This window comes from Melitaea cinxia, chromosome 17 (assembly GCF_905220565.1).
Source record: "Melitaea cinxia chromosome 17, ilMelCinx1.1, whole genome shotgun sequence".
Classification (NCBI taxonomy): Eukaryota; Metazoa; Arthropoda; class Insecta; order Lepidoptera; family Nymphalidae; genus Melitaea; species Melitaea cinxia.
In genome coordinates, this window is record NC_059410.1 from 16420541 (window position 1) to 16492629 (window position 72089).

The window sequence follows — 72089 nt, forward strand, 5'->3', positions numbered from 1 at the left end:
ATTGAGCAGCGCAGTGAATTACTGCCTATTTTTTGCCTATATTGTAGAGGACCCTTTGGTACAGTGGTGGAAAGGTACAGTTTGTTTCAGTTCATCTATGTTTACAGGTTCTTAAACACTAAACTTTAAAATCTATTTAAACTATTATGTAAAGAACTTCAGTTAAATAATAGTTAATAGTAATATAAAAGCTTAAAACTAATCACAGAACTTTGTCACAAGAGATACGGAAAAAATATCCAATCTGGTCTATGTACTAGTAAAATAAGATTCATTACAAGTCATTTAATTCAATCAAACTCAGCTTCTTACTGAATCAAGTATCAGTAAGAAGTCCATACGATTTAAAGTTTTATACAACGAGGTATGTACGTGCTACTTTCAGCATTTTCACGTAAATATTCAACTATGTATTTAAGTAAGGACTGTTAGGCGTGTGGTCACGTACAGTTCAGCACGTAGCGTTTGTTTTCACGCACAAATATCATTAGAAAAGAGCAGACGTGAGGATCAAAAACTTTGCCCAAGTCAGAAATAACCTGTTAAAAGTTGATGAAGAAATAAAAAAGCCTAATATTCTTCTTCCGATCCCGTGGGAATTTGATATAAATTTTAGAATAAATCGTAGCTTATTTATTAATTTTAATGTTATGCCAACTTAACACATTTTATTAATCAATTGAGTGTTATTACGCGATGTTTTTTGTGCAATTACTAAACAATCATGTAGGTTGTTAGCTTGATGTCGGGCGATCAGCATCAGCCCGCCAATAATTGCATCAGAGGAACTAAGAAAAATTGTTAGTAACTAAAGGAATGGCGGAAAGAAGGCAGCTATGGATGAAAAACTATTGATATATCCATGAAAAAAGCGAGCGAAGTTCGCTAGTTAAATTATTAACTTAATCATTAGTTGAATAACAACTTTTTTATGTATGTGTGATTTAGACTACATATAAAACTAATCAGATTGCTAATTAAAATGAGAAATATTTGCTAGAAATATATGTTAGTGAACCGTGCCGTATTAAATATTACCTATCTGTGTGCATGAAGCTTTGTGAGCGAAATGTATAATTGTTATATTGACTGTTGTATTTCTTGTATGTGTGATTCTTGTGTTTTTGTTTTTATATTTATTTTTAAATTGCAAATGTAGCTATTGTAAACAGTTTTAATTGTTATAATTAATAAATAAACTGTTCCACAATGTTGCTTACATTGTTGTGTTTAGCAGACCTCTGTTTCAGGAAGATGAGATACTTCATTGCAGTTATATCAACACGTACAGCTCAGCATTATATCAGAAATTTACTTTTTTGCAGAGCACAAAATTTTGTATATTATATTTTGTTCTAAGTTTATTAATCAGCAATGCTAGCTCAGAATTGACCCCGCGACGGTCTGGAATCGATTCCCGTGTTCTATTCATTACGCCGTGCATTATTACATATTCAATGGGTCATTACCCGATGAAGGATTCCAATATGACATGGGTCGCCATCGTCTGCAGGCAAGACGCGCGTGATTGAAGGCCATCGTGTACGTCGCAATCAATGAGATTTATTGTCATATTGTGATATTGTGAATATAAACAAAGAAAATTGCCGCATTTGCAGTGCTCACGGACAACGGTTAGAACGAAAATTAGAATCACGCTCATACCAAATGTTAGTTTGACACTTTTATATTGGAAGCCAATGTGTCCATGATTGATCTTTATAAAAATAATTGAAAGAAAAATAACCTTTTCATCGCAAGTATTTTGTTTTCATTTTTCTTTAAATATCAAAAATAAATTTCCCGTTCCCAAAAAAATGTGAGTTAACATCATTCAAAAATTTCCAAAAAACCCACCTACGCAAAAAAAAAATATTTAGAAATGTGAAATTGACTTAAGTAGAAATTTAAAAATAAATTAGTCTAGGATAATTAAAATTGAAACAAAATTCGACTAACTGGATCAGCATTTAGGTGCCCTTCTACATACAAGGAAAAGATTTGTGTGTACCTCCACGCTGCCTCCATCCCTGTACATGTGATAGACAAGTTCTATCTAAAAACTTACTAAGAATAACGATAGTTATAAGGTGTTTGTGATATCAAACGGGACCTACAGCTTTTACGCGCATTTTAGGCTACAACACAAAAAGTAGGACCCGACGTATACACAAATATTTGCTACAAGCTTGAAACAAACCCGTGACCGTCAGTTTAAGCCAAATTTCCTCACCGCTACACCAAGAAAGAGGTTATCGAGCAAGAGGTAGCTATTGTGAATAAAAGAATTATTCCGAATCGTAATAATCGATTATAGTACGTCGACGGCATTATAGTAATTTACATTCAGCCACGGTCCAGCACTGAAATAATATCCAAATCTATGGCCCAAAAAATTGGTTACAAATGAAATATTTATAGCCCAGAACATTTACCCTTAATCGTAAGGAGATAAGGAATGAAATTACTTGAAGCAATATAATCAAACGCTGTCACTCAATTTTAAATCTTATGTCTAAGAAATTATGAGCTATTTATTTCATATACCTGTGGCGAAATGATTGGTCGAGTTATTCCCACATTCAGACAATTCCATCATTTCACGCTCTGCTGTTAATCTATTCCGAAGATTATCGTTTAAAGAAACAAAAATAGTTTCATCTTCTGCTTGTACGATTTTGCTTTTAAGCATTCTATTTTTCATTGTAACATATATTAGTATTAGTATTTGCAATACGTTATTTTTTACACACTTATTTTTGTACGGCGGTTGGATCCTGTAATCTCAGTAAATGACTGTTAAGCTAACAGTAGCAATGCGATCTTTGGTTATGGTACATATTCGCATAGACAATAAGGATTCTTGTCGTTCGGATGTTTGTTTATGTTTTCTGTTTCCGGACTTTTGAGAAAGGATTTCATCTCAAAGGGAGATGATGTTTCTGACGCATTTATGCATTTTTAAACTATTTCGTTGTAATACGATTTAGTTTAAAATAGATATTTTAAATTTAAAATAGTCACCAAATGACAATTTTAATTCAGCTTATAATATCAGAGCTATCAACGTTTACCTACTAAGCTTATAAGCTAAACTTCACTTCGCAAGTATTAGCATAAGAGATCTATCTAAACCTCTATCAAAAGTAGCGTTCGAAATTTACAAAATTAAACATAACTCTATTCAAATAGGCCTCAAAAGCACCTTCGAATCATAAGATTTTCACCATTGCATTAGACTCTATCAAGAGCATCATTTTCCGCAACAAGTGCTCGTTTCCCGGTATAAAGCTCATGCCATTTAGGAGCTCTTTCACTCCCTCCGTCCGTGGAAGTGCTATTGTTCGATGTTCTGTAATATTCTAATGGCGGTATTGAAGCTCCGCTGTCGAGTGCTCTACTTTCTGTACCAATATTCACTGTTTGTTTTAATAACTAAGGATAAACACACACTTTAGATAGGCACATTTTTCTGATAATTAATTTTTAAATTATTGAAATTTTATCACTGTTTTATTGTTCTAAATGTAAAATATATTTTTAAAATGACATACACGTATTTTAACTGACTTCAAAAAATGAGGAGGTTAATCGATTCGACCGTATATATATTTATTTTTAACCGACTTCCAAAAAAGGAGGAGGTTCTCAATTCGACTGTATTTTTTTTTTTTTTTTTTTTTATGTATGTTACATCAGAACTTTTGACCGGGTGGACCGATTTGGACAAATTTTGTTTTAGTCGAAAGGTGGTGTGTGTCAATTGGTCCCATTTAAATTTATTTGAGATCTAACAACTACTTTTCGAGTTATATCTAATAATGCGTTTTTACTTGACGCTTTTTTCGTCGACCTACGTTGTATTATACCACATAACTTTCTACTAGATGTAACGATTTTGATAATTATTTTTTTGTTGGAAAGAGGATATCCCTAGTTTGGTACCATGATAAGGAAACTAGGATCTGATGATGGGATCCCAGAGAAATCGAGGGAAACTCTCGAAGATCCGCAATAACTTTTTACTGGGTGTACCGATTTTGATAATTTTTGATTTAATCGAAAGCTAATGTTTATCATGTGGACAAATATAAATTTTATCGAGATCTGATAACCACTTTTTGAGTAAACTTTGATAACGCGTAGTTACTTGACTATTTTTTCGTCGATATACATTGTATTACTCGTCGATGTAATTGAAGTCGGTTTTTTTCGTTTGCGAGCAAACACAATTATTTTATATGTGTTCGGGGATAACTTATGAACCGATTTTGATAATTCTTTTTATATTAGAAAGAAGATATCCTTGGTGTGATATCGTGATAAGGAAACCAGGATCTGATTTTGGGATCCCAGAGAAATCAAGGGAAACTCAAAAATCCGCATAACTTTTTACAGGGTGTATCGATTCTGATGATTTTTAATTTAATCGAAAGCCGATATTTATCATGTGGTCACTTTTAAATTTCATCGAGATCTGATTACAACATTTGGAGTAATCTTTGATAATGCGTATTTACTTGACTAATTTTTCGTCTAATTACGTAGATATAATTGAAGTGGGTTTATTTTCGTTTGCATGCAAACACGATTATTGCCTCTTCTTGACAGTGAAAAATAGTTACAAAAATGAATTGTGTTGATTGTAATACTTTCTTATTCTGAACATAATAAAATTCACTAAATGCTTTCAGAAGGTGGTCACACAAACTCTAACTATCTATCTAACAAATAGGTATATTACGTATTTAAGTGTGTGATTAATGAAAAAGATCTAAAATTTTGTCAAGAAGTGATTAAAAACTTTGATAAATAAATCTACTTACATCTTTAGCCGTGTTCGTTGTAGAGTTTTATCAGTATTATTTTTCATCCATAATCGCCAAACGACATCTTTTTTTAATACAATAAAAATTTCAAAAATTTCATTTTAATTTTTATGCTTTTGTTTGTTTTTATAAAACAAAGTTCTTGTGGAAAAAACCTTATACAAAAATAAAAAATAACTGCAATATGATGTGTTAAAAGAAAATATTGTTACTCTCTAATCATTCTGAATAATATTAAACGCATATTTGGTACAAAAAAAAATAAAATGAGATAGTTGACCCCGACGTGATTTGAACACGCAACCTTCTGATCTGGAGTCAGACGCGCTACCGTTGCGCCACGGAGTCCTGTGGCAGGATATCGAAATTCTTGTACGTAATTTCGCTCTAGTATGTAGTTGTACGAAGTGAAAGTAATATAATTGATAACACTAAGGCGTTAAGATTATAATGAACTAGCTGACCTGGCGAACTTTGTACCGCCTTCTTTATTTTTTTCTTAAATATAATAATTAATATATCAAAATAAAATATAGCCTATCTTTCAAGTTGGATCGAACTGCACATGGTGTGCGAATTTTATTATAATCGGTTAAGTGGTTTAGGAGTCCATTGAGGACAAACATTGTGACACGAGATTTATATATATTAAGATTAATAAATTATGGTAATGTCGAGGTTATGGTAGTTTCCGTACTATTTATAAAAGTATCGGTATATTCGGTAGTTCTACTTTACGCTAGTGATTTTAGGCGATCTATGTGTAAGCGAAGATCAACAAAAAATTATTACAAATAAAAAAAAAAATTATTTCCATTTTTATACTACTGTTTAATTATTACTAAACATTCGAATAAGTCAATTATTTTGAAGAGGACCTAGACGTGAGTAGGGAAGATTATTTACCGTTAATTCAAACTTTTTATAACAACTATGTCGGCAAACAATCGAACGACTCACCTGATGGTAAGTGATTACCGAATCTTATAGACGCCTGCAATACCAGAAGCATCGTAAGCGGGTTGCCGACCCTACCCCCCAATACCCTCCTGCTTGAAAGTAGTATGATTTAGTCAATTAGCAATTATTCGAAAAGCCTTAAAATTTAATAACTTCTAAAATGCACTCGAGAAAACTGGACCAGGTTTCTTATTCGAAAATATATCTTTAAATAAAACGGACAATATTAAAGTTTCCCCTCGCAACATATTTCGCAGGGAATAAAAACGTCTATTCTCCATTTTTCAAGAGTTACGCTTAAAGGGCCCCCGATATCCCTAATCCTTGTTTAAAAGAAAAGTCATTTATCGTAAAGACCCGCGAAGGGATACTGACTACGTAACGCTGTTCAGATATCGACAACGTGACGAAGCCACTTTTCGCTGAAAACTAATCAAGTAAATGCTGTCAAACTTTTTGTCTACAGGGTCACCAGAAACTATAAATCTAAATTTCTCATAGCTTAATAAATTAATCGAGTAACTAGCGATCTTATTATCTTCGATTCTGGATTTTTATTTTTCAGTGATAGTTGTTTCACACTGATAATCAGTGGTCAACAAAGAATTTCAGAATATTTAGACATTATAGAAATTCCCTTGATAATGGTTTAACAAAAAACTTGCGAAACAATTATCGGACATACCATGGAATATTCGAATAAGACAGAAAAAGCAGAATCGAAACACTCACAAAATAAAATAAACATACTAATATATAATAGATGATGTTCAATAGAAATTTCCTCTACAAGTTATTTTAACCAAAAATTTGACAAACTTTGGATCCTGCCACACAAACAATCTTAAGAAACTCCGACTCGTTTTCATTAGGTGCGTATCGTAATAACATTTTCTCCTTCAAATCACATATGAGCACTAGCGCAGTCGCTAAATGCATTTGAGATAATGAGGAAAAAAGTGACAAAATGTGAGCACGAGATCGTAAAACAGTTCCCCCTTGTATTACCATGTAGCGATGATGAGCAGCACATTCTGAGCGGTCGTAAAATGCCGGATACCGCGGCGCGTGGCTCGGAGCGACGCGGCTCCCGGCCGTCACTCATCATGTGATATAGTGATCTTAAACTAGATTTACATTAGAAATCAATTTGGAGAAAAATAATAAAAGGCGTCTATAAGATTACATTTATGATAAAACTATGTGGAATTAGTGACGCTGTATTTCATGCAAGATATTATAAAAAAATTTAAAGAGTATTTATGAAGTTTGACGTCGATCATCTCTGCTAATTGTGTTAATAAATTTTTAATTTGTAAGATGATGTTTCGAAGGTGCTTTTGAAGCCCTTTTGAATAAAGCTTAAGCTAAATAAGCTGCAAGTGTAAATGTCTCGAAATCATTCTCGATTCCGAAATTATAAAGCATATGTATAACCATATTAAAGTTTTTGAGATAACTATATATATATTTCGTTTTTTTACCATCCAACCCTACTCCAGTCAAATTAGTGCTGAGTCATTCCTGGCCAGCAGGCAAAGGGTGACATTTCGGCTTAACGAGAGTTACGGGAACACAGATGCGCAGATAAACGCACCCGAAGGCTTAACTGGCACCGCCTTAATTGACTGTCGTGCTTTATTGTCGTGCTTATTTCAAATCGATGAGCCAACTGTACTTACCCTAAACATAATTGTATGTAACTGAAACTAGATTGATTATATATACGAGGATGTGCGTATAAGTTTGATAGTCCATCGTTCGTGACAATTAATTAGTAATTTCTATGGACACATACATCTAATATATAAAATTCTTGTGTCGCGTTGTTTGTAGTTAAACTCCTCCGAAACGGCTTGACCGATTCTCATGAAATTGTGTGTGCATATCGGGTAGGTCTGAGAATCGAACATCTATTTTTCATACCCCCTAAGTTATAAGGGGGGGGGGGGGGGGGTTAAGGGGGTTAATAAAATATAAAATTTTGTGTGCATATCGGGTAGGTCTAAGAATCGGCCAACATCTATTTTTCATTCCCCTAAGCTATAAGAGGGGGGGGGGGATTGAGAAGCTTAATAAAATATATGGCAAAAGAACGTCTGCGGGGTCAGCTAGTAATTATATGAAATGTTTGCCGCAGTCTTAATGATTGCATGTACTTTTATATTATGACAGATTTTCTAAACAATATCTTATCTTTAGAGAATACTTTAAGTGCTACAGAGATCGATTTGTGTATTATTATATTAAGTGGCTTAGAATAACTAGCATTTCATTTTATGTAAAAAGTAAAAGAAGACGACGAACGACGAAATAATTTTTTAAAAGTCCATTACATTTTGTACATCCTAACTCATAATAAAAATAAAAATTAGTAGATAGTTAGTATTTTCATGAAAATAAGCTAAAAGAAACAATTATGAAAGACGAAGAGGTAGAGTGGAGTCCGAATTAGAAACAGAGTAAAACAGTAGGTAGGAAGACTGAAAGAGATCAATTATAAGTGACATAAAAATATTAAATGTAATAAATACGAAATTAAATTCACAAGAAACGTTACTCCTTTTTATCACTATGTTATCAAGGAGCGGAGACAACTGGCGTTTTATTTTAAAAACAAGGCTTGAAAGCTCCCGTGGTGAAACAGATAAAAGCTTTTAAACTTCGATAAAGTCTTCTGTGTGGGTTTATCTTGTTCGCGGAGCTTTGGGAGCCGCCGGTGGTATGGCGGGTTGTGGAATAGTAGCGATATTGCAAAAATATTAAGTGTCGTAAATTGCTACAAAATGACAGAAACAGTATGACACATCCTTATAACACTTTTATTCCACGTACAGGTTGTGTAATAATTATTTGAATTTTATGTCAAAGAAATAAGTTTTAATATAATACATTCTCAAATATACTAGCTCTTACCCGCGGCTACGCTTGTATTGAATTTTTTTTTTATAAAAAGTATCCTATATTACTTCTAATAACTCCAAGAATATGTATACACAGTTCCATAGTTATTAATATGATCGGTTAAGTAGTTCGCGTGAAAGCGTAACAAACAAACTTACATTCACATTTATAATATTAGTAGAGACAAACCTCCTACACGGGCAGTGAGATGCTGCAGGCTGAATCGAATCGTGTCGTAATATTTAAAAAAAATGGAATGAAATTATTATAACTGTTACATCTTGGTGTCGCTTTTAATAATTTTATTAAAAGTTCTATGATATTGTTGTCTTTCGTGGTTCTTTTAAAAGTTTTTTACTGTTTCAGCACGGGTTTTAATTATTGTACTGTTTTTTATAGTTTGTTTTATACTTTTATTCAATTTGTTATAAGATAAATATTTATTGTGTAAGTTTCGAAACAACTGTTTAAAGTGTATTGCATGCTGAGTTAGCCTTAAGTGTGGTGTATAGTGTAAGATATTCTGTTTAACTATATACGTATGATAGAAAACACTGTATACTACGTAGGCTTCCTATATGTATAAATAAATAAGCGATCAAAAACGCACTACACATGAGTTTATGATGTATGTCCTATTGGGTCTCAAAAGCGTATAAAGCTATCTTTCCCTGATTTCATCATAGACGCCTAATACCATTAGGGAAATCATCCGCCAAACAGAGCAGCAGAAGAGCGTGGCGGGATAGATCTTTGCGTATCAATAAGATGTTTATAAGCTGATACAAACATACGAACAGCCTTAAATTACATTCTTAAAACGATCCTGTAGTTCTAACCATTCTTATCTAAGTACACAGTAGGACAGAGCTAAATAACCGTATAATATCGGATACAAGCGACAGTAACATGAAGTAGTCGGAGATCAACACTGAATCAAATGATTTTCCAACTGGAGCGCACTCATTGCGATAAAACTGCATTGACTTGCAAATAAACCTGATACAGTATCAATGCGCGTCACATTAGTAAACCATTACGCAAATCGCTAAGTGAATAATTAATATTACATTATTAATTAAATCCTCGAATCGTCGATTCAAAGAATACTTCCAAAGTTACGTTTTAGTATTTTTAACCGATTTGAAAAAAGTTAATCATAACTTTTTACGGGATGTACCGATTTTGATTTTTTTTTCAATCGAAAGGATGCTTCTCAATGATCTCATTTACATTTTGATTGAGATCTAATGAGTCCTTTTTTATATAATTGAAGTCGGTATTCTTTCGTTTGCGAGCAAACACAATTATAATTTAACCTGTAGCAGTGGCAACTGTTAGACAAGTGCCGATTACTCCGTATAGGAGATGTGGAGTATTAAGGTATCAATAATGAAAGTTACATTGTAGCTTAAATATATTCCAAAATAAAACAAATTTTCAGAAAACAGCATTTTGTAAAAAAATATCATCTGATAAACTTAATCCAAGATAAAAAACGCTAAAACCAAAGTATAAAGTAAACTATTTGAAGCCTTAATCAATAAATAATCTCTATTGTCTACAATAGCTAAACGATGAAATGATTTTATCTCCTAAACAATACAAAATACACATACATTTATATATATATATACGCACCGCATAGAAAAACTCTTCCTCAATACGGATTTCTTCAATACGGATGAAGACCGTTTTCCCCATTAAGATGCACCATCACGAAGCAAATATGAAATTAAAATTAAATTGCAAGCTATAGCTGGCAGTCAAAGCTAGGTAAATAAAACGCAGCCACTTCCATATAAATCCTCTTTCCAAGGGAATAGAGCCCATAAAGTGGGCTATCAACAATTTATGACGCTGTTAAGCTGCGACCTCTCGCACGACGCGGGACAAACGATTTTATTTTGATTTTATTTATTCTTTGAGGACAGATTTTACCTAAATTTTTTTTTCAGTTATTAACTTTTCACAATAATATTAGTCAGAGTGTAATTAATATGTGTTTTTACGGTCCTTCCCCCCCACCCCCTACTAACGCATGGTATGTGTAGACGTCTTTTATACTCCCAAAAACACTATTAAATCAATTGCGATAAAACTTTAAAGTTGTAAACTCGTAGAGAATCTAAAATTACACTTAGATAATTTTTTACTCAAAGCTCCAAAGCAATGGCAAGTTACGTATTAAAATCCGCACACCTTAGATGGCGGTAAAACTTTGTTAACAAATTACTTGCTGCTGCATACTTAAAGTATCCAACATTGAAATACAGTTTTTCCTATCCATTATACTTACATATAAAAGGAAGATCTAGGGTTATCTCCAATATATCTTCCATATATATTAAAAGTACCGCGTCATTAACATAATTTCACCTTTTTCATAAAAATTCCGTCCGAGTCCGAACCATATGAAACAGTATCTAATAATAAAGAATAAAACTGTCAAATGCGTTTAGTTTGAATAACGTCAGCCCTTAAACAATTGCCCTCCACTGTTACACTAAAATATCCGTTATTTTATTAACCATAGTGTCCATGTCTGTTTGAATTTAATATAATTTCATGATCGTATGGTAACTGCCATCGTCGAGGGTGAAATGTGTGAATTCAGAGTACGTTTCGGGGGAAGTTCATGATCCTTAAAGTAAGCACAATCTTAAGTACTCCGTGATGTATTTTCCTTGTGGGGTCTTGAAAAGCTGAAAAATATGGCGGTTATGTATCGCGCTCCGTCATCTGACACGATGTGTGACGTTCGAATTTTAAATTTAATTTGACTTCTGAAATTGACAAAATCATGTAGAAAAGGAGTTTGATATAAGGTTTTAGCGTATACTTATTTTAAATTTTGTGTATGTTTTTCAAAACTTAAATGTCTTAGTACGAATTAAGTACCTATATTGTTTTGTTAATGAGACTATCCGCGAGAGAACGAAAGTAACCGACGCAGCCCACAGAACTAGCAAGTTGAAGTGGCAGTGGGCTGGTCATCTGTGTCGCGGGAGCGATGGCCGTTGGAGTAGACGGGTCCTGGAGTGGAGACCGCGTCTTGGCAAACGCAGTGTGGGACGTCCTCCGGCCCGTTGGACCGACGATCTACGTAAGATTGCCGGTGTAGGCTGGATGAGGTTTGCGGAAGACCGGGATGTCTGGCGCGAACTTGGGGAGGCCTATGTCCAGCAGTGGACTGCGATAGGATGAAATGATGATGATGATGATTGTTTTGTAGCGTATATAGTACTATAGGACTATATCAGCCAAAAAGTTTAAAAGTCATTTTCAAAGCTACATCGGTGATACATTCATTACATTATAATGAAATGGACTGTCGTGGTACATTTCACCTTCCATTCTTCCTACAAGTGAGTTACCTACACCCGCCGACCGCAGCAGCAAAGTTGCGGTCAGAACGAATTTCCTTCGACACCAACATTAATACCTTTTCAATTATTCCCTTTCAATCGAATACTATGACGGAATTTCCCACCAACACGAAAAAATCTTCAAGCTACTTTAGTTCATAACTTACAGCCAATAAGGGTGATTTTAGACTGTTGATATCACGGTTTAAATGAGAGTACAACCTGGCCGTCGGTTAGTGGTTAGTGATGGCACTAAAAAGTTTAAAATTCTTCAAGCTGTTTCCGTTTTTATTGTAAAGTCACAAGGGTTATTATCGTTTGTATGTATCATACTGTAAATTTTACGCGTCCGTTTGTGGTTAGAGATTTCAATTCGAAGCCTCTGGCCAAATGGTAAATAAACTAGTAATCTATGAGCGCTCGGCGTTTGAATGAACTGGATTGTAGAGAAATGGTAAATTGTAGCTGAGACAAGGGACAGTTTGGTGGCTGGTACTTTAATGTTGTTAATCTTTAATTTTATTGACATTTATGATGTTCCAGTTTATTTTGTGTTCACCGCTGAAAGATGACATCTTTAGAAAATGTGCGTCTAATTAATATTCGAAGTGTTTATAAATGTTTACAAAATTGCAATCGGAAGTTCAAATGCTTTTTATTATTGATCCTTTGATATGTTTTATCAGATGTTAATCAATCCAGAATAATCTAAGTAACTTTAGCCCATAATCGACAACAGCTAAGTATTAAATCGTTATTTTGTTTCACTTTTTTGTTGAGATTTTATTTATTATTATCTCTCATTGACTTACATAGGTGTTATTTATTTATTATGTATCGGCTAAAAGTTGTTTTCGTAACATTAAAATCTTGTCACTGTATATTTACTTAATATAAATAAGTAAATACATATATAATAAGTATCTTCATACACAACGTTTTCTGTTTGCCAATTTTAAAGGTAACACACATCGTAACAAATATATAAATATATCATAATCACTTATAAATCCACTTGTACCCTACAGAGCAGTTCAGACCAGTTGCATTGTGGTCACACAAGTCGTACTCACCGGACAATGGACGCAACCCTACACCTGTCTCCACTCGCACTGAGCACGAAGTGCTGAGGACTGGGGGCTTAGGACTGAGTGCCCGTATCGTTGCGCGTATCTGTACTTGATGTCAATTCACTTCTCAAATAACATCTTTGTACGTCTTTTTATTAAGTTCTGTACAATTATTCAAAGAAATCTGAATTTATGTTTAAGTAAGTACTGGGTTGTCATGCGGCTGGTTCAGATTATTATGCTTTATTAGACATTTATGGTTACAGATTCGTTATTGTGAGTAATGTTTCGATGGTATGTCAGTATTGTATGTCGCAATTGTAAACAGTGTATTTAAAATTTATCGATTACGAAGAAATATATCTGGCCTACGAGTAAAAATATCACAATCAATCAATATCAGTTTCTTGCCGATTCTTCTCTGCAAAATCTACATTCCGAATCGGTGGTAGCTCTACTTCTACAAATGTAATAATTTATTTTTAAAGTTCTAATTTGTAAAATGACGATTCGAAAGTGCTCTTGGAGCCTATTGAATAAAGCTGTTTTTGATTTTGATTTTTGATTTTTGACTTATTAATCGCAAAGTCGTAAATCCTTACAATATTTAATATTGATTGACATAATTAATATTATTTTATCACAAAAACTAGTGTTATGTACTCTTGATAGCGATCGTTACGCATAGTAGGGAGTATATTCGCCAACCCGCATTGGAGCAGCGTGGTGGATTAAGATCCTTCTCCTATGAGGAAAGAGGCCTATGCCCAGCAGTGGGATATTACAGGCTGAAGTAAAAAAAAACTAGCCTAAATAATAATAATAATAATAATAATAATAATAATAATAATAATAATAATAATAATAAATTTATTTGTGAAAAACACACTGCATCAGGTTAAAATGATATAAAAAGAAAACACATTGTACACAATTTTCAACAAGGACGAGGAAATACAATAATTGTGTTTGCTCGCAAACGAAAAAAAAACCGACTTCAATTACATCGACAAGTAATACAACGTAGATCGACGAAAAAATAGTCAAGCAACTACGCGTTATCAAATATTTCTCAAAAAGTAGTTATCAGATCTCGATAAAATTTATATGTGACCCATAGATAAAGTAAAAAAAATAGATAACGCACCTAGAACAGAAAAGTGAAGCCACTTTTTTAAAGATGTGTGAGTGAGTGAAGTGTTGACACTTTTTTTAAAAAATCCCTAAAATTTTTATTAAACAATTAATTTAATATAGGTAAAATGGGTATGTGGAAATAAAAACCTGCTTATAGTTTTAAATATATTTACTCCCTTTTTCGATTCAAATTGTTACATAAATCTATTGTAGCCGCGTTTTGATTTATTTAATTATATAAATCTGTGTCAATGAAAACTTGCGTTTTTAAGTAATTGATGATTCCTCTGAGGGACAAGTTCCTGCTTTAAAGACGTCTAACTCTTTGCTGTAATAAATTGATTTTATTTTTACATTTTTTTTTTAAATTAAGTTTTTGTTTTTTTAACTTTTCTCTTAGTTTATGTTTTCTAGGTGTATCAAAGATTGGATCTTGGTTAAGGACTGATTTAGACTCATCCGGTAGGTCCTAGAACAAAAAATATAACATTAAAATACGCAGTAGTAAGTAGCAGTATGTACTTGATGGTACTCTGCGAAGTCCACGTTTTGTACTGTACATGTCAGCTTTATCAAATTGGTTTGAACAAACCAACTAGATGAGGATGGCTGTCGTTGTAGTTCATTTCGGCTCAGTCGTAAAGCAGCTACCCATTCATCTCCTATTAAAATATTCTTTGGAAACCTAAAACCATGATATTTAGTAGTAAAATATGAGTAGTTAATTCACAAATTTAAACAGAAACAAACGAGTTAAAAATTCATATTTAACTTGACTTCAATTTAGGAAAAACATAAAAATCACACAATAAAAAAAAAAACAATAATGTTGTCCACTTTCTACTTAATTATTTTTCTATGATTGCCTACAATTTACTTACCCGCATTTTGGGCTGATGGAAATTAAAATTACTGGTAACACTCCCTCGGTACGTCATTTCGGGACATCGAAATTATAAGTTCCGAATAACCTCAATATTATTTAGGAATAACAAGAAATATAAAGTTTTGTATGTACTTACGTGTGAAACAATATTTCTTCAGACTTTTTATTCACTTTGGTATTGTTTTTGCACCATTTAATTACATAAGAACGGCATTTTGAAGGCAAAGTTACTGTACGAGGCCCCGTGAGATACTAACGAAAATGAGCGTAGTTTGATGCATATGTGTGCGTGAGCGCGTGTGTTTACTTGAAGGAGCCGAGTTTTGTGGCTTCAGTAACAACAAAGGCCGCGCATTATCTACTTTTTTTACTTGATCTATGATGTGACCACATTATAAACATCAGCTTTCGATTAAATTAAAAATTATCAAAATCGGTACACCCAGTAAAAAGTTATTACGGATTTTCGAAAGTTTCCCTCGATTTCTCTGAAATCCCATCATCAGATCCTGGTTTCCTTATCATGTTACCAAACTAGGGATATCCCCTTTCCAACAAAAAAAGAATTATCAAAATCGGTACATCCAGTAGAAAGTTATACGGTATAATACAACGTAGGTCGACGAAAAAAGCGTCAAGTAAAAACGCATTATTAGATTTAACTCGAAAAGTAGTTGTTAGATCTCAAATAAATTTAAATGGGACCAATTGGCACACACCACCTTTCGATTAAAACAAAATTTGTCGAAATGTACCTGGTCAAAAGTTCTGATGTAACATACATAAAAAAAAAAAAAAAAATATAGTCGAATTGAGAACCTCCTCCTTTTTTGGAAGTCGGTTAAAGAGGATGCAAACGTACAACAAAACAAAAAAAAAAATATGGAAAAATATGGAATAACAAAAGCATTAAAAGTCTGTGGATATATCACTTAATAAAAAAAGCCTAAATATGCAATCCCATCAAAGTTCTGAACGAAATATATTTCATTCTACATTTATTTAAGCGCAAATAAGCCCTGTACGTACACAACAATAACTCCAGTGTAGGTCATCTAACAAAGGCTTAACCTCTGATGATAGGTCGAGGTCAGGGAGGTCATTAGCGGGATGAAGCGATCCGTGCAGTCAAAATTATGATACACAATACTTTCAACGCGAGCGCTCAAAGCGCCGCGGGTGACTCGCGCGTGTTAGGACAGCGATCACTATGACTTTATTACTAACTAGCTTCTGCCTGCGACTTCGTCCGCGTGGAATAGGAACAATTCTGTTAAACATGATTTTTGCAAAACTTTTACTGTTTAGGCAGGTCACGCAGCGGAAACTCTCAAAAGGAAAAAACCGATTTTGAAACGTTCTTCATTGATGCTCAGCTCATATTGATCTCAGCGTTATGATATATAGCCTATAGCCTTCCTCGATAAATGGGTTATTTATCACTGAAAGAATTTTTCAAATCTGACCCGCAGTTGCTGAGATTAACGCGTTCAAACAAACAAACAAATTCTTCAGTTTTATAATATTAGTATAGATATATACATGATATTTTTTCTACTATTACACCTGTCTTTGTCTAATAAATTGGTTAAAACTTTTTCTTAGACACTACTGTCTATTAACGAGACGGTGAATCTGGAATGTTCCAATTTTTAGCGCAATTTTGCTAGTAAAAAATTTCTACGAAGTGAATTAGCCGAAGTACGGAGGTTCCGTGGATTGACATAGCTGTCCGTAAATATTTTTAATATTAACCCTAAAGATTTTAGTGTACCCGTGATCATGGCGGTTGCAATACTCATACTTATAAGTACATATATATTTATTACTTAGAATGACTAACGATAAACCTGGTAAACATCCTGTTTTACGTTTTAATAATAGTGTTAATGACCATGTCATATTCGCAGATATCGTCTAATACCTCTCGATGAATCCTATTCGTCTCATTGTTGAGAAGATCATAATTTACAACAGAAAGAAACTCGAGTTCTAGACGATTTGAATTTGTGACATTTGGACTATTAATAAAGTCCATGAACGTAGCATTAAATATAAAAAGATATATTTTTAATAAATTGACAACTGCTATAAAGCAATAGATAATGATGATCGATCGTAATTTTATGCAAACTATTTCAACGTCACAAGAAATTAAAACTAGTTTTGAGACAGCTTTTCGGGTATTTTGTTTTGTACGGATACGTCTGTCAATGTGTTGTAATGATGATAATATTAGGCATTGATGAGATCGCATTCACGAAATGGAATGCTTAAATATAAAAAATGAAATGGAATGCTAAAATAAATATAAATTGTAAGAGTAGCTACCTTTATTTAAAGCGTTTATATAAATATAAATATTGTTACGTATACCTCTTGATAAACTACAACATATACACTAAGCAATTATCAATATCAAATTAAAAAATCGACCGTTCCAGCGGGGACCGAACCTGCATCTCCGACTGACCGTGTCGGTGCTCTAGCCAATTAAACTATGGAACGATGTACCCGCGGCATTGAAATTTTTGATATGATGATTTTATATTCGGTTACAGCAGGCAGGTTCGATCCCCGCTGGAACGGTCGATTTTTTAATATGATATTAATAATTGTTTAGAATTCCCTAATGTGTGGGTAGCTCAAAAATAAATCGTACATTTATACTGTATCAAACAAAAAGTTACTTTAAGTACCCGGTCTATAAATTCTCTGTTGTCAGCCACCGGTAGTAAAGATAGCGTCATATTTAACGGCGATAATAGTCAACAACGCAAACGTAATAAATTAAAATATAAATAAATCGTTTAAACTCATTTAATCTATATCTTTTATCATTATAATGTATATGGATAATTAAATTAGCAGAAAAATACAATTAAATCTTTACTTAATTAATTAAGTTTCGAGTTATGACAAATTATGTTATTTCTAAATATGCTCACCTGTCGTGTTGCAGAACCTCAGCCCGCACCCAGGGGCCGGCGCCCCACTCGTCCTCCTCGGGCTTAGGCTTCAGGAGCCCTGACAGCCACGTGTACGACTTACTGCGCTTCATCGCACCACGAACATCACTTCAAAACAACCTCACGTTCACAAACACTGCACTATTTGATAACTATTAGATCACGAATTACTAAGCACTAGTTCGCCAAAATGATTCTGCACTATTTCGACCAATCTTGCTAATTATACACTCAGCACTATTTGGCCAAAATTATTTGGATATTGGCAATCTCGATTTACTATGCTCTATTTTGCCAAAATTATTTGGACCAATGTAGTCAAAACCTCAGCACTATATGGGCAAAATACTGGACCAATTTTCGAACCAATGTTGTATCAATCAACGTCACAAAACACTCACGCGATCACTGATCAATTTGTTTGGTTTGTAACAGTTTACACTAAGCGTTGACAACTTCACACTTCAAATTGTTAAAATGTTAAAAACGCGGTGTTCTTTTAATATTTTGTTTGTTTAATATTTTTAGACATTTGTGTTATTTTAACTGTTTACAAATGGCACTTATCGACAAGGACATCTTGCTCACCTGGAACTAACACAGCGTTATTTCCGGCGGAATATTTATTCATATATATCATTTAATAACTTTTAATGTTTATTGATTGTGAAACACATATCAAAACCATTTTATACCAAATTAATTTTAACGATAACTATTTCATAATTTTATATAGCGATGTAAAAACTTTAAAATTAACAAATATAGTCATAAACAAACTGGTTTGCTTTTATCTTTTAATTAAATTCAAGAAGCTATCGACGAGCTCCGTCGACAAATAATTTAATTAGTTTTATTATTGTAAGCCTATGCAACAATGGAAGCCACAATGATGGCCGCGGGTTATATTCCATTTAACGATTTTAGTACTAAACTATTCACAAATTGGGCTATCATTCAAAATAATTGATTTCAAGAATCAAATCGTTGTCAGGAAATAATTTATTGAATGATTAAATACACGCTTTCCCTCGATTTTCGCTGTTACGTTTTCGTTAAAATACAGCCTATGTTACTTAGTGATAACGTAACATTCCGCTATCTGTCTGCATCTGGTAGACAATACAAACAAACAAAAAATCTAAATTTACCATTTTATAATATTAGTATAAACGTTTAAATTTAATAAATAATAATATGCTTAATCAATCGCTTATTGTTAAAAGCCTCTTAGATGTAAGTATTTAAATTTTTCTGTATTTTTTTTAAATTAATAGATATTGGATTCATATGGTATCCTTTTATTTCGTTAACAATTAAAATTACCAATACAGTACAATAAACTATTCGATTTTTCTCACACGATATCTCGTGACTATTAACCGATTATACGAAACCAACAGTTAACGGGTACTGCAACCTCCTCTGACCCGTCGGTTTACAATAGAGGCGATGATGACGGCCAACCCATCCGAGATAAATACACCTTGCGTGTTCAACGCTTCATTACTCGCTGAGTATTTTTATTTTGGTATCGTAATAGTTTTGAAATGTGTTTAATGTTTGACGTATGAGCTAAAATTACTATGTATGATGGGTATGTAACACTGTGGTCTTGCAAACAATTTTACACTGTATTGTACTTGATTTGAAGTCGATTTCTCCTTGCACTCGTATTGTACCTGTAACAGAAAAATATTTTGTTAGTAAAATATTGATGCCCGCAGAGATTTCGAAAGCCTCATTACTGTGCTATGATTTTTTGTTAGGACCGTTACATAGAGTATGTTTGTATGTCCCTCACTCTTTCTTGTGTTGACTTGTGTTTGTGTTTACTATGAACATACAGATAACAGATACTATTGTTCTCCACCTGTGCATTAAATCAACTTTTATATCAGAATATAATGTTTTCTTTAAGTTTGTATACAAAGAGCAAATAACATCGATATGTTATGTTAGTATTAACGTTGTATAAATATACTTAAGCTACCTTTTAAATAAACAATGATATAATTATCATAATTATCACTACTAAATAACAATAGTTTATTAAACATTATACATATTTACAATTCAGAACTTAAGAACTAAATATTTACAGATAGTTTTGGTATAAATCATGTCCGCGTGGAATTGTGTCAAGAATGCTGGCAGTATTTCCCCGTTGAATCGCTATGCCGATTCTCTGGGCAAAAAATGCACCAACCCTTTTGTCACCAGTGGAGGCAATAAGGCGAGGAGTTACTACTTGTTATGTATTTACGTATTATACACATTTTTATTGTTTTTCCTTAAAGCAAAACACCGACACCACATTTTAACGAAAGTTTTAGAGGAATTTCATCAAAATTATTTGGTCGTTTCCTTTTTGAATAATTTAATAAAAAAAAAATTGAGTCTAAAGAAAACACTGATGGTGATTCGACTTGAAATTTTAGACCGCTGTATCTATAATGTAAGAATCAACGACTTAATCTTTCAGCTCAGTGTATTAATAACTTAGAAAGTTGCCTTATTTGTTGACAGTTGAAATATTTTTTTATAGCTTAGAGAGTTGCCTTATTTGTTGACAGTTTTTTTTGTGAAAACTTTTGATTAGGTTTATGAAGCTATTAATGTTGCTGTATATATAAAATCTAAAAAAAGCGTAATAAAATATGATTTTTAATAAAAAAGGAGTGTAAAAAGCTCCACACTATGAAGAAATTCCTATCGATACAAACCTTTAATTTTCTGATATTAAAACCATACTCTCATACAATCATCAGATATATAATGGTATACAACACCGAGGCCGGTATTTTGCTCATTTTTTCTTATTTATGGACAGTGTGCGATTATCCCGGCTACACTAATTACATCCCGCAACTTAATCTACGCACGCACGCCGAGTCACGACCCGGGCTGGAGGTATTTTAGTATTTTAGGGTAAGTGCTGGTTTCCTCTCGTGAGTGTGGCGAGAAGGATGGAAGGTAGAAAGTCTATATCTAGCGATTTTAAACATGACTGACACGGTAAGTACTTTAAATATGTTCATTTATATCAATCACTCCATCATCACTTCAAACTATCGCACTCCACTACTGGACATAGGCCTCCACTTCGCGCCAGAAAATTTCGTTAACTCATTTATTTTGCCCATAGTCACAAGCAAGGTAAGCAGGATTGTTGTATTCGCTTATCAAATCAAATGAATGATATTCATAGATTGATAAAGTGTATAGTCACAAATGTTTTTGACAAAATGTGAATATACTATACTATACTATTCTTCACTTGCACTCTGATCCTATTGGTCTTAGCGTGCTGACATGAGTCTATAGCCTTCCTCGATAAATGAGCTATCTAACACTGAAAGAATTTTCCAAATCGGACCAGTAGTTCCTGAGATCAGCGCGTTCAAGCAAACAAACAAACAAACACTCAAAATCTTCAGCTTTATCATAGTAGTGTGTGTACAAATTAACAGGCTTTCATAAAGCTTTGATCAGTATAACCATAACATTAGCCGAAAGAAATATGTAATCGATATTAATCCTACAGAACCCGTTCACATTTCCGTTATATGACCCATTTTATAATTATTTAAAAGCATCTTAAAGCGCCAAGCTCACTTCGTGCCATAATGAGTATTTAGCTCCGCGGAATTTAAAAGTTTCATTAAAATAATTGGATTCTAATATAAGTTGAAAATGATACAAATATATGAAGATAGATTAATTAGTGCAGTGGTTACTGTAATTAGTTACTCCACCAAGCATTGCGGTTTCAATTTCACTCGTGGCACTATACACATCATTGGCCTTAATCCGTCTATTGCAGACGATTTAGACAGTGTCAGAAAGACACTGTTACCTAGGACTCTCTTCAGGAAAACGCAGAGTTGCCTAAGCTCTGCGCCACCCTCTCGACCTCACAGGCTAGGCCCACAGGAACGACGAGTCGATACGTGTGGAGCCACTTCGGCTGCAGGATTCAGCTGCAGGTTCTTTCGCATTTTAGAGCTATGCCACGAAAGCTTGACGGAGACCCCATTCCGAGTTTCAAATGAAGTTTTCCTTCTCCAGGACTCTGATGATTTTGAGCCAGGATTATCCCTCGGTCGCCTTTTACGACCCTAACGGGAAGAAAGGGGGTGGTGCTATTCTACTCGGCCGACACCACACGGCATACTATACACAAATACAAATATATATATGTAGTATAAATATAAGTATTAATGTATTCAATGGATTGATGATAGTTGATATACTCGAATAATATTTGGATTCTTTGACTAGGATCTTATTGTACTGTTACGAACGGTAAATAAACTACTACAGGACAAGAGTTCATCTTTTCGAAAACAAATGAAAAATGTACAGATAAAAAAATATATATAATAATACAGACCATAGCCTTTCTGTGCAGTCTTTGGACTGCTGGTCTAAAGTGCTGTTCTCGTAAAAGAATCAAGTTGAACTTGTAAATAACCAAAACGCGGATGAAGTCACAGGCACAGCTAGTTAATTAATAAAGATTGGTAGTCCGTGATGATGGATTAATGCAGTGAACACAGGAATTAGCTGCGTTAGCTGACACATATTTAGGTGTCCACTTCTTAAGATTAGTTGAGATTTTTTTTTCATCATTTCAGCCTATTGCAGTCCACTGCTGGACATAGGCCTTCACAAGTTCCCGTCAAAAATGGCGTGTACTCATGTGTTTTACCAATAGTCACCACGGCTGGCTTTGTCGCCCCGAAAACGCTGCTGCCCGTCTTCGTTGTTAGTTGGATGGTTATCCCGCCATCGGTCGGCTTTTTAAGTTCCAAGAGGGTAGTGGAACTGTGTTATCCCTTAATTGCCTCGTACGACACCCACGGGAAGAGAGGGTTTTTTTTTACATTATCGATTTTTTGTAAATTCAGTATTGCCAGCAAGACCTTGCAATTTTTAAGGTTAAAGTCCACGTAATTACTTATATGAATTGTTTGATTGTCCATTCAACTACGAATATACATATATTTTCTATTAAATGTAAATCAAACGGATTGTTTACATAGAAATTAGTTAAACAGTAAACAAGCTCGGAGCGTACAGATTCTAATTTTCCGGCTGACTTACCGATGTTTTCCACGGCGAGTCAGATCGTTTCTGCGGAAACCGCAAGTCAGCACCGATATTTAAGGCCACGTACAAACTACGCAGTAATGATTGAGTGTATGTTACACGTGGATTTTAGACAAAATGCTTAAATCCGAGACGAAATTCTAAATTTTTAAGATATGCTTATAATTTTTTAATTCGCTATAAAATATTTAGTGGCGACTGTTTAATAATAATAACCTACATTACATAAAATACATTATTTTTGTTACGCAAAATGAATAATTTTTGATCAGCCATTAAATCCCTGACTGCAACTCTTTTTTGGACAATACGAGAAATATTGTAATAAAGCTTAGAACTAACTAGCAAGATATGGTAGGTATACATTACCTTTTATATTTTATTTTATAATCTTTTAAATGACCATAAGGTTATAATGCCTATATTTTCACTGCTGATGGCAATAGATCACTACTCAGGAATAGAACCCTAGCAGTCTTTCAGTTTACATAATATACAAATGGACACGTATGTACCGTCACCTGCTCTGGTGCTGTTTGCGATTCCCGCTCGGGATGGATATTTGTATTTGCACAAATATGTCTGTCCGGTTTGGATGTCTGTCCTTGTGAGTCTCCCCACCGTGCCTTGAAGAGCACGCAAAGCCGTCAAACCCGGTGGTTATCATAAATACCTGATAGCGATCGTTACCCATAGTAGGGAACATTTTTGCCAAACCGCAACGATGCAGCATGGTGGATTAAGCTCCAATCCTTCTCTAAGATGGAGAAAGAAGTATATACCTAGCAGTGGCAAGTTACAGGCTGAACCGTAGACCTGACTCTCACTAGACGCGCAGTCCGCGCGAGGCTTTACGGTAATGACACGCGGTTTCCAATGACTTATGTGAAGTTTGAGGTTCTCTTCTTAAACGCACTTTCTAATTTATTTCGTGTCACGGGTTCAATTACGTGTTGGAGTTCCGTTCAGAAGTTAACTGTATATATTTTGTTTATTTTGTCTCGTGTGTCGGCAACGTGTCGCTTGTAATTAAACGTGAAGGGAAATTGATTTTACTAACACAACGTGACAGACCTATTAGACCTTGTATATTTGCTACTTCAATATTCTTAAATGATTATATTATTACTTATTAATTATATCCATTATTTGCTATTCTATGCTTTAGCCTATCGTAGTCCACTGCTGGACGTAGGCCTCCTCAAGTTCGCGCCAAACTTCCCTTTTCTCTCATTATCCACAGTCTTCAACCAGCCCTCACCGGCGACCTTACGTAGATCCGTTTAGCGAGCCGGAGGACCACACTGGTCCACAAGTGGTTTCCGCTCCAGGACACGTCTGCCCCAAAGACTATCGGTCCTGTGACACAGGTGACCAGCTTACTACCACTTCAACTTGCTTATTCTACATACTATGTCGGTTACTTTCGTTCGTTCGCGGGTATTCTCACGTCTGAATATGTCTTTGAGAGAGACCCCAAGCAAACTTTTTATAGCACATTCATTATTTAATCACGTATTATGCCGTTTAAATTTTGCTTTGCACATTCCTCCTATATACGATTGTTTATATTTTAGATTGTGTGATATACATTTTTTATAGGTATACGTTATTATATTGTAGCTTTCTTGACTCTAGACAATGCCAAAGTAATCTGTTATTAACTTATCAGCGACTGACCAAGCAGTTTCTTACCCTACGACACATACCACCAGCTCCCCTTAAACCTATTGCATCGTTATTTTATTTTATTGCACGTATGCATTTTTTAAACAGAAGTAAAAGAAAATTTTAAATTAGCAACAACCATACTGCAAGTCTTCAACATGACATTCGCCGTAACTGTTTATGACGATACGGACATCTTAATTCGTAATTGTTTCATGTTGCACGAGCGACTCGATCCCGCTGGACTGGTTTACGCGGGTTCTTGTGGCGCGAAAAATTACAGGACCTCTTTATTTAATATCATCTTTTCTGTATTATTATAAAGCAACACACGCAAAAACGTGTGGTAACTTGCTAAAACAAATCCATTTTGAAGTAAAACTTCTTTACGCACGCTTGACTAGGTGACTGCGTAACGAGAGCGTTACGAAAAGTGTGATCGGTCGAGGCTAACGGAAGTTGAAAGGGAGATATAACTTACTAAAGATGGAAAGAGAGAAAGTTACGTTTCGTATATTACTGTAAGGGCAAGTAAAGAAGGTTTACTTCAGTCAAGTGCTCTAAAGAACACTTGTTTCGTTGAATTTGGAGGATTTCATGCAATGTGTATAAAAATTTGTACTCTCAAACTCATGCAGTTAAGTAAAAGTCAGACCTATCTGGATAAATCTCATCAGTTTTCACTCTCTTTAGAACTAAATCTCCTAGAATTACTATAGTTTTATGTTTCGGTATGAACCTTAACTATACCGCCAGTGAATAAGTTTATAAAAGCAACACAAAAAGATATATACATACATATTTAGAAGAAGATATTATTTTCCAAAAGAGTAACTGCGGAGTTTCTTGCCGATTCTTCTCTGCAGAATCTACATTCCGAATCGGTGGTAGCTTCACTTTTACAAATATAATAATTTACTTTTAAAGTTTTAATTTGTAAAATGACGATTCGAAAGTGCTCTTGGGGCCTATTTGAAAAGGCTGTTTTTTTTTTTTTGAAGAATTAAAAATAAAATAAATAAATAAAATAGGAAGACAGGTGTTTTTTAATTTCTTGTTACATTTTCTTAATCTTCACTTCTGTGTACACGCACCTAATTAAGAGATATTAATATTCGAGTGAATCAATTAACGATTGACTTTCAAATTGACAGTCAATTAAATCGATGAGCGCTTTAGATTCTTAACTACAAAAATCGATTAAAACATAACAATATATATTTTAATCCCAAATTGTTAGTCTTGAAAGAATCGGTATCCTGTGTCAGAATTAACATAAAGCCGACTATGGCTAACGTACGGAAAAAGGCACACATTTAAAGCTAGTAATTTAGATCTTATTTCGATTGTAATAAAGGTGAAATTGCTTTAACATTTAAAAGCTTAGTAAAGGTAACATTTCGGTGGTCTAACTGTTCCCGTAAACATTGAACACGTACACAAAGTAAACACGCGTAATTCATTTCTAGCCGCGCGCTGGTTGTTGACCGAGCCGCGAGACAGCCGGGCAGCGGCGCGCATACCGCGTGCTAACCGACTCATTTAAATATTCCTTATTTTCACACATTACCATCTGACACTACAGCTATTAAAACGGTCGGGTTAAACAGGAATTGTAGTGATGTTCAATTTTGGATTTTATTTAATAGTAATGCGTAGATATAAGGGTCAATTTAGCGTGTCGGTGTCATGTTCCCATATGCGTACGAGAGTGTGGCGTGGGTGGTGAAGTACCGCCACGAGGACATTCCGAACACTTGTAAATTAAAAATCTTGAAGATCTATTATGTTTGTGTCGACATCGGTGGTAGATGTTTTTACAGGTTGAGTTTAGAGTCGCTACTATGTTGAAGCTTTTGTTGGACTTGTAACTTGAAATATACTCATCACAACCGTAAATTGTTCTTTTATATAGTGTTTTCAAATTAGTCATTTTATCTATTAAATACTACAATTCAGCCTGTAATATACAGCTTATAAGCTTCTTTTTCCATATAGGATAGGGATGGAAGCTTAATCCACAACGCTGCTCCGGATTTGCAGATATATTACCTACTATGAGTAACGATCGCTATCAGGTGTACATGCTAACAACCGGGACCGACAGCTTAACGTGCTCTCCGAGGCACGGTGGGGAGACCCACAAGGATAGACATCCAAACCGGAAAGGAATGTCTATTCAAATACATTTAGCCATCCCGAGCGGGAATCGAATCCGTAAACCGTCGGTGTGTATGACGAAAATCAATGGAACTGCTACGAAACTACGAAAGACATCGTTGTTTTTGGTTGTTATATATTATTTAGCACCATCATAACCTTAAATATATTTATAAAAATGTAATAATAATTTAAGTTAATTCATCATCATCATCATCATCATTTCAGCCTATTGCAGTCCACTGCTGGACAGGCCTCCCCAAGTTCGCGCCAAAAATGCGTGAACTCATGTGTGTTTAAGTTAATTGATTAATTATTATTAGGTTTAATGGCTTTCTGTTGTGCCATAAGGGAACTGTCATTTTCGCCATTGCAGATTGATTGATTTGCCTTTACTGTAGAGCAAAAGAGCTCATTTTAAATGAATAGCTGCCGACCTCAAGCGTCTTTTTTGTCAACTATTATCAGTTATACCGATTTGCATGGAATGTGTCAACTATTGAGGGTCTCGCGGTACTTTACTCTTAATAAAAACACACATGTAAAATGGGTTCTGTTTGAGCAAACTTTTATTACAGTGACATTGTAATAAAAGTTCTATGTATTTTTTTTACAGGAGAAATTTAAAACAATTATGTACATGTAATCCATTTTCATTATGTAGGTTATTCTTTTTTTTTATACCACTAGGTCGACAAACACCGTCATCAAACATCGATTACCGTAGCTTATGCAACATCGGAAGCATCGCAAGCGCGTTGCCGACCCAATCCCCAATCCCCCCAGGAGCTCTGGTCACCTTCCTCACCAACAGGAACACAATACTGCTTGAAAACAGTATTATTTTGCTGTGATCTTCTGTAAGGTCGAGGTACTACCCCAGTCGGGCTGCTCCAGTTTTTGAGCAGAAAATTCCTGCTGTGTTCTACCTCACTTGGGTACCGTATTCTTCAATTTTCTTATATTATGTTGACAAGAAGTTATCTTAATTTAATTTCTTAAATTTTGTCATGATTTGAAGACCTTGCACCACTCATTTAGACCCACACACGCGAATCCGCCTTGTCTCACAACACAACATTTATACATAAATTACTTTCGTGACATTTAATAAAATAATTCAAATATTTTAAATTTTTGATGACTGGATTTCAAATTACCTTAAATATATTGTAAAGTTAAAAGCAACTTTAGCAGTGGTCTGACAAGAAAAGCCTTCAACCTCCAACCCGATTTAAAATACTTAAAACCCAGTATAGTGTAATAATATACAAACTTATTCTACATAATTTTAGTGAATAGATTCGTAGACATAGTTTTAATTGTATTTGTTCAGAAGTCAATTAACTACCAGTATATATTGAACAAGCGCCACACCACACTCGCCTGTCACGATCTGTCACAATAGACTTGACAGGTAAGTCTGTCTGTCAAAGGTATTCTATCAAAGTCTTCAACAAAAGATAACAGATAACAAAATTGTATTTAATAGCAGTTAGATTCTAATAATATGACAACAGAGTACAGAGTTAATATTCAACTGAGACTTAAACACACACAACGTCAAATTTACCGGAATTTTCTGTGAACAGTAGTTCTAGTTTTAGTTCTAGTTTTTAAACTAATAGAAAGTATTGTCAACTAAAAATAGGTTTTCAACTAATAGAAAATGTCTATCAATTATCAAGAAAAGTATTACGTTAATGATATTAAACTATGATAATTGAAGCAAAATGTTCACATTTGAAATTTAATTATCATATTAAGTAATGTTAAATTTAATTTATTTCGACAGAATTGTTTTAATTGAAATACAAAACGAATATTTACTGATATAAAGCCCTTCAACACTAGTATAATGAAGTGATAAATACGTTTAATTATGTATTGTTCAGATTTAGAGTTTCATTAATTGTAATTACTTAAGTTATTTATAAAAAATGACCTTCTTAGCAACTCTGTTATTTAATATAATTATTTTTTCTATATATATACTGGCTTTGCTCGTGACTTCGTCCGCATGGAATTTAACAAAAAAGTTTTTGTTCAATTCGCAGAGCTATAAAATAAATATTTTTTTTTTTTACAAAAATTGTAAGAAATGTTATTACGGTTATTTTAATATTAAACACAGACACTCCAATTTTATTTATTTGTATAAATATATATGTGTATGTGTATGTATTTACACAGTTATGGCACATGCCTAAATATCTACTCAAACAGTTTGACTGCTAACACTAGACACGACATGTAACGGAGCCACACAAAGTCCATATAAGGAATATATAAGGAATATAAATAATATTATAAGGAATATAAATAATATATAAGGAACCAATATATATGCGGGTATTTTATAAGCAATGCTGAAACAGTAATACAATTTTTTTTTTAATTTTGTTCGTCTTTCTGTCTGTATCGGCACGCATCAAACCAAAAGTCTAAAAAATAATCTTAAATGAAGCTTGGCATAGTTTAATTCCTTTCTACGAACGAAGGCTCTAAATACAGAGGCTTGATTGCGAAAATTCTGCTTTCAGGCTATATGAATAAGGCTGAGCATTTTACGTCAGAACATGTTTAAAACAGTCTAAGATATTATTCAATACTAGCACTGCCCGCCACTTCGTCCGTGTGAAATTTAACAAAAAGTTATTGTTTAGTACGAAAAGTTATTAATTAATTTCTAAAATAAAAGTAGCCTAAGTTACTCCTTACTACATCAGCTATCTGACAGTGAAAGTCCCGTCAAAATGGGTCCAGCCGTTTCAGAAATCAGAACAAACAGACAGACAACAGACAAAATTGTAAAAAATGTTATTTTGGTATACATACCGTGTAGACATCCATATTCATTCAGTAAAAAACGGTTATTTTAATACTACAAACAGACACTCCAATTTTATTTATTTGTATAGATGTTATTCGATAATGATAGATTTAGAAGAAAAACCATAAATATATAATAACTCAAACCTTTACTGTTTTATACAAAATTAATGTATAATTAAGATTTTTTTCGTAAGTCGTAAAAAAAATTTAAGGTCCATATCAAGGCTTATGCTTTACATTTTTAAAGCTACAAAAACGGTCTTACCTCGCAACGTATCCTACTAATTTTATTCATAACACCGTAACGTAAACTTAGTAATTACAGCATTTACAGCACACTCGCGCAAACCGGCGCACGCGCGTTATATTGACATGGACGAGCCAGTGTCAACAATTCAATTTCAAGTCAAACTCGGTATCAACAAACGACTCCTACTTGATCGCCAGCCGAAACAGCTCCCAACCACTGCTATTTTAAATGTCAAAACATTTTTTATTCTTGTGCTGTCTTGTATGCCGAGTGGACGTCTAGGATGATTACGTTCTTGGCGCTTCCTGCTGAGCTGGTTGCCCTAATTCAGAGTTATAAATGAGTGACTTCGTTTGAATAGCTGCCATCCTGTTGGACATTTATTCCCAGTAAATTGGTACGTACGATTTTTGTTCTCGTATTCATCACTTTATCTGTATATTACGAGAAATCTTTCTTAATAATATTTATTCAAATGAAGATCAAAGTTTATTTAAATAGAATAAAAATTATAAAACCAAAACCGCTTTTTCCAGATTTACAAACACGAATTTAAATAATATTGACACAATAAAATTCATAAAAACAATAACACTAAGATCGTGCAATAGAGATGACTTCATCTAAGAAGAAGATTCAGGAGATTTCCTTAAAAGGGGGTGATGAGGAGCCGGTGCAGCTCGACGAGGTGTTGAGCAAGTTGGGAGCCTTCGGCAGACACCAGCTGATCACCATGTGCATGCTCGCGCTCGTGTACGCGACCAACTCAATATACAATGTCAATTATGTGTTCGCCGTAGAAGACGTAAACTACAGGTATTTTGTTTACCAATTATTTTATTTAGAGTCAATGAAATCTTGAAGATATCTTTTTTTTTATCTAAAAATACAGATGCAAAATACCAGAATGCGATTCAAAAGATTCATCATTCGCGGCTTCCTGGCTCGACACCTCGCCTTTAGGCCTGGAAACTGACGGATTGAAGCAATGTTATCAACACCCACCCCTGAACAGTCAATGTCTCAGCTTCAACAAAAGCCGGACTGAAAAATGCACCGAGTGGGTTTATGATATTCCTGACAGCTTTGTAGCTGAGGTAAGTTCTAATCACATTGAACGATATTGATTAAAAAATCAGGAGGCTTAATAAAAAAGGTCATTTTAACCTTTAATTCTCAGACGAAATGTTAGCGTACTTATCAAAATAACTGTTGTACTAATTAATCCATGCCGAAATGAAAGTGTAATTGTTTCTGAAGATTCAATTTTACGTTTTGGTTCAATTATAAAATCTAGCTGTGCGTGTTGAGAAATGAAAGGTGATAAATATGATATAGCCTTTAAGCCTTCCTTGGAAGATGGACTAACCAGCACGAAAAGATTTTTTTAATTCGAAAGTATAGTTCCTGAGATTAGCCCGTTGAAACCAACATTGAAATAAACGAGCTCTTCAACTTTATGATATTAGTATATTTCTCTTTGACGTTTATTTGTGACAGATGTATTAAATTACGCAAATTCTACAAGTCTAACTAAACAAAATATAGCAAATCTAATGTTACGTGAGCGACAGCTTATCATTTGGCAAACAAGACCTAACACATTATGAACCTTGTAAATAGTATATAAACCATAATGTTAAATCAGCAAAATATTTTTATATACTTCACATTTATTACTGCTGACATATATAAAATTCTCGTGTCGCGGCGTTTGTAACCAAACACCTCCGAAACAGCTCGACCGATTTTTATGAAATTTTATGGACATATCCGGTAGGTCTGAGAATCGGCTAACATTTATTTTTCATACCCCTAAATTATAAAGGTGACCCACTCCTATATTTGATTTTATTACAATTTTTTTATTTTATTTTATTATGATTTAACATTTAAAAATACATATAACTTCAAATTTTCACCCTTCTACCACCAACAACTATATTTTAATAGCGTTTAGCGACAAAACAACGTTTGCCGGATCAACTAGTGTGTATGTATAATTCTAAATTGTACATTGACTTTACGTGTAGTAGTTAGTTACCTACTCAACAAATTCAAGAGATCAAATATTTGTTTTCCTTATCAAATATTTGTTTGGTTAGAACATTTTTAGCCCAACTGATACAAGTTCACTATCGTACAAGTGTCAATAAAACTGTCAAACTTTAAAATCGAAAGTATTTTAAGTATTCTTTAAGCGAACTACGAGTAATGAAACTATATACCTACTAACAGCAAGGCAAAAAGGAGGAGATCTTTTGGCTGGGTGGACCGTAAAAAATAATAATCGAAAGGTGGTGCGTGTCATTTGGTCCCATTTAAATTTGTTTGAGATCTAACAACTTATATCTTATCTTATCTAGTTATATCTAATAATGCGTTTTTACTTGGCTATTTTTTCTTCGACCTACGTTGTATTATACCGCATAACTTTTTACTGGGTGTACCGATTTTGATGATTTTTAATTTAATCGAAAGCCGATGTTTATCATGTTGTCACATTTAAATTTCATCGAGATCTGATTACAATTTTTTTAGTAATTTTTGATAATGCGTATTTACTTGACTATTTTTTCGTCTACCTACGTTGTATTACTTGTCGATATAATTGAAGTTGGTTTTTTTGATCAACAGTCAGAAACGGTTAACAAAAGTATATTTGCAAGAGATGTTTTGTAAAAGCGCTATTCAAAATATTACGATGTCCCAGGTTCCAGTTTTAATAAGGACGAATTACTTAACCGATTATCAAAATTAAAATGTTCCACTAGGCATAGCTAAAACTTGACTTGAAAATTCCTGACCTCCTTGGAACAATTAATACTATCTGGTATCTGATAAGGCTCTACAAGTGTACACCGGTGGACCAATTGCACTACAAAAGGCACTAGCTAAAACGTTATCGCATCATCTTCAAGTTCGTGACCACTTAGTACTTGTAACATTACGCTACAGATGTCGTGGTCATTTCCAATGTGATAAAGTCAGCTTATCTTTAATTGTTCAATAGTTCAACTTAACTTTTATCGGCTTAACGCTAAACTTTAATTATTGCCTTCTTAGTACTTAAATGTAATATGCTTATTACTGGTGCAAATGTACTAAAAAGAAAGCTTTTTGAAGTTTTAATTAGTAAAGTTAGACCAAAGATTAACGAATTTTAATGACGCGTCAGCGAAGTGGACACAACTGACCCGGGACGAGGTGGCGAATGCTAGCGCGACGCCATCTCGCCCCACCCAGGCGGACGACTGCTCACACGTGGTGGTTTTTTAGTCACTAAGAGTCTGACATAACCCTCTGGCGCCCCCGCACGGTTGGATATCCATGATAGATTTTCCCCACGTAAAAAAAAATGGTCACAACTGATGCACTAGCGGTTGTGGGTTTGATCCCTGCAAATGACATACATTTGTATAGGCCATAGATATTTGCCATTTGTGATTGTGTTGTATGTTTCTGATCCCCCAAGTAAATCTACGCTCCCACTGTTAACGCATTTATTTATTTATTTTAAAGGAAAATTCACATTAACTCTACGAGTATCTATAGCTTCGGCTTAAATGTTTTCACTGTTATAGACCTGATATAATGTTTTAATTTTACTTAAGAATATTTTAATAAAGTTGATGTCATAGAGTTTGCTTTATAGTTCAACTGTCATTCGACAGTTTCTACAACATTAAATGTCAAGGTTACACAGCATCATAACTTTTAGGAAAAAGTTCTTACGTCATTATTATGTAACTCAACGCGAGTTAATGATTCGGGATTGGGACATTTTTTTTTTCTTCATAAAAACTCATTAATTTGTTTTGTATACAAATTATAAGTACAACTTCGATGGCCTTATTAGCGTACGAAAAAAGCAGGTTGATCGTACATGTTATAATTGTGTTTGCTAGCAAAAGGAAAAAAAGCGACTGCAATTACATCGACAAGTAAGCAACGTTGGTAGACGAAAAAATAGTCAAGTAACTACGCGTTATTAAAGATTACTCAAAAAGTAGTTATCAGATCTCAATAAAATTTATATTTGACCACGTGATAAAACATCAGCTTTCGATCAAATTAAAAATTATCAAAATCGGTACTCCCAGTAAAAAGTTATTGCGGATTTTCGAGAGTTTCCCTCGATTTCTCTGAGATCACATCGTCAGATCCTAGTTTCCTTATCATGGTACCAAACTAGTGATATTTCCTTTCCACCAAAAAAAGAATTATCAAAATCGGTACATCCAGTGAAAAGTTATGCGGTATAATACAACGTAGGTCGACGAAAAAAGCGTCAAGTAAAAACGCATTATTAGATATAGCTCGAAAAGTAGTTGTTAGATCTTAAAGAAATTTAAATGTGACCAAATGACATACACTAACTTTCGATTAAAAAAAATGTCGAAATCAGTCCACCCAGTCAAAAGTTCTGAACATACATTAAAAAAAAACACAGTCGAATTGAGAACCTCCTCCTTTTTTTTGGAAGTCGGTTAAAAAGCAGGTTGATCGTAAATGTTATAATTGTGTTTGCGAGAAAACGAAAAAAAAACCGACTTCAATTACATCGACAAGTAACACAACGTAGGTAGATGAAAAATAGTCAAGTAAATACGCGTTATCAAAGATGACTCAAAAAGTTGTAATCAAATCTCGATGAAATTGAAATGTGATCACGCGATAAACATCAGCTTTCGATTAAATTAAAAATCATCAAGATCGGTATACAAAGTAAGAAGTTATGCGGTATAATACAACGTAGGTCGACCAAAAAATTTTTTCAAGTAAAAATGCATCATTAGATATAACTCGAAAATCAGTTGTTAGATCTCAAACAAATTTAAATGGGACCAATTGACACGCACCACCTTTCGATTACTTTTTTTTATCGAAATCAGTCCACACGGTCAAAAGTTCTGAAGTTCCTCCTCCTTTTTTAGAAGTCGTCTAAAAATATATTCACGCCTTTATATTTGCAATTAGGTACATGTACATGTGCATATGTATCGATATGCAAATATTTCATTCTTGTTTGGAAACAAATGTCTAACAAGATTGCCAAAACTTGCTCTTGGCATCCTACACCTAGCTCATTTACCTTTGTATAGGAAGGTCTAAATTAGATAAAAGATAATAAACACGTCTCTCAAGAACTGAAATGGAGAAATGGCAAATAAAGTTCAAATGTCACATGAATTTAGATTTTCAGTGTAATAATAGATAATATTACTCCCCTTAGTTTGACGTTGTCTGATTAACTCGACTATAGGCAAGGAGAAATAGCAAACGCAGTCAACAAAGTTAAAGTGACCTATGCAACCAATAAAACAAACGATTGCCAGTGCCTAGGGGGTAATTTATTTGCGGCCCGCGATACCGATGCTGGTCGGTCCGGCCATTTGCATATTTTTTGCGACCGGTCCGCGCGATTATTGAATCCGCCATGCCGTGCGGTATTCCGTACCACATGCTACAGGTATGCGGCCAGAAATAGTCTTATGATAAATCGTTTGACATCTGAAATTATCGAGATACCTAATGGGCACATTTTTTTATTGACTAGCCCGTTATCGCAGTTTGTAATGGCTCAGCTTTCTGCTCCTGATTCCCCCTTGAGTCTGGGTGTAATATTTGTATTTATATTTTTAAACATGTATTATTTCTATGTAGATTTGCAAAAAATTCTTTGGCTATAATAGTCGGCTGTTTCCTATAACATAAGCATTGAAATGCTTACCGTAAGAACAGATGTGTGTGTGTGAATGTTATAAGATATTTATTATTGTTGTTGATTATGACTTAGCGTAGATCGATGGAATTTAAATAAAGAGATGTTTTAGATTACTAGCGTTCCACAGCAAACAGAATCCCACTAACTAAGTGGTCAGTACTTTGCTACAAGTCCGTGCAAAAAAATCCTTAACCTACATGCTTCAATGACAATTTTTAACTTACCCAAACAATTTTAATTAGTGGAAGGTATTCAAGTAAGATGTAAAAGCAATTGGTTTTTCTGATTACAGTTTGGGTTGGCGTGCAATGACTGGAAAGCAACCCTAGTCGGTACCATTCACTTATTCGGCAGTATGGTGGGACAGTTAATTCAAGGCCAGATTTCTGACAGGTTATATTCCTATTCAATTCAATTTATAGGTTTAACGACTTCCAAGGTATATTCCTACTTGTGACAGTTACACTGTTTAATGGAATTCGAATGGGTGTTATACGTGACTTGCATTCACGACGTGCTTGATAACGTACTTTGCTGTTTGACGAAAACAATTTTACTATCTTTGTAACATTGTCTAAGTATTATGTTATATTTATAAGGGTTTTGATTCAGCAGCGTTGACTGATTTTAATGCTTCTTGTAACTAACGACTTATTCACTCATTTTTAAAGAGACTTCAAAAAAGGATGAGATTGTCAACTCTACTGTATTTTTTATCTTTTTTTTCTTGTCGTTAATTACAGATTTGGTCGCAAGATGGCGGCAGTGTTTGCGGGGAGTATGGGAGCCATATTGGGTTTGGCGAAGAGCTTCTCTACATCCTACTGGGTTTACATCGTGCTTGAGGGATTAGAGGCGGCTATTGGTGACGCCCTGTCACCTATGTTTATGTTAAGTAAGAACAAGTTCATTTTTAAACAAAAAACTTCCCAAAACCGAACATTTAGCGTACAAGTAGGGATAATATTGAAAAGATGTAACCAGAGCGCTAAAGAATAATAAAAGCGATACTCAGATTGTGTTCAAAGACATCATGTTTTAACTTCCTTGAAAATAATCTTGCTATGAGATAGTTTTAGTCAACAATCACTAGCGTTTTTTTTTCTCTTTTTACAGGCATAGAAATCGTTGAGAAAAAACGAGCAATATTATACCAGATGATTCTACTTAACTTCTATACGTGCGGTCAAATTATCATGCCTTTTATAGCCTGGGCAGTGCCCTACTGGCGCAACTTCCTGAGAGTTATATACGCGCCCACGCTCATTATATTGTTTTACTCCTTCTTTCTCGACGAGAGCATCCGGTGGCTCTTTAGTAAAGGCAAAAAGGAACAAGGCATTAGGCTTATAGAGAAGATAGCAAAAAGAAATAATGTGAAAATCGACAAGAATCTATTAAACAGGTTAGATTACAGCGAAGAAGACACGTCAAACAAGATCAACGACCGAAAGTTACTGATGAAGACCTTCCGATCCAGGATAATGATGCAAAGGTTCCTCGTGTGCATGGTCTGGTGGTTCACGATCACTCTCATCAACTACGGGATGATGATCAGCTCCGTGCTGATCAACGGCAACAAATACCTCAACTTCGCTCTGCTCATCATGATGGACATACCCGCGAACGTCCTGTACTGGCTCGCTTTATCGAAATACAAAAGAAAGATGCCATTAATCGTATCTTTCATTGTTGGTGGAGTTTTTTGCATCTCACAACCTTTTCTGCCAAAAGGTTAGTTTTACTTTCGAAACTTATTTATTGGCTTTTTTAGATTTAGGTTTAAATGATATATTCTTAAAAAGTCATAAGAATGATATAATAAGCACAAATATATACAAATAATATCCACATATAAGTGGGAACTCAATTAACAGCATAGTTAATCCTATACTTAATATAACAGCTCAAAAAGTTATTTGCATTATGAAATTCATAAAAGTGAGAATCTTTTGGTGCTATATATCTTAATGTACATATATATATGTTTAATTCTCGTGTACATGGGTTTTTTTTTTAAATTTTTTTGAGTACATTTAATGAGCTCATGAATGGTTTGAAGGCACAATTGAACCCGATAGGTGGCACTGCTGTCCGTATGTCACATTTAATGTGAAGATGCTATTTCGGGCAGGACAACGTCGGTCGGTTCCGCTAGTAGTATATAATAAATAATAATAAAAACACTTACACTCAACGGCCCCCAATAGGATTTTCTCCTGTGTTGGGGATCCGGAAACACACACAATACACGCCCAGACCACGACAAACGTCTACATGGCCAATACAAATATCTGTCGTGAACGGGGATCGAACCTGCGACCGCCAGCGCAACAGTCAGTACTGTGACCGCTGCCCCAACGTCTCGTCATATAATTTTTAGTAGGAAGGTAGACTAAAAAACAATTTTTTCACAGGCTACGCGTGGCTGGGACTGGCGCTGTTCATGGCGTTCGAGATGCTGGCGACGTTCTCGTACAACATCGTGTACATGTACACGTCGGAGCTGTTCCCCACCTACACGCGCAACTCCATGCACTCCATCTGCTCCGCGGTGGGGCGCGTGGGCTCGCTGCTGGCGCCGCAGACACCCTTACTGGTATCCCACTACACGAGTGACTATTCTTACGCCTATGCTTACATACGATTTAAGCTCACTTTAAGCTGTTTTATTCCATCACGTCACCGTTACCAATTGGAAGCAGCGATTTGGAAATATGTAGAGTTGACTAGACCTCACTCCAATATTGTACACATGTATTAAAAAATTTACCACGTATTTAATTTATAGGATGTACCTCTAAAGTATTATACTACGATTATGTTTAAAGTCAAAAACCACTTTATTGAAATAAGTTTCAAAACCACTTTCGAATACAATTAAAATATACAATTCTTATCATAAAAGCTTTGCGTGTAACAACATATTGAACTAATAGTATGTAACCTAAAAAGTACACTGATGATATTAGTCAAGATGTTTCCAATAAACGTTGATGATATAGATGTATTGGATACCCAAGAAGATGTATGGTTCCTAAATAGCATGAATGATATAGTAAAATAATGGTAAAAGGCTTCACTTACTTGTCATTATTACCTAGTATCGAGTTAGGATCTTGAGATACGTAACTTCTACACCACAGACGTTAAAAATAACTACGCTTACGCTTCAGCCTGTAATATCCCACAGCTGGGTATAGATCTATTTCCCCATGTAGGAGAAGGATCAGAGTTTTATCTACCACGCTGCTCTAATGTGGTTAGCAAATATAAATCCCTAATATGAGTGACGATCGCTATCAGGCGTACATGATAACAACCGGGTCCGACGGCATAAAGTGCTCTCCGAAGTACGGTACGGAGACCCTTAGGGACTGCACATACATCCAGACCACGGCAAACATCTGTATGGCTAAAAAAATGTTTGTCATGTGCGGGGATCGAACCCGCAACCGCCAGCACAACAGTCACAAACCAGTGATGTGACCATTGCACCAACGCGTCGTCATAAAATAACTAATTTAAGCAAATTCATTTCCATAATAGGTAACTGACACAAATAGATGCAATTCTGTGACTGACTCATTATAAGCAAAAATATGTGATTCATGCCTCATTTTTCTGCTTATTACAGTCCGTAATATACAACTGTAAGTAGTATAATTCACTTCTTTTTTTTTTTATAACAAGTTTTTGTCAATTTGCAGATGACATATTGGACCGGCTTGCCAGCTTTAATTTTCGGTGTGTGCTCGTTGCTGTCGGGAGCCCTCACTCTCTTGATGCCAGAAACTGCTCGGACGCAGCTACCCGACACCATCCGAGAAGCAGAGACCATCGGGAAACGAAAATACAAACACGATCCAGCCTCCGAAACATTGAAAGGAACCTAGATACCCCACGTCAACACGAAGATATACGGTGTAGTGACACAAGTAGCCGGTGAAACGAGATATTTAAAGCATAAAACCGATATAAAGTTATATTTCACGATAATAAAATGTGACCATAAACGAATGTGGCTTTACAGTATGTCTCAAGAAAAAAATTGTTTTAAAATCATAATTATAAATAAACCTGTCTTCTGAGTTTTTATTGAGTCGTTTCTAACATCATGGAGATCGTTTCGAAGTAGGACGGCTACATGATACGGCTGCCACAGACTTGGTACCAGAACCGTTTATACCGTTTATGTTAGTGTTATTTTATTGATAACAATCATTTTATATGCGATATTAAATGTTTTGTTACTCCTGTTATTTCGTACTTATTTTAATGAAACTTTTAAAAAAACCTCTCAATTGAACTGGGTCGTGTTAAAATCATAAATTTGACTAGGAATAGACATTTCTTTTCTTTTCATACTTTTTTCTCTTCAATGTTAATGTTCAATTTTATGTACCTATATATAAACCCCTTGTACTATATATAACCCTATATAACCCTATATATAACCCTGTATGTACTTATATATAACCCTGCGATTGTATAACAAGTACTTAATATACAATTAGCAATGAATGAGCTATAGCGTAAGGTCGATGAGAGCATCCCTCGACGTTTGAACTCTGTGAACTGCGAGCCGTTACCGAGCACGCGGCGGGACAAGGTCGCCGGGCGCGTGCGCAGGTGTCCGACCAGCGACGTTTCAATAGGTACGCGAAAACTATCGATATTTGAATAATTACTAAACTGTCTGAGTCTATTTTTAAATATTAGTTTTTTTTTTAAGCTTTCATAGTCATTATCGACTGTTTTACTTAGACGCAACAATGCGCCCTGATCACGAGCGACCGTCGGCGGTATCACGATAATATACGTAAAAGTGTGCTTATTTTTAAACATAATTCCTGTGAAGTCGGTCGTCAGAAGTTCAGAGTTGCCATTTCTTCTTATTTATAGCATTGCTAAAAATGGTTAAGGTTTCTTGCGATTCCGTAAGCAGTATGATAGAAGCGAACAATCAAGGAACAATAGCATCGTAAAGCAAACTCTATGATACCTAACGAGGTGGCTAATAAATTCAGTTGCAGACGTCTGGTCGGTCACGATGCTACATGGCTCTCGTCAATTACAGATCGTAACGTAACTTAGAGACTGTCTGCTGCCTTCGAATGCGATAAAAACGAACGTCTTCAGTCTTAAAAATCAAAAACAAAATTTACTTTATTAAAGTAGGCTTTAGAACCGTTTTTAAGTTGTCAGTGAGCAATAATGTAGTACCTGTATAAAAGAAGCTAATACCGACATAGTATGTACACTAGACTTGTTAGGACACAGTAGGTTGCAGGCGTCAATAAGCTGCAGTAATCGTAAATCACCAGGTGGGCCGAACGCTTATTTGCCGACATAGTTGTATACGAAAAAAACTCGACATTTGGAGAGAAGAAATAGTAAGAAAATTTACTAACAATCTTTTAAATATTGCCAGTACATAAATTGATAGTAAAATTATGTGGTGTCATGGGACACCAGGTAGGAACGAAGTTCCTTCGGATAGTATAGAAGCAAAATAATTTGAAAAAAAATGTTGAATTTTATATATATTTTCTAGTTCTTGATATTTTTTAATTTTTTTGATTGGTTTTTATTAAGTACGTAAAATTATTTAGGAAATTTAGTATTTTAGAAAATAACAAATACCGTAAAAATTAAAATAAAATTAAAAAAATAATAATAATAATAATTCAAACTATTAAAAGAAATAAAATAATTTAAAAAAAAGTTTACTAGTAATATTTTAGTTTTACAAACGTCATATTATACAGTCGTGTGACTGATATTAGGTCACTTCCGTTATATATTTTTCTTACGATTTTAGCCTCACATTTTTCTCAGTTCGGTCGCCCGTAAGGAACTTCGTTCCAATAACAATAAGCCCTGTTACACGTCCTGTGTGAAACGTCGGTACCAAAACCGGTAATTTTTGTCGTTTATCCGACGGTAACGTTAAATTAATTTGATTTGAAATAAAAAGTTGAACAATTAATCGGATTACCGGTAGAGACCGGGCTGTTGGCCGGGAATTAAAATACAATGATAATCGTTATTTACTAGTGTTCGGAGTTGTTAAGCCTTTTCAATTCGTTACAGCCATTCGACACCGCTCAAGTTAAGGTTTTACGAGGCGAAACTCACCCGTTTGAAGAATATAGACGAAAATATTTTATGTTTTATGAACTTTGTTGAGGTTCTACGTTTATTAATGATATTGAAAATGGCGTATAGTTTAACGACCTCTGAGTATTAGTATAAACAACAAATGTCGTCTTTAAAGAGTGTTCGACTCCTAACTGCATTCTTTCAAATAGTGGGTTCTGTAAGCTTAATAGATTACATTCTGCGTAAAAAAATCCTAGCCCATTTTCAAATTTGACTTTGTTTAAATAGACAAGCTACTTTCGTAGAATCGTTCTGCATGTACCTTTCGTGAACGCGTAAGCACGAATATAATTTAAAATGAAAAACATTCTACGAGAAAAATAAATTGTTTCCGTAAGCGGTTATTCAGTTGTATGCGGTAGTTAGTGTTAATATTTTACTATATCAACGTTTTTAAGACTAATAGTATTAGTATTAGTACAGTTATGCAGAAGTATTTTGAAAAAGAATAAATTAAAAAGGGTTTTTTCTCCGTGAAAAGTGATTTATAACACCTACAGAACCCCCATTTGAAGGAATGGAGTTACAAGTCGAACATTCTATATTAAAAACCGCACTTTTATAATAAATTACTTCAAATTATGTTAGTCTATTATGTATTTTTTTATTCTTAGCAAGTTATTGATTTACACACATTAATTACTTATAAAATATTATTTTTGTTTAATAATTATTTGACAGGTCGAATGTACTGTGTGGCTACGGTACTAAAGAATTTAGCCACCCCCTCTCTTCCCGTGGGCGTCGTAAGAGGCAACTAAGGGATAACACAGTTCCACTACCACATTGGAACTTAAAAAGCCGACCGGTGGCGGGATAACCATCCAACTGCTAGCTTTGAAATACACAGGCCGAAGACGGGCAGCAGCGTCTTCGGTGACACAAAGCCAGCACTGCGGTCACCAACCCGCCTGCCCAGCGTGGTGACTATGGGCAAAACACATGAGTTTACGCTATTTTTGGCGTAAACTTATGGAGGCCTATGTCCAGCAGTGGACTGTAATAGGCTGTAATGATGATGATGAAAATGTATTGTTATGACTGGTTGCCATAAAAGACTAATTTACTGTTCCATGTTATGTGTCATATCTGATTGTAAGTATTAAGAGATCGTACTGGATTAGAAAATCGTAGAAAAAGTAATCTAAACTCTGTTATAACAAATTTACTAACGTCATAAAAATTGTTCTTATTAAGTATCTACCTAGTACAGGGATTATTAACAATTTAATAGAAATAAATATTGAACTAAATACTCAAACCGTCTTATATCTTAAAAAATAACAAGAGAAATAATAATGGTATCTTTATAAATATAAATAAATATACCTAAATATCTTATAACATACACACACGGTCGTCTGTTCCTATGGTAAGCAACTTAATGCCCGTTAACTTTTTTTTTGTTGATAAATATACATCGAAATAATACATATATAAACACAAATATTATACCCAGGCGGGAATCGAACCGGCAACGCGCGGAACAGAAAGTACAACGGGCAAGTAGCGGTGACGCTGTATCGATATACATCGTCGCCGCGTCCCTACGGAGTTATGTTGACAAAACGCTCGGACACGACCCGCTAATGCAACGGCAAACCTTCGCCCGAGCCGCGCTACGAGCCACAATCTTACCTCGAAGTGGCATCGAACTTTCTTGTGAAGCTTACGATTGAATTATATTCAAGTTAAACTTCTTTGTACGCTTGACTTGGGGAGTAAGCTGATGAACGCGTGACGAGCGCGTTACGAAAAGTGCGATCGGGCGAGGCGAACGGAAGTTGAGAAGAAGATATAAGTTAGATGGAGCTAAAGATGCTTTACTTCAGCCTTGTGCTCTAAAGCACAATCGAATTTTTTGTGATTTTGGTTTATGTAATTTAGTTTATGTAATTTAATAAAAATTAAATCTTCTCTGAAATTTGTTACATTGTTTAAGAATATTTTCCCGTTACAATTCGTTTTTTTTATTTAAGTTGTAAATTATGATTTCATAAAATCTATTCAAATAGAAACCGATAGATAACCAATCTTAGCGCGATACTCATTATAACTTTCCTTATCTTGTCACGATTATTTATTGAATATTTTATATTCAATGTTGATGTCACTGCTGTCACGTGTAACGCTAAATTCACTACTGTTACATGTTACGCTAAATGAATCAGGTGCGCAAAACAAAAGTTAAATTCAATTTAAATTTTAAATGTTAGATATCTATCAGCCTTTTATTATTTCCCTTGTATTGTTATAAAAGCTACACACGTGATACGTACATTCAATAGCTACAACTGATTATTTTTTATAAAATACTTGTGAAAAATCTAGCAATAAATTAGCGGTTAATCACTAGAATTAAACTCAAAAATCTCTACAAAAAAAGACGAAGCACAGGTACGTTACTTGAAACGTTACGTTACAATATGTTAAAGCTACGTTATTCCCGAGTATAACACTTGGCGTAATGTTTTCAAGGCGATGTGGTTGCAGCTCTGCTAGGCAGAAACAGTAGTAGTCGACCGGCTCTGTTTTTAACCCCCGACGCAAAAAGAGGGGTGTTATGTATTATTTTACGCCTAGTAAACTCGACACGTGTCAGGTTGCATATTATAATATTCAATTTTTTTTTTAATATTGTTGCAAAAGAAATAAAATATTTTATGCAAAATATATAATATTGATATTCCCGTTACATACCATACCATTTCCATTGTGTTATTCTAAGGTAAGCGGGTCCCGTCCTAACCCAAATATTGAAGAAACAAACAAATTATTTAAGAAACGATTGTCTCCTCGAGTGCACGAAACAGTTACTGAGTTACATCGACCATCCGAACATCTCCAATTATTTGAGACGAGGAACTGTTTGCTCGAGGAACACCGATGTTGTGGATTTTACACTTCATTAAAATGACCGCTCTTTAAGGTTTAAAATGTACACAAAGAGTCCCTTTTTTAGGCAAGGAATTTTTCAGCCAACCCGTTGGCGATTTTAAATAATTTTAAGTCGATAATAAATAAATTTTAACGCTTTTTTAGATGGGTAAAGGTCGTTTCTAGCTTGATCAACAATTGATGAAAACTACTCATCGTAACAAAAATAATTTCTCCTTTTCAATGTATATAAAACGTATTTGGAAGCAACTGTCGTTTCGCAGAGACGCATTCTAAGTTAAGAAATTCTAGATAGAAATACGAACGGCACCCAGGGGCGTGATTTAACTTTCTTCTTTCGAAATTAGTAATTTACATTCAAGTAAAGTATAAAAGTTAAAAATAAAAGTTTATTATGGTCCGTCAATATAAAAAAGTATAAAATAAATAAAAATGACGACATAATATTTACTTAAAATGAAAAATTTACCAGGTTGACTATTGTCACATACTTCTGTGTATAAAATCGATCATCATCATCATCATCATTCCAGCCTATTGCATTCCACTGCTAGACATAAGCCTCCACAAGTTCGCGCCAAAAATGCGTGAACTCATGTGTGTTGCCCATAGTCACCACGCTGGGCAGGCGGGTTGGTGACCGCAGTGCTGGCTTTGTCGCACCGAAGACGCTGCTGCCCGTCTTCGGCCTGTGTGTTTCAAAGCCAGCGGTTAGATGGTAATCCCGCCATCGGTCGGCTTCTTAAATTCCAAGGTGGTAGTGAAACCTTGTTATCCCTTAGTCGCCTCTTACAACACCCACGGGAAGAGAGGGGGTGGCTATATTCTTTGGTGCCGTAGCCACACAACACTAATAATAATAAAATCAATACTGATGTGAAAAGAATTTTGTTTTATTCGCCTGTATGTTAGCTATTAGGCAGCAGCTACTAAATGGATTTGGATAAAACTGTTTAAAATTTAAGTCCTTTTTTTAAAGTTTAAATATACATTTTATGATGCGCTGTATACCTACATTTTATGGAAAAAAAACCAACTCAGTTCTCTTAATATTATTAAAGACAAAATATGTTAAAGATATAAAAGTATTGATATAAGAGATATTGTAATCTAAACACAAAGTAAACATGAACAATTCTTTCACGTGGTATAAAGACGCATTTGTCCGGTATCCTCATATACATGTATATCATATATGAACACTGTGAGCGATCGGACTTTAGAAAAAAGGCTAACAATTTGAGAGCAATAATATTCGTCACAGTCCATTTCCTCCGAGGAGATTACAGGCTATTAACATTCCGAGGAGCATTCCGAGAAAAAACTCAATCGTTTTCGAGCTTATCTTGTTAATGAAATTACATGCATGAAGAATTCGTAACTTGTTTCAAATGAAATTTTAATTATTTTTGAGCAGTTTATCCAAGTGGAAATGAAGCAGCCTTATAAACAGGACAGGTACATATTTTACCTAATATTGAAGAATTAATAATATAACGTCTTCTTTTGATAACATCAATCATTACAGCCTATACAGTCCACTGCTGGACATAGGCCTCCACAAGTTGACGCCAAAAATAACGTGAACTCATGTGTTTTGCCCATAGTCACCACGCTGGGCAGGCGGGTTGGTGACCGCAGTACTGGCTTTGTCGCACCGAAGACGCTGCTGCCCGTCTTCGGCCTGTGTATTTCAAAGCCAGCAGTTGGATGGTTATCCCGCCATCGGTCGGCTTCTTAAGTTCCAAGGTGGTTGTGGAACCTTGTTATCCCTTAGTCGCCTCTTACGACACCCACGGGAAGAGAGGGGGTGGCTAAATTCTTTAGTGCCGTAGCCACACAGCACAAGATTTTGATAACATGATTCATAATAATTAGTAACACATCTTATATCTTTTGGGAGTGTGAGGAACATAGTGATTGAATTCCTCATCAACCAATGAAAAGAGAGGCTCCTCCAACCAGACGGGTGTTATGTCTGGCGGACTAACGCCCCGACGGTCGTTGTCGGGATCTTGTATATATACTTAATCACTTTGAAAACTCTGATAGCGCGATGTAGCATACGTCAGTTTTCTCTAATTACGTAGTTTGTAGTCGTTCGTATTTCGCGCGATAGATGTCGCCACAATCTTATCATCTTCGATCTTTTTTCTCGAAAAACATATTCCAAATAGTCTCGTAAAAGTTTCGAGGAAAACGGTTAGCTTTGAAAAGTTTTACCCTTGTTAAGTGATCTGCTGTATTCTCGTACATTGTTATCATACGGCCGTGAACACACTTCATAATTTGTGTTCTGTTATTAATTTGTGTTAAGTATCTTTTTAGACATTGATCTTTCATTTCCAAAATGTCATTAATGTCAGCGGAAAGATGTATAATTGGAACAGCAAGATAAGAAATAACACTTATTCTTCTATTACAGCAGTGGTTATTCGGTTGGTCATCATTACAGCCTATACAGTCCACTGCTGGATATTGGCCTCCACAAGCTTACGCAAAAATAACGTGAACTCATGTGCTTTGCCCATAGTCACCACGCTGGGCAGGCGGGTTGGTGACCGCAGGGCTGGCTTTGTCGCACCGAAGACGCTGCTGTCCGTCTTCGGCCTGTGTATTTCAAAGCCAGCAATTGGATGGTTATCCCTCCACCGGTCGGCTTTTTAAGTTCTAAGGTGGTAGTGGAACTGTGTAATCCCTTAGTCACCTCTTACGCCACCCACGGGAAGAGAAGGGGTGGCTATATTCTTTAGTACCGTAGCCACACAGTACATTCGATTGGTCATTGTAGTAGAAATCTAATTGTGGAGAAGTAACATCCCACAGCTGGACACAGACCTCTTTCTCCAGACTATTTCTATAGAATGAGCTGTTCCAATGCCATCAATTTAATTAGAAGCATAAAGAAACAAGTTAAGTGTACATTAAATAGAATATTTATGTGTCTACGATGCCCATGTCTACAATCAAAGACGACAATTTCAAACCAATCAATAAAATACTTAAGAAGCGATAAGAATTTAATAATTTACGTTTTTTTAAAGGTTTTTTTAAAGAGTTCTCTTCCCAAACTAACAGCTGATTTATTTTAGAGATAAGGTAATTTGGGACCCTTCCTAATGCCCCTCATGAGCGAGGGCCTGCGACCACGTTGCTAGTGATAACCCCGGCTCGCCGCGAGACGAGTCTTTATCGACACATCCGTGTCACTAAGTTGATTAGAAATAAAACTGTCTCTTAAGTGTTCAAAGTAGTGGCTTTCCGGATAACTATATTTTGTTAATAAAGAGAAATTGAATTTGGAATTTTATCTTACACTTAATAGTAATTTATAACCAAGCATCAGCTTGACGGAGGAATTTTCGTTTCCGATTATTTTATCCTCAACTGCTACACTCTCATACCGATAACTAGAAATAAGTGGAAGCTTTAATTCTCACGCAAAGAGAAAATGTATAAGTTTTATCAAATAGGACTTTTAAAAATTTGATACTATTTTTTTAGATTATTTCACTGATGTCAAATTAAAAATTAAACTATCGAAACGTTGATAAAACCTTCTATCAATTCATTTTTGTAAAACAAGTATGTCAAGATGATACGATCAAGTGATCGAGAACAAAATACCACATGAGGTTTCTTTGTTTTTCTGTATTACATGTGATATTGATGAAATTATCTGAGCTATTATGGCACTTGTAACATCTGTATTAAATAACAGCTATTAGCTACAATCTAAATGCAACATTAGTAGTATTTGATAATGAAAATTTATAAATGTCCGATCGCTCGCTTGGTCGCGGTAGTATATTTAGAAAACGATTCGTTTTACGAGTTATAAAATCACGAACATGATTTATTCTAAAATTTCACTTCATTAATGGGATAGAGGTTGTCTCCAGTCGCGTGCAGTACGCGTGTCCTGCACCACGTGCAGCCGTCTGCATCACCACACTCGAGTACAATCTCACTAATAGGAACAATTACTTAATAGGACACTTCCCTTCTCTTCTATTAAGAAAGCAAAGATTACATTATTAACCTAATTCAGTTTAATAGAATCACTACATTTTATTATCCAAACGTAAATTAAGGCCTTTTTATACACAATGAGATCGACAAACAAGCGTACGGCTCACCTGATGGTTAGCAATTATAGCTATAAGCTTATAGAGGAGAAGATTGCAACGCCAGAAACATGGCGAGCGCGTTGCCGACCCTCCCCTCCCCCCATGAGCTATCTTACAATATAACTGACTACTAAATAAACAGCAGTTCCCTAATATTAATACTCTAATCTATAAAAACCTCAATAGCAAGCGATTTTCTGTTATCGCTTCAGGAATACTACTATTATCCAGGTGTGATGAGTTCCTGCAGACCGAGAACAATATTAATATGAGAACTTTAAAATAAAACTTTTTTAGTAAATTATCAATGTTTGTTTACAAGTTGATTGGTATAGATTGACGCGTGTCACGTGAAACGTAAACGGGTCAGCAACGCGCTTGCGATGCTTCTGGTGTTGCAGGTGTCTATAAGCTACGGTAATTGCTTACCATCAGGTGAGCCGTACGCTTCTTTGCCGACCTAGTGACATAAAAAAAAAAAAAATTACAAAGACATGGGACAACAGTTTTCACACTTAGCACAACCTCGCAGCTTGTAAGTAATCACAGGCTCAGCGGCACGACGTCCAGCGTCAAACTCCGCAATAAATCAAAGATAGCACTAAAGATTCCTCCTACAACGCTCGCGGCCATGTTTCACACCAGTCAGCCACCCTTGTAATTTCAGCTCATAATTCTTAGCGCTTCCTCATACCCTCGATTGCGGTATTTATTGCTAGTAGCTTCATTGAACGACTTCATTTTATCCGAAGCCTTACAAAGGTCTCATCTTAAGGTCTCAGTTACACGTTCATTCAGATGAGTCTTTATGTGAAATACGTTTCATTACGTTCTGAATTGATAGGTCTTCAACCATTTTAAACTTTTACGATAGTCTGTCCATTGTGGCTGACAATTGTCGACATAATTAACGTCATTTGCATTACTTCAATCATAACTTTTATGTTACAGCTAAGTTTATGATAATTTAAATATTGATTAAATTAAAAAATATACATACGTATTTGCAAAACGACGTGTATATTAACGACTGCGATGTATGACTTATAATTAGTGTTTCTGTATGAATCATATATATATATATATATATATATATATATATATATATACTCATTACTACATCCCTAGTAGATCAGCTCTCATGAATAGTACGACAATAGGTATGGCCCCGAGTCTCCGGCGTCCCTTTAATGGGACAGGGGTGCGAAGAATCTCCGGAGGGAAACTTATGAAGACGAGAAAGATTAGAGTGGGAACCTGGAACGTGAGAGGCATGAGGAAGCACGGAAAACTTTCTAACATCATACAGGAGATGGAGCGCCTTAAACTTGACATTGTTGGCTTAAGCGAAACAAAATGGACTGGACAAAACAAATATGTAACTGCTGAAGGAAAAATCCTTTACTACTCTGGCAGCGACCAGTCATTTGACCATCATGGGGTGGGGATCCTTATGAGCAAGGAGATCTCTAAATCAGTGACGAATTTTGTGCCCTTGTCAAATCGCGCAATGCTCATTCAAATAACTGCAGTGCCAGCAAACTTAAATATCATTCAAATATACGCTCCTACGGCGGATAAACCTTTGATCGAAATTGAGGAGTTCTATGCTCAAATTGAAAGTCTCTTGCAATATACCAAAAAACACGATTTAAATATAATAATGGGTGACTTCAATGCTAAGGTTGGTTCCATGTCTGTGCCAGGGGTGACAGGAGCTTACGGATTAGGAACCAGAAACGAAAGAGGTGATACCTTAATAGAGTTCTGCCAAGAGAAAGAATTTATGCTAGCAAATACCCTCTTTAAGCTTCACCCTCGTCGTTTGTACACTTGGACCTCACCACAACATACAGCTAACAACATAGTTCGTAATCAAATAGACTTTGTATTGGTCAACAAAAGATTCCGAAATTCAATCAAGAACTGTGTTACATATCCGGGAGCAGATATAAAGTCTGATCATAATCCTGTCGTAGCAACATTACACTGTAAATTTAAAAAATTGGCTCAGCAAAAACAAAATTTCCGCACAGATTTAAATATGTTGAAAGAACCCATAGTTAAAGCAAGAGTTTCAAACGCTATAAACGAATGGGCTAATGAGCACTTGACCTGCCCATTAACATCTTTGACAGCGTGGTCAACACTCAAGGATGCGGTCAGCAATATTTGTCAGACTTATCTACAGCCTGAACATCTGGTCAAGAAACAGCAATGGATGACTGAGGAGATCCTGAAGTTGATGGATGAACGCCGAACATATAAAACCTCAGACCCAAAGAGGTACGACGAATTGGATAGGCTCATTGCTAGAAAAATTCGATCTGCTCGAGATAAGTTCTATGAGACCAAATGCGAACGTATCGAAGGCCTTTTAAAGTTACATGACGGATTTAACCTTCACAAGGAGATCAAAACACTTGCGGGGCTTAATAGGAATCACAATTTGAATATACTATGTGATGATCGGGGCAATGTTCTTCATGACCTGGAAAGCAAGAAAAAGATATGGAGTGACTACATAGTCAAAATGTTTGAGGATGCTTCTAGGAGCTCCGCGAATGTTTTCATCACGGATGACTCTGGACCACCAATTTTAACAACAGAGGTGAAACAAGTACTTAGATCTGCTAAAACTGGTAAAGCTTTGGGCCCTGACGGTATACCAGTAGAAATTCTCAAACTGTTGGAAGAAGAACACTTAAACGCCCTAACCAACTTTTTCAACCAGGTGTATAACTCGGGCTCTTTACCCGATGATTGGCTAAAATCCACATTTATAACTATACCAAAAAAGGCAAAAGCAAAGAAATGTGAAGAATACCGCACAATAAGCTTAATGAGCCACGTACTTAAAATATTCCTGGCGATCATCCAGAACAGGATAAGACCTCGATGCGATGAACAACTTGGGGAGTGTCAATTTGGTTTCAGACCCGGCATGGGAACTAGAGAGGCGCTCTTTGCCTTGAATGTTCTAGTACAAAAATGCAAAGACATGCAGACCAATGTTATCTTGTGCTTCATTGATTATGAGAAGGCGTTCGATCGCGTAAGACATGACATACTCATGGAACGTTTGAGGGATATAGGTCTGGATGGCAAGGACTTACGGGTTATTAAGAACTTGTATTGGAACCAAAGAGCGGCTGTGAGAGTTGAGCATTCGGAGACCGATCAGGTTGAAATTTGCCGTGGTGTCCGTCAAGGGTGTATATTGTCTCCCCTGCTTTTTAACATATACTCGGAAGCTGTAATGTCTGAAGCTCTGGAAGGGTTGGAAGTGGGCGTCAAGATTAACGGTCAAGTCGTGAATAACCTACGATACGCCGATGATACCGTGCTTATCGCCTCTTCAGAAAACGACTTACAGACATTGGTGAACAGAGTTAACGAGTGCAGTGTGAAGGCGGGGTTGAGCATGAATATTAGCAAGACCAAGTTTCTGGTGGTGTCGGGCGATAAGGGTTTAGAGCCGAAAATTCAAGTAGAAGGTAAATACCTAGAGCGGGTGCGTATGTACAAATACCTTGGTGCTTGGGTAAATGAAGAATGGGACTGTGGGCAAGAAATTCGGACCCGGATTGAAATTGCCCGAGCAAGCCTTAAAAGGATGGAGAAGGTTTTGTGCAGCCGCAAACTATCCATAAAGCTCAGACTAAGAATACTCCACTGCTATGTCTGGCCAGTAGTGTTATATGGTTGCGAGGCATGGACCTTGCGAGCTGACACCCAGAAGCGTCTAGAAGCTTTTGAGATGTGGTGTTACCGCAGAATGCTCCGTATTGGCTGGACACAGAAAGTTTCGAATGTGAGAGTACTCCAGCGCGTCGCCACTAGCCGGATGTTACTGCAAACCCTCAAGAAGAGAAAAGCCGAGTATTTGGGCCACGTCTTGAGACACGAGCGATACCAGCTGCTCCAAATTATAATGATGGGCAAAGTAGAGGGCAAGCGACGCGTTGGAAGAAGAAAAAAGTCCTGGTTGCGCAACATCCGCGAATGGATGAAGATCGCCAGCGTGGAAGAGCTGTTTCGCTTGGCACGAGACCGCGAAAAATTCGCTGAGCTGACGGCCAACCTCCAGTAGTGGAGAGGCACAAGAAGAAGAAGAATATATATATATATATATGATTGAAAAAAGATAAGCGTAAAGAAATAGATCTCTTAACATCGCCTTTAACAGATTGTTGGTACCAAAACCATTAATATTATTGTAATTACAATTTGAACTTGAAGGACAAACATTCTTAAATATTTCCTAAGCTTTTCACCAATAAACGTCATCTATGTTGTAATATTTTCAATTAGAGATAAGCTCCGCAGCCGTCGGCCGACCGTGTAAGTGTTACGTTTTATTTTAATTGAAACGGCTAACTCTCGGTCGGTTCGCACTCCGCGATGTAGACACCAAACTCTTCATTACTCGAGCCCACGAATATATTCAATTACAAGAGAATGTAAAAAAACTATCTTCGGTGGTGTTCATTTGTATGAGCACTTCGAAGCGGAACAACTAAGTACAGTCCCTTGGTTTGTGAAAGTTGTAATCAATAATATGTAATAAAAACTCGTTAAATATCAACCAAATTGACAGTGACTATTAAAAACACGTAATCTTTAGAGTTTGTTTTAGTTATAAATAACATTTATCTGGTTATATTTGTAATTATTTTAAATGCCTCTTAGTGTTTATCTCGAGAACATGTTTCCTGGCCACTATATTTCTTGACACGATTTACATAATTATGTCATAAAGTAACGAAATCGTCTCACGTCAAGAGTTAGAGTGCAGTCGGTTTCGAAATCGCATCGTCCGGACAATAAAGGCACGTTCCATCCTTTTATTATATCCGCTCTATGAGGAACCTTTTTAAACGGTTTTATTTAGCTCACCCCGTTTGTTTTATTTTTTTTTTTTATTATTTATTCTTGGGTCAAATTTAGTAATTCAAATTTCACCCTCTTCCTGTCAACCGATTAATCTGAAATTTTGTATACACTTTGGATTTTGGTGACAATACAATTATGTTTATTCATTATCATTATAAATTCAAGATGGCCGCCGCTACAAAATGGCGGATAATTTATGTTTTATTAATCCCATCAATATGGGTATCAAATGAAAGGGCTCAACAATCAGAATACAATATACTATAAAAAATTGAAATCCAAGATGGCGGCCGCTACAAAATGGCGGATAACGTAGGTTTTATCAATCCCATCAATATGGGTATCAAATGAAAGGGCTCAACAAGCAGAATACAATATACTATAAAAAATTGAAATACAAGATGGCGGCCGCTACAAAATGGCGGATAACGTAGGTTTTATCGATCCCATCAATATGGGTATCAAATGAAAGTGCTCAACCAGTATAATCAATGTACTATATAAAATTAAAATCCAAGATGGCGGCCTCTACAAAATGGCGGATAACTTAGGTTTTATCAATCCCATCAACATGGGTATCAAATGAAAGGTCTCAACAAGTAGAATACAATTTACTATGCAAAATTGAAATGTAAGCTGGCCGCCGCTACCAAATGTCTGATAACAATTTTTTATCAATCCCACCAATATGGGTATCAAATAAAAGGGCTTGACAAGAAGAATACAGTGCACTATACAACCTCAATATTTAAGATGGGCCTTGCAATAATGAAGCACTAAATGAATTAAACAGAATGCGAAAAAAAACTAAAAACTAGAAAATAAAAATAGGTAAAAAAACTTTTTAAGTTAAACGGTTTTATGTTAAACATACATTGCAATGTTTAAGATAAATGTACTAAAAACCAAAAAATAATAAAATAGATACAGTCGTGGGAATTATAAACATATGCATAGACTAGACTAAAATAAAACCGTGGGGCACGTCAATTGTCTACAAATTATCGACTTAATGTGCGATAGAAGAATCGTTTAATTCGTCGTTAAAATAGGCAGTTGGCCCGCAGACGGTGAGGAAATTACTTACTATTTTCTTGCTCATGGAAATTCCAATAGTTATACACTCCATGGAAATAAAAGAGATGTTTCAACTAGTTTATCGTTGGACATTCACACTGCTGGCTGGCGAGGAATCGTTTCACTGCTCGTAGTTTGTCTTTAATCGACAAAACATATGATAAAAGTACTACTCGCTCACCACTATGAAACCCTAAAACTCGCTTATAATCGAGCTTGCTAGCTTGTTTCCACATTCTAGCCCTACTTATCACACGTCCATCTTTGTCGGTTGAACAAATGCCTAATTATAGTGTAACATTACAAAACAAACATTTTAATCAACGATTGTAGACAATTGACGTGTCCCACAGTTTTATTTTAGTCTAGTCTATGCATATGTTTATAATTCCCACGACTGTATCTATTTTATTATTTTTTGGTTTTTAGTACATTTATCTTAAACATTGCAATGTATGTTTAACATAAAACCGTTTAACTTAAAAAGTTTTTTTACCTATTTTTTTAATCTCATTCAGCTAAAGAACAATAATACGCAGTCGAATCGTCGCTCGCTACTGGTGTCGAAACATCGTCAATAAACACAATCCCCTAATTGAGTATAATGAATATTCGTGGTGATTGCAGTCGGGAGCGCGGCGCCGACGATCTGCCGCGTCACGTCGGGCTTCGTGACTTGCGAGAACTTTCTGGACGTTAGAATAACTTAATCTTAAATATACATTCATATTTTAACACTCGTGAACAGATCGAGTGATATCTTCACTTGTTGATTTTTTTATATTGATGATGATTCAATAAATCTCATCATAATATGTGACAGATTAGCAAGTGAAGCAGTTAATTTAATAAATAGAGCAGCGTATTTACCTGCGTGAAACAAAAGTGGGTCCACAGTCGAATGAGGGTCGAATAAATAAGATAGGAGGGACAAAAAAATCACTCACAATATACTTAGAACACACACTTAAGTTTTCCATTTCAGAATAATAATACCCATAAAAAATTCAATTTATTTTCGACTGACACAAAAAAAACGCTTCATTTCGTTGCGTTAATTAAACAAATGACATACTTTAATTAAACTAAATGTTATCGATTAAACGAAGACTCAATCGATCAGTTAGCGAATCAATCCGACTGCGACCGAACATAATTAAGATGAGCGCATTAACTCCACCGAATCATATTCAAGGCGAGCCACTATGTAGCCAGCTCACGCGAACGGTCTAAACGGTTGTCAATTAAAATATTTCCGCGTAAATGCTCGAGACTAGGCGCGTTTATCACGAGCGCAATGGCGTCTGGTTCTGTCAAATCGAAAGATAAATCGGTGTGTATTTGAATAGATTTTCACACAAATCACTTATATACGAAATACTCGATGTTTGTTTTATAATAATATTACACATGTATCTACTTTTGAAGTTAAACTCCTTTACACACGCCTGACTTTGGGATTATTAAGCTAGGGAATGCGTGACGAGAGCGTTATGAATGGTGAGATCGGGCGAGGCGAACGGAAGTTGGGAGGGAGATATAAGTTAGTGAAGATAGAAAGAGATTTACGTTTCGTAAGTTTTACTTCAGTCGTCTGGTTTAAATCACGCTCGTTTTTTTTCTCATTTTAACGATAAGTATGAATTAGGTTCGTTCTGATTAACAAGTCCTTAAATCAGAGCACGGTGTATTCAAATAATTACACAACATTCAATAAACTTGTAATGCAAGCAAAGGTAATCGAATAATTTCATATACTTAATAATTTTTACAAGATCAAAATACTATTTTACATTCGTATATCGTTTGTTTTGTTGAATGATTGCTGTGTATCTAAGAAATTTATGGTAGTTGAATATAGACAATATTTAGAGAAATCAAATCGTTACTGTTTATTAATTTGTTATCACCAGCCGATATCCGTGAATGCGTCCGAGTTGATTAATTACTACATATATTACGCAATAACTTTTTACTGGGTGTACCGATTTTAATAATTTTTAATTTAATCGAAAGCTGATGTTTGTCATGTGGACACATTTTGAGATCTGATAACTACTTTTTGAGTAATCTTTGGTAACGCGTAGTTACTTGACTATTTTTTCGTCGATCTAAGTTGTATTACTCGTCGACGTAATTGAAGTCGGTTTTTTTTCGTTTACGAGCAAACACAATTATTGCATAAATAAACAACGTCAGAGTAGAACCACAATCTTATTTAAAATACAGCACAACGTGTGCTTATTATCATGTATCATCTTTTCGTAAAACTTTAACAACCTTTTATTAAACTACATAATTCTGCGCACAACTTCGCGCGCTTACCATCCCTTTCATTACAGCTACATATGGGGTATTTAAGCCAGCTTAAGATGAGCTGAACGAATAAATTTCTGTACGTTCGTAGGTATCTAAATAACTGTGGTGTTTTTATATTGAAATAAACAAAATTCCTTCGCCCATGGGGACTGGGCGAAATTTTTAATTGTTAAATATCCATTGCCCATATTATAATAAACTCGAAGTGAGCCTAGTTTCGTTACGTTTTAATTCATTATAGTCAATCAAATAATAGTAAAGACGGATCTTTTTAACTGTAAAGTTTTCTTAAAAAATAATTTGAAAAGGCTTTACTGACCTGCATTATACTGATTATATTTTTTAATTAAATATAGATAAAGAATTCAAATAAGATTAAATTTTTAAGATTCAAAAAAGATTAATTGAAATCAAGTAGTTTGTCATTTAATTCAATTTAGATTAGATAATTAAAATTAAGTGGTTTTTCAATAATAATAAAAAAACACCGCGTTGGCTCAACGGTCACACCACTGGTTTGTGCCTGTTGCGCTGGGGGTTGCGGGTTCGATCCCCGCACATGACAAATATTTGAATTGGCCATACAGATGTTTGCCGTGCTCTGGGTGGTTGTGCAGTCCTTGTGGGTCTCCCCATCGTGTCTCGGAGAGCACGTTAAGCCGTAAGTCCCGGTTGTTATCATGTACACCTGATAGCGATCGTTACTCATAGTAAGGAATATATCCGCCAACCCGCATTGGAGTAGCGTGGTGGATTAAGCTCTGGTCCCTACATAGGGAAAGAGGCCTTGTTGGGCATACCCAACAGTGGGATATTACAGGTTGAAGCGAGCGATTTTAAATATTTATATATGTAAAAATAGATTATTTATGTACGTCCCAAACAGACAGACTTCTGTGCGTATTGATTCATGGGCGTACCACGGTGGGGGAAAGAGGAGCATTTGCACCCTGACAGACAGACTTCTGTGCGTATTGATTCATGGGCGTACTCACGGTTGGGCAAAGAGAAGCATTTGCACCTCCACCATTCTGACTCGAAGCTAATAATCGATATTTTATATTTTCATAAGGAAATTTTAAAACCTCCGCAAGGTATTATTGAAGTAGCGTAGATAATAATAATAAAAAATAAATAATCGCTTCACACTCAACGGCCCCCAGTAGGATTTTCTCCTGTGTCGGGGTCCGGGAATACACACAATATAGCACAACGCCCAGACCACGACAAACATCTATATGGCCGATACAAATGTCTGTCTTGGGCGGGAATCGAACCCGCGACCGCCAGCACAAAAGCCAGTGCTATGACCGCTGCGCCAACGCGTCGTCTAATAATGAAAGTAAATGAAAACTTGCAGAATACAAAAAAAATACTACTATTATCGAGTCTTACATATTTTTTGTCTGACCTTAACAAAATTCTGCGTATACGCCTACGTACTGATGTCGCGTGGATAACCAACAGTATAATGTGAAGTTAATTGCGAGGTGTTTATTTAGCTGCTCATTGAACACGGAACACGCTGTATAATTTGGCTCATTAAATACTACAAATCACTCAGTCATGATCGTGTCCAACATTCCAAGGTCCTGTCATGATCAGATGAATATTTGTAAGCAATATATACATAAGAACAATGTAATTCAAGCTAAAGTCAACATCAGGCCTCGACTGGTCGACTCTGACGCGACGAGTTTTTGTCATCGACGAGACTGGTGATCTGTGACCGAGAGCCGACAGGTGCGGGTTCGAATACAATGACGATTTTGCTCTTTTTCAAGGATCATTGTTTTTTGAAATCTCGACATGTTTAACGATACATCATGTAACAGGAGAATTTTGAATTCGTTGCTTACTAGGTTTTGTAAGAGACTCTGATTAGGTTTTTTTTTATAATTCTAAAGAGAAAAAAATATATATTTATTTATTAAATTAAGTCAAAAATGTTTAAATTAAATATTGAAATCATTGCTTAATTTGATTTGAAAGTAAATTTATCGAGAGTGTGTACACAGCCGTACTCAGTCAATATTTGCTCGTGATTCTCCGCCCATTGCGTTGACTAAACAACTCAAGTAGTATTAACCTTTAACGGAAATTCAATAGTTATTTATTTATTACGAAACGAATAAATTTCTAGCTCGGGTATATGTGTACTTCGTTTATCCCTGTTTTGGCGAGATGCAGGAAACTTGAAAGTTGATCAAAACTAGCTCCCGTAATTTTACAAGCGAAGTCAGACGCGCGCCAATTAGAATCTTGTGTTCAATTAAGTCTTAACAGATACGAAATAAATTCACAATACTAGGTTTAGTACTGTACTGCTCAATCTAAACGGATACGTACAGGTTTAAATATGGGATCTCCGTGTGTAGGGTTCGAGATAGGCGTGACATTCGAGGACATTCGAAGGCACTTTCCCTCAGGGCGCTGCAGTGCAGTGCGTGCATCGCGGAAGACATCGAGACGAATCAGATAATCGGTAATTACCAGCAGTTTATTCCATCGACACGAACAGTGGTGCCGGCCGTCGAACCGACCGGTCAACGCACCAAGATGTATCTCTTCATCCGCGCAGCCTGCAGCCTGTCCCGCACTCTACATCCTCGCCACTCGGTACCTCACTCACGGAACACGACACTCGATCATGAGAGCACAACCACACGGAGGACACTCGCGGCTTCAAACTGTAACGGCCGCGGGCTCGATGGTTGGAGCGGTTGCGTTCAACTGCGCGATAGTCGCGGCGCATGCGCGGTGACGTCGTCCGGCAGCGGTGGTCGCGCGCGCACTGCCTCCCGCCTGCTCACTTGCTCTCCTGCTCGTTGCTCGCCTGCTCCGCTCCTTCGCAACCTCCACGGAAGCTTTTTGCGCAAAGCTACAGTACCGAGAAGCGATAAAAGTAAAATCGGCCGCTCCCACGCCGCGCCGCGCACTTCCAACTGATATCGGACATTTGCAACTGTTTATGCTTTAGTAAGCACTTCGTTCATATCCCTGTAATATATAATACCTATATTTATACCGAATCATGCAGTATCAGCAGCATCTAGTATATAAATGGTTCAAAGGAGTTAATAAAAAATAAAAGAAGTAATATTCGTACAAAACATGAACTATAAACTTTTTTGAAACCTCTTTGAGGTTAAAAATTTAAATTAAACTACATAATAAAATAATATTCATAAATAATCTGTTACATCACGTGTTAAAGCATCGATGAACATTAAAAAATTGTATAATCGAACATGGCATGTAAAATTTATACTATAATTGTGTTTGCAGGCAAACGAAAAAATAAACTGACTTCAATTATATCAATAAAGACAACGTAGGTAGACGAAAAATTAGTCAAATAAATACGCATTATCAAAGATTACTCCAAAAGTTGTAATCAGATTTCGATGAAATTTAAATGGGACAACATGATAAATATTGGCTTTCGATTTAATTAAAAATTATCAAAATCGGTACACCCAGTCAAAAGTTCTGAAGTAACATACATTAAAAAAAAATAGAGTCGAATTGAGAACCTCCTCCTTTTTTGGATGTCGGTTAAAAAATATAATGTGTAGCGATAAAACTTTCAACTACGAGAAGGCATGCATGTATACACGAAGCTGTATGTATTTTTCAATATATCCGATATTAGCTGTTAGCCTGTTACTACAGGCTAAAATGACTTGGTTTTCGGATTTGCGGATGTGAGTTGTCATTGTAATAGTGTAATTTAGGCGCAATTTTGTAGGAATCAAAATACTCCATATTCGTCGACTGTGTCAAAATAAACAAACTGAAAATACAACACTGTTAAACTTGGAATGTAATTCGCGATTAAATATCGCAAAAAATAAATAAAAAAGTCTGTTTTTTAATCGAGTTTTTTTTATGTATAAAAATGCTTAATTAATTAAACTAGTTACAATGTGAGAACATGGGTGAACGTAAACAACGCGTTGATTTACATCACAATGACGACACAGTGATGTATCACGACACTGCTCCGATACAAATAGTCGTTCAATTTACATAAACGTCTGCGAACTTCAAACTACTTCTATACTACGAGCACACGCGGCTTTATCTGTCAATATATATACCTATTGTAGGTTAGGATCAATAAGAAGAAACACGATGTTGATAAAAATGTTTAGTGCGCCAACAAACACTGAGTGAGACATTCTACTATGAACAAAATCAATATGTCAACAACAGAAGAACATTGCTAGACAGCGGACCCTTGTCATAGTAACAGTCTAATAACGTTCTTTTTTTAAAGATTAATTTTTGCCAAATTGTCAATAAGCAACATGCGTAAGCTATATTGAAAGCCATTATGAATATTTTTATATTATAACCGAAGTAAACTACGTAATTATTGTCTGGACAAGGTTCGTATGGAAGGAAGTCGAATAAAAAAAATTAATTTTTTATTTATTTTTATATTTATTATTTTTATTATACATGGAATATATCGTCTTCAAAAGACCGTTATTTCAGGGGTTCTTTCGTCATAATTGCTGAAAGTTTTTTTTTTATGCAGTCTGTTGCACACCGGTTCAAACTAGGAACTACATTACAAAAACTTTTAATTTTTTTTGTAAGTGATGTTTATTTGGACGTAGTACTTGTGTAGTGCTGATTCTGACTATGACGACAACTTATGAAACTATTTTCTTGTAAGCTTAAAGGCATTAATGCAACCACCAGTTTTTTTACAAACCAGCATAATGGTGTCATTACTTGAGAAAAATTAAATTAAACACTAAGGAAATAATATAAATCAGTTTATTTCCGTTAAAGTTTAATTAAAATCAATCCTATTTCTAATAAAACTGAATGAAGCAACAAAAGTTAAAAAAAAAAAAAATTAATTTGTTAGTTAAAATATAGATACAAATGTTTCCTACAGTATTTCTTCTCAAGACAAATCACTGAGGCGGAGATAAGATCTCGTTAATCTTATAAGATTCCTTTCAAATGCACAAAAAAATTAATTCCCGTTCGGTGTCCCGTTTAAATGGTTCCGTATCTCTCGAATGTTAAAAAAATGTTTATCATTGCAGTGACAGAGTTAAAAGAGCTCTAGATTGGACAGAACCCATTTCTTGTATTTGAACACTTCCTTAAATATATAATATTACATTATTTCGATATTTTGTTATATCAGCCGTAGTAATAAATAGGCATAGTGAGAAAATTTCAAATGTCTACCTAATATTATGGTTTCAAAGATACAGTATTTTAAAGGACTAATGCCGAAATCTCCAGAAGGGATGAGTTGGGTATCTACAGAACTCTAAAATGAATATTTTTTCCAGCCTCAGTAAGATCTCGATTCTTGCAAACTTATTCCTCATTTGGCACACACGGCCAGTCCGTTTAGATGTTAGTAGTTGAGCCGGACATATTACTGAGTGAGTTATTATGAGAGCTTCGACGCTATACATCATACAGCTTTGACATTAACAATTACTCGATTTATCACCTTACCGGTCGCCCGACTCGTCGAGCGACTCATCAACCGACATTTTTATGACGGACGACAGGTAACGCTAATTGGTGGCACTACAAAAGTAAAATTATGGACAGGTTACGACCACGATAAGACCATTTACGTGCGAAATTACGATTGCAAGATAACAATAAAACATTTTTATCACTTGCCTTATAAAAAATTGTTGTGGTTATACATTTTATACTACATGTATCAAGCGAGTTATATTTATATCTACCAGCTAGCTCTCTCTTGCTGTTTAGTTACGGCATTAAAAAATATAGCCACTCCCTCTCTTCCCGTGAATGTCGTAAGGGAAACTAAGGGAAACAAAAGTTCTACTACCACCTTGGAATTTATAAAACCGACCGATGGCGGGATAACTACCCAACTGCTGGTTTTGAAATACACATGCCAAAGACGGGCAGTAGCGTCTCCGGTGCGACAAAGCCAGCCCTGCAGTCACCAATCCGCCTGCCTAGCGAGGTGACTATGGGCAAAACACATGAGTTCACTGCATTTTTGGCGCGAATGTGAAGGCCTATGTCCAGCAGACTGCAATAGGCCGAAGTGATGATAATGATGATAATGCAGGACTTTACCCGTTTGACGTATTGTCATTGCTTTTCGAGTGGCAAAAAAAATGAGGATTATCGATTATAATATGTAATAATAACAATGTGTCCTTTTTAATATTCGAATGAAGAAATAGTCAACTTTACGGGATTTTGATTTTACAGTAGTCATACGAACATTAACATAATTTATTTTATTTCATATTAGAGTAATAAATATATAATAAATAAAGGCTTCACGCTCAACGGCCCCCAGTAGGATTATCTCCTGTGTCGTGGGTCCGCAAACACACAATACACAAGCACAAACACCCAGACCACGACAAACATCTATATGACCAATACAAATGTCTGTCGTGAGCTGGGATCAAACCCGCGACTGCCAGCGCAACAGCCAGTACCAGTGACCGCTGCGCCAACGCGTTGTCTAAATAAGAGTAAGTAATAAATATTTATGGATCGGTGGTGAAGTGAAAATTATTCTGAAAGAGAACGCGATATGAATAATGATTGACCTCACTCACGAAATACTTTACAAGTATTTAGTTGTAGGTCTTACAGTGGAACGTTTCACTTTGTACTGTCAAAAGTAAAGCAAAAGCTCTACTGCGAACTTAAATATTAATTATTGAGTTACTTTTCGGTTCTTCTCAGCAAAAACTACATTCCAAATAAAAAAAGTTGCTTTAAGTTGACTCACGATAACGAATACGATTCATTTTTCCATTTAGAAGGATTGGAACTTAATCCGCCACGTTGCTCCACTGCGGGTTAGCGGATAGATTCCCTACTATAAATAACGATCGCTATCAGGTGTACATGCTAACAGCCGGGAGCGATATCTTACCTTGCTTTTCGTGGCATGCTGGGGAAACCCATAAGGACAGGCATAAAGACATAAATACAAATATTCATCCGAGCGGGAATCGAAGCCGTAAATCGTTGAAGTTTAGGCACTAACACGCACAACTACACCAGAGCGGCAGATAAATATATTATAGACTAGCAGACTATATATATTATATTATTGTGCCTGCTTTTACAACTTACCTATCTTTCCGAATATATATAATTAGTGTCGTACGAGTGTCCGCGGTGTCCGCTCTCTAATAACTATCACGACTGCTGTTCATATACCCTGTGACACCGCGGCCCAGTTGACTTTCTCTTGGGAGAGCTTCCACAGACCTGGTTTACAATAAGCTGGACAGATGCAGCAAGTTCATTATACGTTGTTAATTCTACTTGAATGATATATGTCGCGCTATTTGCTTTGTAATTATTTTGAAATGTCAGTAAATGTTAATAAATTATTTGAATGCGTTACGAACATAGGAGTTTATTTTATCATCGAAGTGAAAGATTAAGTCAGGTTATCCGCCAGATAAGTTTTGTATAGATTGAATATTGATTTATTATGAAAGTTTGTTCATGTATAATTTTTATATAGATGCATAAAATTATGCTATGTGTTGATATATTGATAATAACATCTTTCTAGCACGTTACGACTCCTACTGTTTATTCGGATTGGTATATGAATTTGTTTTACTGAAAAAACGTAATATTTGTGCTCTATGTTAAGATTAAGACTTATGCTTAGGCTTGCCTTTTTGCAATCTCCCCGGCTCCTCTTTTGTGACCATCCAATTTCCCCAATGTTCTTTGCTGCAATGTCAGACAACAGGTAGGAAGTAGACCGTAAATGTGGCAGCGCAGTAGCGAGACACTTGAAACAAGAGCGCCGACCACGGTCACGCGCGACAGCTCCTTGCAGCCAGGACGCCAGCTACCACAACATTATTCGCTTTACGCCTCGTGGAATTTAAAACCGACGCACCTGTTTTAGAACTAATTTTTAATTCTATATTAATAGTAAGAAGTTAAGCTGATACAGTCCTGTCAGAACGTGTGGCATCGCTAACAAACAGTTGAATGGAAAGTCGGTTAAAATCAAACCTGGCATTGTTAAACATTTTTTTTAATATCATATCAAAAATCGATCGTTCCAGCGTGTATAGAACCTGCATCCCCGACTGAACGTGTCGGTGCTATAGCCAATCAAGCCATGGAACGATATATACCCCTTAGATCGAAGTTTTTGATATGATGATTTTATATTCGGTTTAAGCGACCGTGGCATTGTTAATGTTTCACTAATGAATTAATAATAATAATATTTACAATTCATACATCATGAAGGAACATGCTTACGTTGGTAAAAAAATCACACACCCAACAACACTAACTTTTGATCTGTAAACAGAAAGTAAAAACTTCTTTAGCGCTAAGTTTATTTCTATAGAATGCAGCCATGATGACACAGAGCTATCTTTTAAGAAAATAGATGCAACAGCAATGTTTTAGACAGTAATCGTAAAAATAACACTCTAAATAAAACTAATAATATAATAAAAAAATTCCGCCTCTCAACAGCATACGGAGCCAACCTAACGCGCTGCAGGGAACATAACCCGACACCCGACACTCAGTGCCAGAGTTGTAACCACAACGCTACCTTTCTGTTCTTATCCTAACATCGCTTATAAATTATAACTTTTATGAGTTATCCGACTACTGCGCTCTGTCCGACGCGGCGGGCGTCCGGGGCGGCGAGTATCCGGGGCGACGAGCGTCCGGGGCGGCGGGCGCCTCGTAATAGAGTGATATTAAGACTTCACAATCACGTTTGTTTTATAATTTTGTGTTAATTAAACACGACACTTAATTTATGCCGCAGCCGTCTCCATAAATTATTATAATATGTGTGATGTATGCACGTATAGGTTACAAAGCAATAAAGTGACCAATTGCTTTTCGCTGATAACGTAGAGAAACGTTCCACATATTTTATTTTCAAAATTTGATTTAACTTTTAAAAAAAAATATGTTCTAATCTTTTGCACTGACTGAACTTAGTCTTGTTACACTAACACCTAAATACCTGTGCACAGCTATATGTAACATACACACACGGTCGTCTGTTACTACATTAGGCAGTTTTTTTTTAACAGACACAGACAGAATCAAAGATACAGCCTCTTCGGGACGGAAATCAACACACGCATAGCGTAAAGCGGGATCACTGCTAACTAAGCCAACGAGGCGCTAAATGTCTCATACATATATTATGTATGCTATAATTGCTACTACATCACACGGTCATGTACTGTTTTTATTTCATGTAGATATAGCTATCAAAAATAATCTACATAATGTTATTAGATTAAGGTCTATTAATCTTCTACGAGTATATATATAATACGTGAAGCAAAAACTTTGCACCCTTTTTTAGGAAAACTACGCGGACGGAGGAGTATGAAATTTCGTACACTTCTAGTTTATATAGAGAAGAAGTGCAGAATGCCCATTTTTTTTTAATTATGCATAAAAAGTACTTTAAATCAATAAAAAAACATTACACACACTACCATGTATTTGACACACACAGGCATATATAGGGCAAAACCGGGATAGATGCCTCACTTTTTGAAATAGCCACCTAATTTTAAAAATATGATTTTTATACGAATAATTTTTATTAATGTAGCTAGCTCAATCCTTTATGTTGAATTATGACTATTTTTTTTCAACCTAGCAAATGCAAATTAAGCAGAAATTAGCTTTTCGTGAACCCTTTTTTTTTGAGGATAGATGCCTACCTATATGGATAGTTGCCCCACCTTGAAAATAGTGAGTAGGATAGATGCCCTTTAAACCGTGTAAACGAAAAACCCAAACCAAATGTTAGGTTAGGTTAGTTCTACCCCTAAAACATCGATTGTCTCCAAGAAACATGGGCCATAGCAATGAAAAAAATTTTGTGTTTTTTTATATCTTTTAATTGTTATAATTAGAATATAATTTTTATATCACACAGATTACTATACCTAATTAAATTTTTAGAGCTTTTGTTTAACTAAAATATAAATTGTTAAGTTTCAACATGATATATATATATATATATATATATATATATATATATATATATATATATATAAATTTAATTAAATTTTACCAGCATTTATTCAACAAAAGTATAAATTCTTAATTGTTGGTCTAAAATATTTATATCAAGTGTCAACATGCACATTGCATAATCATACTTTCTCATCGAAAGCTGACTGTAGGTTTTCTATAGTCCAAGAACATACTCGAGCTCGCATTTCTTCCTGCTTTTATATTTTCGTGGCATAGCTCTGCTAGAATCAGTAAAACATCCAAGCATAAATATACGTAAATACATAAAAAATATAACAGACACAAAAAAAAATTATACATATAAACTTACTCTGTATATGGTGAATGAAGGGATAGATGCCCCTAACCTAACCTAACCTATACCTCAAAAAATCAGGGCAACTATCCTTTGTGATTGGGATAGATGCCCACGTATTTTTTAAATAAATTATAAACAAAATAACATCTATTTACAACTATATGCAGACTCAATGACCCAGTATATAGACGTAATAAAAAATATAACGGAATTTATTACTATTTATAAAATTATACAACCTTAAATACTAACCTTTAAAACTTTGACGTGTTTGTAAATTTCGCCACGGAGAAAATTACACACACGATCCAAACGCGTCCTTGCCACACGAATATCTGTGGATATCTGAGGTACGGGGTGACTTCGACTCCTACTTATGCGATTAATTTTTATTTGTGAGTTCGGGATGTTAGGTTTTTAGAACATGAGGCATCTATCCCACTGCGGCATCTCTCCCGGTTTTACCATACTCATTTGTTTATTATTACAGAAGTATAGTCTTTGACAACAGAACCTTAATAATGTTCAAACTTATAATTTAAAATAATTATGGTCGAATTTCGACCACTGGGTGACCATCAGTACTTTTTAATATAGCTGTCTGTATGTACAATAGAATCAGGATTTTCTGTAAGGAGTATAATGTTACACCATAGATTATACACTTATATACTGGATGTTACACATTGTCGCTGGTCGACGAGGCGCGAGACGGCGCGAGGCGGCGCGAGGCGGCGCGAGGCGGCTCGGATTACACTCGCCTGCCACACTTAACCTCTCGACCTGAAAATACAACATGACTTCAAAATGTATGAAATTATTGTACACTCGAAAAGCTGAAGGACTGTATTACTCGAAATTGGAGCCGCGATTCTTTAGCAGTAGAAAACCAGCTGGAAAGGATTTTGGACAATTTTCGTAATTTATAAGAGTCCTATAATTTATCTTTTATTATGATTTGTTTAGGTTTAGTGTGGTCCTCAACAAATTAACGAAATTTAAAATATCTTCAAGTTCGGGAATTCATCTTAATTATTGTATAAATAATTTTAATTGAGATACCATCCACATACAACAAATGTGGTCGATTATGATATACCTTGAACATGATATTAATTCGAAACATCCCGTGTGCTTTGCCTGATTTATTTCACTTACTGTTAGATGTTTATCTATTCGAACTCCGATCCATAATCGAACCCGCATTGGATCTAAAAGACCGACCACATACTATAAGAAATTCCTGTTACAATTATATAATACCACCGACTATGTCACTACTCACTGTGGATCAAATAATAAACATTCATGCTTATATATAGTAGTGGGTACAATAAGAGCGCATTCGTTATACAGCAAATAAGCAAATAAGTATTAATATGTACGATTTTATTTTTGTGTTACCCACACATTAGGAATTCTAAACATTTTTGAATATCATATCAAAAATTGACCGCTCCAGCGGGATTCGAACCCGCGTCTCCGACTGACCGCCGACACGGTCACAGACACTCCTGTCAAAGATTTTCATTGTAATATGAAACTTTGAATAGTTACGGGTCTCTGTAAAGAACTCACTATAGACGGCGCCACGGTTCGCTTAAACCGAAAATAAAAATCATCATATCAAGAATTTCGCTCTAGCGGGTACATCGTTCCATATCTTAATTGGCTAGAGCGCCGACACGGTCAGTCGGAGACGCGGGTTCGAATCCCGCTGGAGCGGTCAATTTTTGATATGATATTCAAAAATGTTTAGAATTCCTAATGTGTGGGTAACACAAAAATAAAATCGTACATATTAAAAAATAGCATGGTGTCGTCTCCTGTCAAAGATTTTCATTGTAATATGAAACTTTGAATAGTTACGGGTCTCTGTAAAGAACTCACTATAGACGGCGCCACGGTTCGCTTAAACCGAAAATAAAAATCATCATATCAAGAATTTCGCTCTAGCGGGTACATCGTTCCATAGCTTAATTGGCTAGAGCGCCGACACGGTCAGTCGGAGACGCGGGTTCAAATCCCGCTGGAGCGGTCAATTTTTGATATGATATTCAAAAATAAGTATTATTTGTACTACGGTTGCTCTACTAGTAACATGTGGTGGGCAATCACCAAGTAGTCAAAACCATTTTCCTAAAAAAAAGACCGCTGCCTAGAATTATATCGACATTTTTAAACACTTTCTGGACTTTAGAAAATTTTGTATGTGAGTCGTTCGATAAATAATTCTAATCAACGTATTGTGTGGCAAAAAATTTTCTTTTTTTTTATTCACGTTTTCTGTCAGAAAACAGAAAATTCTCAAAGTGTGCGACCTCACTGATCCCGTGCGACATAGTAATTATTCCCCGTGAGAATACACCACGAAATGTGTATTTAAACGCCGGCTCATGAATCACGTTAGACAGTTATATAAAATGTTAGATTTTTATGGTTATTTTATAGGAAGGGATTAATGTAATGTGATAAGCGTAAAGAAAAATCAATAGTTTGACTCAGTTTCTTTTAGGACTTATAAGCAAAACAATTGTTGTTAAACTGTTTTGCTTTATTATTATTATTATTATTACCCGACTGCCAAGGAAGGGTTATGTTTTTCGTATCTTGTATGTATGTATGTATGTATGTAATATTCTTTACTACCTCATATTTCCAGAACCACTGAACGGATTTACATAATTGAGGTATCGTTAGGTTCGTCTTAGCTGCACAAGTGTTCTTAGACAGGTGACATTAAAAAAAATCAAACATGGCGGCTGCGCGAAGCCATACAATATTAAAGTTTAAAAAATGTGGACTTTGATCTTTCCCACGTCTATGCCATGCCAAACTCGCCTCCTAGGCGACGATCAACTTCGGGGTGTAGCCTTTCTAATAAAATACAATGGTTAAAAAAAACATACAATTAAAATTACAAATAATAATTGTGTTTGCTCGCAAACGAAAAAAAAACCGACTTCAATTACATCGACGAGTAGTACAACGTAGATCGACGAAAAAAATAGTCAAGTAACTGCGCGTTATCAAAGATTCCTCTCAAAGTAGTTATCAGAAATTATTAAAATCGGTACACCCAGTAAAAAGTTATTGCGGATTTTCACGAAGTTCCCTCGATTTCTCTGGGATCCCATCATCAGATCCTGGTTTCCTTATCATGGTACCAAACTAGGGATATCCCCTTTCCAACAAAAAAGAATTATCAAAATAGGTTCACCCAGTAAAAAGTTATTGCGGATTTTCAAGAATTTCCATCAGTTTCTCTAGGATCCCATCATCAGATCCTGGTTTCCTTATCACAGTACTAAACTAGGGATATCTCCTTTCTAACAAAAAAAGAATTATCAAAATCGGTACATGCAGTAGAAAGTTATGCGGTATAATACAACGTAGGTCGACGAAAAAAGCGTCAAGTAAAAACGCATTATTAGATATAACTCGAAAAGTAGTTGTTAGATCTCAAATAAATTTAAATGGGACCAATTGGCACACACCACCTTTCGATTAAAACAAAATTTGTCGAAATCGGTCTACCCGGTCAAAAGTTCTGATGTAACATACATAAAAAAAAAAAAATACAGTCGAATTGAGAACCTCCTCCTTTTTTGGAAGTCGGTTAAAAATATATTAATGCGGTAGTCCTTCGAAACTTTATGCAACGTCGTAGATAAAATGCAGTCGGAGGCATGAAATTAAAGGATAAGTCAAATCATTCTCTCTTTGTGCATGTCTCCGACTGCATATTATCTACGACGTTGCATAAAGTTTCGAAGGACTACCGTATTAATATATTTTAAATGTACAGCACAAAATGTTTGATATTGTTTCTATTTATTTCGCTGAGTTTGTGTGCGTATTGAATTTTTATCTTGTTCCAGCTTTTTCAGTTGATTTTCTATTAGTTGTTCTTCACGCAGGCGGGTTTTTTTTTTTTTTTTTTTTTTAATTATTATTTTATTTTGCTTATTTCTTCAATAAAAAGGATGACAATATTATTGAAGTCGTAATTTGTAATATGAGAAATATTACAAAAAATAAGGTTTACACACTTCGTTTCGCCGACGATATTGTCATCTTTGCGGAGACGCTGGACGAGTTAGGCCAAATGCTGGCCGGCCTAAACGAGTCCTCCCGACGTGTCGGTCTCTGTATGAACTTGGATAAGACGAAAGTTATGTTTAACAACCAAGTCATACCGATACCGGTATCGGTCGATGGTACCCTTCTCGAAGTTGTTCAGGATTATATTTACCTAGGCCATACTATCCAACTAGGCCGCAACAACTTCGAGAAGGAGGCCGATAGGAGGATTCGGTTGGGCTGGGCGGCGTTTGACAGACTCCGTCGAGTCTTCACTTCGAAGATTCC

At 35.5% G+C, this 72089-nt stretch overlaps 1 protein-coding gene and 1 non-coding gene across 2 annotated transcripts; one reads left to right on the forward strand and one right to left on the reverse strand.

Moving 5' to 3' along the window:
* Window positions 1–5105: 5105 nt before the first annotated feature.
* Trnaw-cca lies at window positions 5106–5177 on the reverse strand. The gene has a single exon. It is a non-coding gene; the product is annotated as a tRNA-Trp (tRNA).
* Window positions 5178–30764: 25587 nt separating this feature from the next.
* LOC123661464 (solute carrier family 22 member 1-like) lies at window positions 30765–40141 on the forward strand. Its single transcript, XM_045596420.1, has 7 exons — window positions 30765–30967; window positions 31044–31248; window positions 36172–36272; window positions 36623–36774; window positions 36996–37613; window positions 38297–38478; window positions 39590–40141. Exons 1-7 carry the CDS (start codon window positions 30765–30767, stop codon window positions 39773–39775), a joined length of 1647 nt encoding a protein of 548 aa, XP_045452376.1. The 3' UTR covers window positions 39776–40141.
* Window positions 40142–72089: the final 31948 nt, after the last annotated feature.

Coding starts and splice junctions, on each gene's coding strand:
- LOC123661464 (XM_045596420.1), top strand. CDS start 30,765: ATGACTTCATCTAAGAAGAAGATTCAGGAGATTTCCTTAAAAGGGGGT. Junction 36,273..36,622: donor CAAGGCCAGATTTCTGACAG/GTTATATTCCTA, acceptor CGTTAATTACAG/ATTTGGTCGCAAGATGGCGG. Junction 36,775..36,995: donor GTCACCTATGTTTATGTTAA/GTAAGAACAAGT, acceptor CTCTTTTTACAG/GCATAGAAATCGTTGAGAAA.